This window comes from Cryptomeria japonica, chromosome 10 (genome assembly GCF_030272615.1).
Source record: "Cryptomeria japonica chromosome 10, Sugi_1.0, whole genome shotgun sequence".
In the NCBI taxonomy this organism is placed as follows: domain Eukaryota; kingdom Viridiplantae; phylum Streptophyta; class Pinopsida; order Cupressales; family Cupressaceae; genus Cryptomeria; species Cryptomeria japonica.
Window position 1 is genome coordinate 60311609 of NC_081414.1, and position 72089 is coordinate 60383697.

A 72089-nucleotide genomic window follows, 5' to 3' on the forward strand; every position below is an offset into this window, starting at 1 on the left:
ATATGAATTCAGAGTTCTCTTCCTGGGATAATTTTATGATCTCTTCTTGGAAAAGTATCATTATTCCTGTATCACCCACCTTTCCAAGGATTCAAAAAACACCTGTAGACAGAGATTCCATAAAATGACATCTTCCTAATGCCCCTGTTTGTAAGTTGAATTTTGATGGTTCCTACCGTGGAAATCTTGGTGATTCAAGAATAGGGATAGTTTTTCGTGATCATTTGGGTTTTTTATTAGCATTAAAAGCTATGCCAATTTCTTCTGGCACAAATAATATGGCTGAGGCTTGTGCTCTTTTAGAAGGTCTTGTTATGGCTAAGGATTTGAATTTCAAATACCTTCATATTGAAGGTTATTCGGCTATTGTCATTAATGCTTGCAAGGCAAGAAAAGCTGATAATTGACATTTTCGGTATATTCTTGAGCAAGTATGGACTCTTCTTGATACATTTGAGCACCTCATCATCTCACATGTTTATCGTGAAGGTAATGCATTGGCTGATTGCCTCACTAATATGGGTTGTGACAAAATTGTTATTGATTCCTCTCGATTGGGGTGTGATTTGATGAGCTTCCCAAACCTATTAAGTATAGCCTGTAGAGAGTCGAGTATTTAATATTTCTTATTATATGATTGCTCATTTATACGAGTTGATATTCTCTTCTCTTGGTGAGGTATTTCTTTTCATAATTCCATTTGGTTTTGATTTGAGGAACTTTGCCTTACTCGATCATCACTTGGCATTCATTAATGATGAGCTGGTTGTTATTGATGTTGTTCGTGTGTTTGGTACTCTCTTCTGGTGTGAAATTTGGAGATATTTATTTTCACATTGGGAATCTGTCCTTCATATGCCATTTAAAGTTTGGAGTGGTGTTGTTTTCATGATTATCTCTATATGCCGCTTCTTTTGGTCTGTCAGATTTTTTATGATATATCTCCTCTTTCTTTTCATTTATGACATAAAAAATTTGGGCTTCATTTATCTCTAGCATTTCTGCATTCACCTCTTCTCCTTTGGCATTTGTCTATAACGGCGGACCGCAGATCTCATGTCATTGGTGTCAGTCATGTTTTGGACCCTTTTGTTTCTTGTAAATTCTTTGCATTTTGTAGTATATATATATTTTTGTTGTAGGTATTTTTTGGTGCAGGGGCATGTCAATTTTGGTTGCGGGAGTTCTTTTTGCATTGCCTTCAAGATATCCCAGGAACTTATTTTTTAAATAAGCTTACATGCTCCTATTCTGTAAAATGAGCTTGCATGCTCCTATTTGTAAATGAGCTTGCATGCTCCTTTGCTGATCTCTATTTTGTAACTAGCTCCAGCTAGAGGATTGTTCACTACTTCTCTTCTATAGCCATGTTGAGGAGCAATGACCGGAGTTTTTCTTGCTGGTTCTTTTCTCTGGGAGCTCAGTTTGAATCAATTTTTAAATATATTGTAAAAAATTATTATTAATAGAATATATCAAGTGGCATAGCCACCTTGCCAAAAAAAATAAAAATAAAAATAAATCAAAAGCTATTTATATAATAAAATATTCTAATTAATAATTGTAGACACCTAAAATTGTCATGTCTAATTAAATAAATATCTTTATTTATTTAATTATCTTAGCCTAATTCTTCTATTAATTAAATAAATCTTTATTTATTTAATTAATTCATTTATCCTCTTCTAGCCTTATTTCTCATTTAAATAAATACATTTATTTATTTAAATTATCCTTTCTCCTAAATTAAATAAATATTTTATTTATTTAATTGATCCCCATTCTTCTATTAATTAAATAAATCTTTTTTCTTATTTAATTAATTCATTAGCCTTTTCTACCTATGACACATGTCATTCATCTCTTAATTCATACACTACCTACCCCCTTTCATTATTTTATTATTTTCTTTACCTACCCTCTAATCATAGCCAACCTCCTTTTACACCTCTCAATCTTATCCCTCCATTTCATAGAGTGTCTTCTATATAAGGAGATGCTTCCTTCATTATTAAACCTAACTACCTAGCTAATGAATCAAGCTAACTACTACTTGGCATATGAGATCCTACTTGCAACCACACTTCCGTTCTTTGTTGAGCTCTTGTGCACATAAAATCTGAGAGCAAATATATCAAGCAAGATGAATGGAGATAGGAAGAATGGAGATTCAAACCCTATTGGACATGTGATGGTATAATCTTTGTGATTTCATTTGATTTGCGTTGTCTTAGGTAATCTTCATATGTTATGGTGGATCTTTGTTGTTGTTAGGCTAGGGTTTTTGTGGTTGAATTCATTTAGTCTTCCAATATTGTTATTGTTGTATCCATTTCATCGTAAACAATAATAAAGCCTTTTCTTACTAAATGATAATATTAATATTAATTCAACAACACTTTATTATTAAATATTATACCAACTATTTATGTAATTATTTATTATAAACTATATTAATCTTTTATTTTAATTTAACATTATTAAACTATATAAATCAATTCAATAAAATAATTAATAATTGACCAAGCTACACAAAGCAAACCACCATAAAATAATCCAAGAAAGCATAACACACTAACCATGACTCGTGCCAAGACTCTAAATTGACAAGGGTAATCAACTTAAACCGAGAGTATAGGGTGGGTTATCATGTCAACTCCGATCTACTTGCCATTGGGATACAACATGCTTAGTCCTGTGAAGCCAGGTGGAGTCGATGTCTAGTACTTGAAAATCTGACATCCACAAAGCCATGATACAACATATATAATATATAATGAACATACAAGTGATAGAGAATCACAATGACATATCATCCTCACAATGAGGTATGAAATCATCTCTACTCACACAAACAGTCACCCAATATAGTATCAATGCATCACATAGAATCATAATCATAGAATGGGGTTAGTACATCATAAAATAACATCAAATAATCATAGAACAAACATGTGTTGGCATTGTGTTATCATTGATGTCAACCGGTATAGCATGTTACCGGTATAACAGGATATCCGATATGGGAAGAATAGTTGATATGCTATCAGTGTTATCAATCAGTAGTGTGGACAATGAAGCCAATAGGTAAGCATGTTGGAGTAATAGGTTTACATGTTAGTATTGGGAAGATGCAATCGATTAGTGAGTATGCATGCTGATGTTGAACAAGCATCATAGAGAAGTGACTGGTGAGTGATAAGAACTGACAAGTGTGTGAAGGGTAAAGCTTTCTGCAGTATGAACTAGTGAAGGGATAGTAGTACACCCGACATGCTAGTGTGATGCCATTCAACTGGACTCCCACCAGATGAAGAGAAGGTTGATAGAATGTGTGCTGCTTTAGTGAGCTAAGATGACATATGGAAAAGGTACTGGGACATATGTCAAGTTGAAGATTTATCCTCTCCTTAGTGAAGTCACATCATTACCAACAGGTGACATAGATCTTCCTCTACCAGTGTTTAGCAATGAAGTGTAGTTGTCTACTCTTCCCACCGTTAAGTGGTAATAACTGACTTATCCCACAAGATAAATGTCATACTTCATGACACTCCAGGATAAGATAGTTAGAGTAAGAAAAGGAAGGTGATTGGATGCATAGACCAGATGACCAAAGTGGAAGATGAGGAAGTCTCTATAGTTTGAGATAAGGGATGTACACTAGATTAGCATGTGAAGACATGATCTTCTCCCAGGACAGAGAAGGAGGAGTTGAGATGACATGTTTATCACCTTGACAAATTGGTTGAGAGGAGAACCTATCAAATGAAGATGAGGTTCTGCAGTTCCACACATGGAGTAATTAGGATGCAGATGGTGAAAGGGTCTTTCCACAGATGCATAGTTACTGGGGGTTGATAGCATGAAGACATCATGCATATTATCGGTATGAAGCCAGATACATGTCATCCGGTAAACAAGGTAGTTACTAATATGCAACAAAGAGTCAAGAAGCAAAGTGGAGTGCTCATAATCAGGTGGTAAGGTACATTATGACTCACCATGGATATCTACTGCTGGTCAGCAAGGTGATGACTAGTAAATGTGATTAACCAGTAGTGCAGGAGACTGTATGGAAAGATGGTTAACCGACAAGGTATGATGTACTAGTAGGCTTAGATGACTGGTAGGTGTGCACCAGTTAAGTGTTTGGTCGGTGATCCTTTCTGAACTGACACTTAAGTCTAAGGTGACGAATACTGATAGAGATGCCACGTGGAGTTGAAGTGGAAAACATGCAGAGGTCGGTGAAGTGTCGTGAGGTTGTTGGCATTGGTTGACATTAAATATTAACTGCATAAATCATAGGTTACTAATAGTGGTTTGCGGCTCAAAGTAGAATGATAGATTGAGATCAAGATTGGTAATGCAATGATCAATGAAGGATGCCTTGCTACAAATCAGATTTGGTGGAGAAACCAGAGATATCATTTATGTTGATTTGACCAAAATGTTAGGATGATAGACAGGTAGTAGCTTGCTAAGTTTAGTAAATGTACTCTAGAAGACATGATAATGGTGGTGATGTGCAGACTGTCATCTCTGAGACAAGATCTGAGCTGATTTGATACGCCTCAAAGGTGGTGGAAGAAACCCTAGCGCACAAATGTTTGAACTCAAGATTTGGTAGGGAAACTTGGCTGTATAGGTGCAGACTGAAGAATGAGAGTGTTGATGATGCCATAGATAGAGAAGGAGGGAATGAGCATGTGAGTAGACCAGTCAAGCGAAAATAATAGAAGATCATAGTGATTGAGTGTAAGGAAGACACAACTGACAAAAGGGTTTAGTTGAGGCTTAACTAGTAAGGTCAAAAGCAACCGGCAAGATGCAAAAGAAGAAAAGTGTAGAAGTGAACTGGTTGTGTTCAAGCCAGCAAGAGGATATCATAGAGTGAAGGGGTTGTGAGTATGTTGTAGATAAGATCCGACAGACATAGGACAAAGCGAGGCTAAACCGACAAGCTGAGTAACCTATAGTCAAGTGTAGAGTTTGTCAAATGAATAACCAATAGAGCTCAAGTCGGTAAGTGAGAAGATACCGGGGAGAAGGAGAAGAGACAAAGAGAATAGGGAACCAGTGACCAGTTTCATAGACAAAATGAGGCAATAGTGAATGAGATAGAGTGTGAACTGTCAGAGAGGAGACTGAGTAAAGACTGAAGATACTACCGCTAAAGATGAGGAGAAGGGAAGCCGGTAGAGAGATTATTCATGAGTGGTTATAGAACACATTTCTAGCCAAGCTATTACTTTTGTATTTTATTATATTCATTGTAGATCACTGGGTTGGTGCTCGGTGTAGGGGTTGTAGCTCCTTTGGGTTGTTGCCCATAAAGAATCAAGGGTTGGTTCTCCTTGGGTTGGTGCCCTAAATCAGTAGGGGTTGGTGCTCCTTGGGTTGGTGCCCTAAATTTTGTAATTGTTGTTTTTATTGTGAGGTTGGATTGGAGGAGTAGATTCCAACAACATTTCTCACTGAGGTTTTTCCCATCTTGGGTTTTCCTTGTATACATTGGTGTCATGTGATATGCATTTGTGTGTGCTTGCCTTATGATATCTTTCCTTCTCTTACCGATAGGTTAACTTGACATTAGGATTGGTAACCGCTAATCACCCTTAGTATTAAGAGGTTTAGAATTGGAAACCACTGATTCACCCCCCCTTTCAGTGGCATATTGTGTTCAACAACATGATACACGCATAGAGGTGAACACGCAATGATCATCATTGAGTAATCCATCCTCACAATAGTCTACAAAAATCATCATCCACATGAAATCATAATGTCAAACACAATATAACATGTCTATTATCCATAAAGAAGCATCCAAAAACATAGGTAAATCCATAAACATCTAGTCAAAGCATCACAAAAATAGTCTAAACTATGCCAATATAATCTATTAAAGCACAAAATAATGGACGAGTCAAGGAGAGACACTACATTGCCAAATCAAAATCCCCCCCTCTACAATTTCCTCCTTGCTCCCTTTATATCTTTTGCATTTTGTTTTTGAGAATTTGTGTATAAGTGTTTTGTGACCAACAATACCACCTTGATTAAACAAGTCATTTGAGCCCTAAGTTACCCAAGCACCATTGTGACCCAACAAAAAAGACCTTAGAGAGTAGGGATTTCATAATCCTAGCTCTTTTCAAGAGAGGCTATGCTTCACGAAGCCTACATGTTAGGTGAGTATAAAAGGCCCATCAACACAATCTCACATATCTTTAAAACAATGCAACACTTTTTCTATATCTAACACAATCAGATCATCCTCATATATATTTTTAGGATTCCCAAAGATACTGAGAGGGGGGTGAATCAGTATCTGACTGGTATAATAATTTTCTTAACTAATAACATGAAAAGCATATCAAAACTATGTACCGGCAAACCAAAAATAATGTAGTAAATAAGAATAGCAACCACAACATAAGAGACACACCATAACACAATATTTTAAAGAGGAAACCCGGTGTGGGAAAAACCTCGGTGGGATTTATGACCCACAATATTCACTTATTGGCCAATAAGAGATTATTACTGCTTACAATAGGGGCCTGCACATGCAGGAAGGCCAAGTGCCTAGAGCTCATTGCTCAATTACAAAGAAGTCACATTGACTTACTAATCCAATATCTTGTACTGCTTCAGATCAGCATCTACTATGCTAGATTCAGTACCGATTTAAGCTCTGCTACATACATAAACCCTTATCCCAATAATTCGCACATTAGTTCTGCTATCTTCTTTTCATACTTCACATTCTAAATGATCTATAATGATCTCATACATATATGAGTCATATTACAATACGCCAAGTCGTCTTACTAAAGATTTTACAATTAAATACAAAATACATTTAAACAAAATTCCTGTCGGCCATGGTGCTGGTGAACAATCTTTGGGTGCTGGTGATCTGTATGCTGGTGTAGAGTTTGCCGGTGCCGGTGCCTGTGTCTTCCTGTCGGTATCACATGATTGTAAGGTTGCCATCAATGACAATACCTTCAATCATCTACAATTTCTCATTGGAGTGTGCATTTACCAACATATATACTGTCTTTTGGGAAACATAATCTTCCGAGTCGGACAAGACAAAGATCTAAAATAGGTCAACACTAAATATTATGGTGGTGGGAAGGAATGAGAAGTAGACCATACCACAACACACATCAACGATAAGATCAACACGTTACAATCTTTACAAATTCTAGACCCAAAACATGACTCGCATGCTACATCAAAACCCAATACACATCCTCAAATTCCAAACTTAATACGGACCCAAACATCATTGCCCAAAAGATCAAAAATAAGAAGGGAACCTTGATACACATTAATACCATCAATCAACACTATATCCGATAACCAAAAATATCCGAATCACTAACAACACATATGATCTACCAACACATCTTCTGGAGCACCAAAGATTCCACGAACACATATTCCAGATGACCAATAAAAAGAACATCAAAGACATTAATGATAACCATTATGTTGACATCAATGACAACCGCTCAACATCATCACCATCATATCTGCAACACAAGATGTGTGGAAGGTGCAACTATACTTGTAGACACCTAAATTTGATTAATTATATTAATTGAATTTAGTTGTCTTAGTCGCATTATGTATTATTTAATTAATCAACGCCATCCCATTAACTAAATTAATTTAATTAATTAAGCTATATCCTATTAATTAATTAAACTATCTCCTTGATCATTTAATTAATTAATTTCTCCTTCTTCTATTAAATAAAATAAATAAATCAATTTGTCTTATTTAATTCATTTATGTCTTTTTCCTCTTGGTCCTTTAATTTGAATTAAATAATTCTAATGAATTCTAATTTGAGCACATGGCTTCTAACCATAACCTTTGGTTCTTAACCAACCCACTAACTAACCCTTGGTTCTTAACCAACCTTATCCTAAGATGTGCACATTCCTATTTTAAATAAATGAGGAAAATAATCTAAATTTGGGTGTCTTACTCCCAAATTGACTCTTGGCTTCCCTTCCACATGCCATCCTTTGTATTGCCACTTGGCCTCAAACAAGACAAGTGTTGTATTTTCAAACACCCTCATTTTCCCTCCATTTTTATTTAATGCATCAATTTTCCTTCACAAATCATCACTCTCATTTCATAGAAAAATTATCATGCCATTTTGAGTCCATAATTTGTATCCATTTTAGCTTAAATCTTGCAATTTATCATCAACCATATTGCATTTGCATCATCATGGATCTATGTTGAGCACTCTTGGAAGTATCAAAGTGAGTACACATCAAACCAAATCAAAGGACAAATCTTCATCAAAAGAGGCTTGAAGTTTTCATTTCCTTGCCTATTTCTTATCCACTTGGCTTCTTTTTAAACGTCCCTATCTTGAGTGTTTTCTTGATATTTGTGTTGTTTAGGTTGTTTATATTAAATTTTTGATCATTTTATTTACTCACATTTATCTACACACATTTCTAGCACGCTCGGTAGGACCTCCTTCACGGGTCAATCTCACGTGTTTTTTGCTATTTCAGTGTTTTATCACATATTTCAAGTTCTTGAAGGCAAAAACATGATATAGTAGGCCAATATATGCTTTGATGAAAGTCATTTTGGTTGGAAGTCCTTTTTTATGAACCAACATGAATGAGATGAGAAACCGTGAGAATGAGGTGAGAAATCACGAGAACACATTCTTGCCATTTGACTGCTAGGTATATAGTTTTTGTATTTTTATTGATAAACAATGGGTTTGCACTGGTAAAATTATTTTCGTGTTTTTTGCTCTCAAATTTCTACTTTTCCTTAATTTTTTTTAAAACAGAGGGTTTGAAATGACATGCAATGGGTTTGCGAGTAGAATTAGAAATAGCGGGTTTGAACTATGAAATTGCGGGAATAATGTTCTCTTTTTTTTAAAAATTTTTTTTAGATTCTTGATCCATAGTGTCATAAAATTGTGACCTTGCAATTTTTGACCGTATTTGGGTCTTCGCATTGGCGGACGAATCCCTAAGCCTGACTGGAGACCTGAGACATGCTCATACCATCAGAACCTTGCAATTTCTTGCAGCGTGCACTGCCTTCTCTCACTTCCTATCCTGAATTAGGGTAGGATAGGGGAGTGGTGCCCCTATCCTTGCCCTATTTTGGGCCCCCCTTGGACCTATCTTGCATTGGGCTTGTCAATTGCGAGCAGGAAAAGGTTTCCCTATGTCGGCCTAAAATTGAAAATCAGTTAAAAACCCTAATTGGAAAGTATATAAGGAGCGTTTTCCCCTCCTATTTGCATGAGTTCAATAAGTTCAATAAGTGAAAGGAGTTCAAGAAGTTCAAGCAAAATTGATCACAAGTGAAATCAATTGCAAGCATTCAAGCATTCAAGCATTCCATTGAGCATCTCAAGTCTCGTTTCAAGGCTAGGTGTTGATTCAAGTCAAGGATTCAACCATTGAGGAGGATATCTCTACCAACCTTTAAGACATTCAATTGCACATATCCTTTCAAACAACTTTATCTACATTTCAATTGCATCCTCTCTTGAGGTTAATTCTACTTCAGACATTTCCTTTCATTTACTTGCAAGCGTTTTTCATCATTTAGTTAATTCCAAAATGGGGTTTGACCTGAAGGCGAGCCCCCAATCCCAACAAAATTTCCTCTCTTTGATGTGTGTAGGTTGCAAGTGCGTAGTTGTAATTGCAGGTTTAGGCTTCATTTTCAGAGACAGAAAAGCCCTTTTTGGCGTGCAAATTTTCAGAGGACCAAGTACACTTTCAACCCGGTCTCGACAACTTTCGCTCAAATTTGCAGGGGAGCTTCATCTCAACATTTTACTGCTAATTCCAGGTGCACAAATTCATCCTGCATCTCTATCTCAAGTTATAATCAGTTTTTAATCATCTTCATGCTTAGTTTCATTTCATTTAATTAAACTTGTCTATTTTAAAACAAGGTTACTTTACTTTCCAAATCATTGTCAATTCATTTATCATTCAAACTCTTTTGATTTGAGATTGGAACTAATGAATTCAACCCGCCTCTTTTAAATGCAATGGGCGTGAGAAGTTGAAGGGAATCCTTTGTGAAACTTTCACTCTTTTCTTAAGGAGGGTAAAGCTTTCCACTTGATCTCCTCACCATCACATTTTTTCCCCATTACATTCTGGTGAACTTGATGTCTTACATGCTTTACACTAAAAATTATTGCATATTTTTCATTTACAAGTTTTATTTTCTTGCAAAACTTAGTGGTTAATTCAATTAAACCCTAGTTGTCAAAATTGAACTCGTGTTTTGCAAAAAATGCTATCTATTGTCTTAGATCTGAAAATTACTTTGCTTGTCAAATTCAATTTCTTCATTTTCTTGTTCAATTTGCAAATTGAATTTACAAAATTAAGTGGTTAATTGTCAAAACCGTAATTTTCAAAAATCAACTCGAAGTTGTGCAAAAATTGGAGTCACCTTCAATTTTTTAGATTTAGGACCATTTTCAGACTTGTCTTCTTGCCTAAAATTCAAATTTTCAATTTCCCTCCTTTTTCCAAAATTCAAAATTTTAAACTTCAGTGGTTAGGCCCTAAAACCCTAATTTTCAAATTTACTTTGATTTTGTGCAAAATTCAATGAATTTTAGTTTTCTAAATATTATTCAAGGTGACCCTATCCATTAGGTTTGACCTTTTTCAAATTTGTAATTCAATTTCTCATATTTTTCAAAACCCTAATAGGGTCCTATTTTGACATTCAAACCTTAATTTTGGCTATAAATTTCGTAAAATCAACCATTTTTTTTGGGGTTTGCTCTAAAATCATCGTACCTTTCATCATTGAATTTTTTTGAAAAGTTGGGCGGACTAGGTGCACTTTCAACCTGGTCCTCGATTTTTTTACTGAAATTTCGGGAGACTGTTATGACTATATTTAATTGCTTAAATCCAGAAAATTGGCTATTTTTGTTGAATTTTGATCCCTCTAAAATAAAAAATACTTCCCAATTTCAACATTACAAATTTGAAGAACACATTTAAAATTAAGAGGTTAATTATAATTTGCCCTGATTTTAAAAAACTTAATTTTGTCAAAATTAAGTGGTATCTCATTGGCTCTAATTTTCAATTTCAATTTCTTTTCATTCATCATAAATCATCTTGGAAATTGTGTAATTTCCTCTTTCCACAAAGTTCAAATTGTATAATCATCATTTTCATGAATATTGCATTATTCAATTTTGCAAACTTTGTTCTTAGAATTCCAAATTCAAAATTCAAATTCAAAATTTCCCTCTAGTGCATGAGTTTTACAACTATCAGTCCTACATATACTATCCCCATTAGATGAAGCATTAAAATTAAGGCTTCCCAAGGTTTAATTATCGGAGAGATGGAGCCTAATTTGGGTGACTTCTTCAATGAGGATAATGCTAATTCTTCCCATCCTAATAACATCCTTATCTATCCAATTGACGATTCCAATGATGAAGAAGAAGCTTTGACTAGAGTTTCCATAGATCAACTTTCAAAATTGGATAATGAATTTGACAACTTTCAACAATGGATGTCCCAAGAATACCCTAATAGTGAAGCTCTTCCATTGATTGAAGGTCTAAAACACATGATTCAAAGTGATAAGAATGGAATTGATATATTGCGTGGTATTGCTCACATTGTTGATTCTTATGTTATACCTATAAAGAGTTGTGCTGAGAACTTAGGTTATTCACAACTTCCTACACAAATCAATCATTCTATTCCTTTGACCACTTTAATTACTAGCATTCCTCCTTTCACTTCAAACATCATGGCTACATCAACTCAAAATTTCATACCTACAACTGTTAGTCATGGGGGCAATCCCTCTTCTTCATTTAATCCTCCTTCTTTATCGATGCCTTTAATGAGTATTCCTATTATCTCTCAACCAATCAATGTGACACAAGGGGGCAATTCATCCAATCATTCTATCCCTCCTTTTAGTGTCCCATTTCCTACTCAATCATCACCTATGCTTTCTTACCATAGTGTTCCACCACCTTATTCTCAATCAATGCCTTCTTTCAATAACATCACACCACCTTCTCAATCAAACACATCTAACATAAATTTCTCAACCAAAGCAACCATTAATAGCCTTGCCCAAACTGTGTCATCACTGCAACAACAAATTGCTTCTATGAGTCAATCCAAGTTTAGTGTGCCCACATTTGATGTCGCGGGCCCACTTTCTCTTGATATTCTTAGAGCTGTCACTCCTAAACACATTGAAGTCCCTCAATTGGAACTCTATAATGGAAAAGGTGATCCTTTAACACATGTTAAAATATTTCAAACATTGTGTACTGACTTTGCTTATGATCAAAGATTGCTTGCCAAATTGTTTACTAGAACATTAAGAGATAAGGCTTTACAATGGTATTGCTCTTTGCCTGCCTATTCTATTACTTCTTTTCAACAATTAGCAAATGCTTTTATTCAACAATTTCAAAAAAACATAGGTCCTACAATCAGTTTGACTAATTTAATGCATTGTAAACAAGGTGTTAAAGAAAAAGTGACTGATTTAATTGGTAGATATAAGCATTTGTGTTCTCAAATTTCTTTTCCAGTGCCTGATAATGATATTCAAAGAATTTTCATTTCTAATTTGCAAAAAGACATTAGGGACAAACTTCTCCTTTCTGAGTTTACTTCCTTTCCATAGTTGTGTGCAACACTTCACAATTATCAATTAATTGTGAGTCAATAGGAGCAATCTACTCCTATGGCTTTGAGTGATAAGGGTGAGAGTGCTCAACAACCATTTACGAAGTTCAAATTGAATAAAGGCTTCATCAAATTCAATGACACCATCATCAACAACAAAGCGTATGCTACAACAGGTGTACCTCCTATTTCTTTATTTTTCAAAAGAGAAAGACAATTTACTCCTTTGAATGAATCTTTGCATAGAATCATGTCTCAATTGTTACAAATATATGCTATCAAACTTCCTCCAATAAAACTAGTTGACCCTTCTAAGGCAGCCTCACCTTACTTTGATAATAATTCTTTTTGTCAATTTCATCGTCAACCTGGTCATGATATTGAGAAATCTCTTGCATTAAAAAGTAAGATTCAAGACTTGATTGATAATAATACTATATCTGTGGTAGGTGCGAATGATAAGGGAAACAAATTAGTAGCTCCTCCTAATCAAAATCTTAAGATTTTTACCGATCCTTTACCCTCTCACACCTCTAACATGATTGAGACTGAACATACCTCTTTCTCTCCTTCTGATCTCACTACCACGACTCCAAATTTAGTGAATATGGTAGAGAAACAAGAAACACCTAAGGATCCATGTATCACATTTGACCTGAGCGAGATCACTAGAGCACCCAATGGCCCTTTATACATAGTTACGAAAATCCAAGACGGACCTTATTGTGGTGTTCTTATTGATCCCTCTTGCATGGTTAATATCATCACTGAAGAATATATTTATACTTTACATTTGCGTAAACCAATCTATGATGATACTAATATGGTCGTTAAGTTATTTGATGGAATTTCTTGTCCTACCATTGGTTCTATCACACTTCCTATTGAGGTTCATACTAAATCTATAGATGTTAACTTTGTTATCATTCCTTCATCTGAACAATTCCATGTGAAGTTAGGCTACCCTTGACTATCTTCCATGAAGGCTATTGCTTCTCCAATCCATAAGTGTTTGAAATTTCCCCACAATGGAGAAATCATAATTGTTAACCATTGCTTATTTCAACCAACTGAAAAAAGCCCAGGTATTCCTATTTATTAATTTTGGCCTCAACAATTTCAATCTCTTGCACCAAGAAGTGATGCTCTCTTTCAATCTTATCATAAATGGAAGAAATATATTATCTTATCCTTAAGCCAACCTAGAACTCAAACACTTGATATTCCCACTATTCTTGAAGATGAAGTTTTTCCTCTAATGGATAGAACTAATCTTCCTCCTAAGGAAGATTCCTAACCTATTCCTATGAATTAGACTATGCCTTCTCCTAAGAAGAATAATAATGTTCCTCCTAAGGTTAGACCTGTACCTCCTCCTCATAATGGACTTGGTATCCTTCCTACACTGAACATTCCTCCTTTATATGGTGCAGTTCTACCTCCTTGCTCTTATAGAGAGAAGAGACCTGCCTCTCCTCTTGTCCAACCTAAAAGACCTCAACCTAAATCTCCAACTACCAAATATGAGAACATTCCTCCTTCAACAAACATTCCTCCAATAAATATTCCTCCTTCTTCTCAGCCTTTCACTAAGACTTGACAGAATCATTGTGCGAGAGATTGCCAACAAAAATGTCATGCTAGAGCTTGTGAAGTTGTTTCTCAAACTATTCAATCTACCAAAACACCAACAATTGACATGATTCCATTTTCTCCTAAGCAAGATGTTGAACCTAAATCTCCAAATCATAAGTTGCAAAAAACATGTGATGGTTTTACTTCTATTCATGTTAGAGCTCCTTTTCTATAAATCTTGATGAAGAAATAGGTGAAAATGTTATTTATGATGGCAATACAACTGCTAATGCTTCTGATAGTGAATATCAATATATTGACGTTGACAAACATTTATCTGTAGAATTTTCAAAAGCCTTGATCCTAGCTCCTAGAAATGAACAAAGTGACTTAGCACATGACCATAGTCCTTGTTTGGATCTTGCAATAGCTCCATCTACTATGCTTGATGTCGCTCCTCTGGCATGTTCCTCGCCTTCCTGAAATAGTGATCAGGAAGATCAGGAGGTGGATGTCATGCTAGAGTAGCTGCTGTATACACCTAAAAATGGTCTGAAGATAATTAATTAAATAAGCAATTATTTAATTAATCCCCCTCCCCAATTTAATTGAATTCATTAGAAATTTGATTAAATTCTTCCTTTCATCTACTTATTAATAAATCTAAGGATTTATTTAATAGGTTCATTTTAATAGTCCCTTTTGATTAATTAATTCAAATTAATTAATCCCTCCCCATTTAAATTCATTTCTTCTAATCTTCTAATTAATTAAAACAAATCAATTTATGAGTTAATTAGTCTTTTCCTATTATTTGAATTTTTAAATTCAAATTACCCACATGCCTCCTAGCTTCTAACCACCTAACCTAACCACTTCTAAACCTAACCCATTCCATCTAACCCTGGGTTTAATTAAGCCTATCTTAGCTTGCACATCCTAACCTCCTTATCCTAACCTCCTATGGTGTGGATACTCTCCCCTTGAGACACATGGAATTTTTGGGTCACATGTCCCCTCTCTTGGAAGCCCCTTGACACTTGTCACCATAGAGATGACAAATGTTCCCTTTCCTCCAACCTCTTTTCCAACCTCCTCCTATTTCACCATTGATATCTTCAGACTCAATCTTGACCATTGATTCCTGCCACCTCAACCTTGGCCTTGGAAATCTTATAAATATCCCTCATTTTGGAGCAATAATGATCCCATCTCATTCGCATTTTAGGCATTGTTACTATAGGCATAGTATCTCTTAGTATATCATTTGAGCATTGCTATTATAGGTGATTGCATCTTAGATATAGCTTAATTTGATTATTTTCTAGCGTAATTGTTGAATCATGTAGCTTAATCATTCTCCTTTCTAGCTTAATTGCATCATTATTATTTCAAATCCCCCATCTAGGTGCAGTCAAGTCACTAGAATTTGCTTATCCAGATCTGAGAGAAAATCCACACTCGCATCTCTTAGGAGGTGATAGATCGCTTTGCCATGGTTTTATCTTTCTTTGTTTTAAATTTGCTAACCATGCTTGTAATGATCTATTGAGTGTTTGTGTTTTAGCTGTAGGTATCACACTTCACAGGAATGACAACTGCATTAGCACTATAGATCATCTACCTCTATATTTTCTTTCTCTTTTGTGCCCATTCTTCTATGTGTATCCCTATTCTTCTATTTGTTGTCCCTAGTGATGTCTACTTGAGGATGATGCAAAGCATTACAATCTCTTTTGGTCTCTTTCATGTTGACTCAAAAGACACATGCATTCCCTTTCTTCCAAGGTGGTTTCCTTTCTTTGGGGAATTAGGACTATTCTATACACATATATACATGATATACATGAGTTATCATACAGCATACTGACCCCGAGGAAAGTGAATCCACCTCGTGCTTTGTGTTTTGTGTTAATTATCCTTGGGTTTATTCCTCGATTGGGGGCTAAATCCTTGAGATAAGATGATCCCTCTCTTTCTCTCTTGGGTGTATTCTACCTTAAATCAATTTCTCTCAATAAGGCGTGCACGATCAGTTTAATGTGGGGGCATACACTCCCCTCATATTTTCCTTCTTGATACTTAAAGTTACTCAGTGAACTTGGCTTTGCTTTGTAATTTTTGGTATCCTTTTTTTCATGACTCATAGTGAGGGGATCCTTTACTACTTAGAGTCATGGTTCTCTCCCTCTTGATCTTCCCTTTTACTTTGTCAATCAAATTCATAGGATCCTTAGTCCATCGGGGGCCTTGTGTATCTTGCCTCCTTGATGTGGTGAAAGTCTTTCAATCTTTTTTCCTTGTACTTTATCGATAGTATTGGTGTATGATTATACTCTCGCTAAAGTGGGGGTAAATGTAGCATCATAAAATTGCGACCTTGCATTTTTCGACCGCATTTGGGTCTTTACATTGGTGGACAAATCCCTAAGCTTGACTGGAGACCCGAGACATGCTCATACCATCAAAACCTTGCATTTTCTTGCACCCCGCACTGCTTGCTCTCACATCCTGTCTTGAATTATGGCAGGAAAGGGGCATGGTGCCCCTATCCCTGCCCTATTTTGGGCCCCCCTTGGACCTATATTACATTGGGCTTGTCAATTGCGAGCGGGAAAAGGTTTTCCTATGTCAGCCTAGAACAAAAAATCAGTTAAAAACCCTAATTGGCAAGTATATAAGGAGTGTTTTCACCTCATATTTGCATGAGATCAATAAGTTAAATAAGTGAAAGGAATTGAAGAAGTTCATGTAAAATTGATCACAAGCAAAATCAAGTGCAAGCATTCAAACATTCAAGCATTCAAGCATTCCATTGAGCATCTTGTTGATGGGTGTTTTGACACACTCACCAATAATCAGTTGGTTTATGTGAACACTCCCCACCTCTCCTGAAAAAGTGATAAGTTTTTGGGAACAAACCACTCCAAGTTCTCTATAGTCATTTCTCGACGGTGATGGGCAACTCAGTGGTTGATGCAGTCGTACCTATTAAAGGGGCTTGCTGGTTGAAACTACTTCCAATAGCTTAACTTATTTATTTTTTTGTATTTTTATGGTTTAGATTCTCTTTCAAAATAAAATGCAAAAGATAGATCAGGGAAACAAGAAAATAACAATGAAACCAATACAATAACTACTTAATGAACTACTCAATTAGCACCCTACAATCCCAAAATCATCAATATCATTCAAACCAACATTCAATAACGAACCTCCAATAAACATGCAAAGTCATGCAACCTAACAAATTCATGGAAAGAATATCACCACAATATCATCCTATCACATTAATTCTCATACACTACTTTCGTGCGCAATATGATTCATAAAGCAATAAAACATAAGACCAAAATAAGTTGCTAATTTCAAACAATATACATTACAAGATTACAAAGATCAAATTTATAGCACATATGCATAGATCATGCAATCTATAAGTCACTTCTTGTATTAACTCCAAAGAATGTATCACAAAAACTACTCCAACTCATAACAATCTACATAAAAGTAATCTAAAATCTGTAAGTGGGCCTCAAATCATCAATTTGTGGACCTCTAACAATGAATCAAAATCTCCAATTTGTAGAGTTTCTTGTCCTTTCTAGGAAATAAACCTATCTAAATTAAGCACTAAAAAGCAAGGAGTCGCAGTCGACATGCAAGTCTCTTCCTTGAACTCTAGTTAACTATTACAAAAGTGTGACTGGGTGAGCATTACGAAAATGGTGTTGCATGAGCCAACGCTTCATAATCATGCAGAACTTTCTCAATAATCAGGGTACATGCTGGAGCAGCAGTTGAAGTCCCAATATTAGTATCATGCAAAATTCTTCAAAAATATCATGCTATCATTAGCAACTCCCTGTTTATCTTTCACTTCTTTTATAGCACTTATAAATGCTAATGATACATGCAACTACTTCAGCATGAGGATATGCAACATATTTGATTCTAAACTTGTACTTCTTCAAAATCTCCTCTTTTTTTTTTTCTTGTAGTTTCATAAAATTGTGACCCTAGCAATTTTAACCACATTTGAGGTTTTGACCTTGGTGACAACATCTTCCTTCCCAACTATGACTTCTCTCTACATTTTCAACTTGAACCTCTCCTTGTTTAAGCCCTGAGATGGCCTCAAGACCTTGTATGGACCCCAAGATAGGGCAGGACAGGGGTGTTGCACCCCTATCCCCCCCTCTTTGAGTGGCCCCAAGATAGGTCCCCTGGGTCCTATTTGCATTTTAGGAATCCAAATTTCCTCAATTTTGGCCTTCGGTGAGATGACTTAATTATTTGAGGCATGTATAAAAGGGAGTTATTCTTCTCATTTGCATAGACATGAAATATACGATAGGCAAAATTCAAGCGAAAGGTCTTCTTCAAGCATCCATCAAGTCTTCTTCTTCATGTGTCTTCTTCATTCATCCATTGGAGCAACATTTATAACATTAATTTGCAAGCATATATGTGTGTGTTAGGGTTTTGTCATGTTACATGCCATTTCATGTAGCACTTGTAATTTCATTCAAGAAGCAAAGCAAATATCATCAACAAATTGCAGATCTATAAGGTATACATTTCCATTGTCTACATTCAGGCATTTGCAATTACTTTCCTTCAAGGTTGATTCCTCAACTGGGGTTTGACTGAGGCAAATCCCTATCCACAAACCTTCTTCCCTTCTTTTCCATGTGTAGGTTGTAGGTGCACAACTATATTTTCACATTTGGACTCCATTTACAGAGGTGGAAAAACCCTTTTCATTTTGCGGATTTCTCGAAGGACCGTGTCCACTTTCAACACAGTCTTGATGAATTTTCTCCAAATTTCCAGGGCAGATCTGTATCAGTTTAAATATCCAAGATCTGAAGTTACAATGTGATCCAGAACTAGTAGCTCCTCATTTCACTCATTTTATCTCTCTTTCTTACATAGTCAACAAGTCAACTTTCTCATTTACAAAAGAGGGAAAATCACACTTCAACCCTTGCAATCCACTTGGAATTCACATCCTTGTTTCCCTTGGATTTGGATCTAGTGGATTCAAGCCCCTCTTTTGAATTGAAATTTCCTCCAAGCAAAAATCATCCTAGTGACTTCCTTCTTCTCTCCTAGGTGGGGAGTCACTAGGGTCCAATTTTCCACTTTACATTTTGGTGAACTTGACGTCTTACACATTAATTCTGAATTCTCATTATTAGATCTAATTAATTGCAATATGAATTTCAAAATTTCATTTCCAAGTTTAATCTATTTGCAAATTTTAGAGGTTAATTGCATCGAAACCCTAATTTTTCATTTTGAGGAAATTAAGCTTGCGAAGTGCAAAATTTTAATTGCTTGTTTCAGATCTGATTTTTATTTCAAAATTGCAATTCAAATCTACCTTTTTATTTTGAAAATTTAGCAGTTAAATAGAAAAACCCTAATTTTAAAGATCCTTTTATTTTTGACCATTGATTGCCAATTTGATTGACCTAGACATCTCCAAATCAGCTGTTGTTTTGGATTCTGCAATAAAATCATAATATCTATCATTCCTGAAAATTTCAAAAAAAGTTGGTTGGATCGTGTGCACTTTCAACACGGTCCCTTGCTTTTTTCGCAAAATTTTGGGAGACGGAATTAACTATATTTTTATGCTTAAACCCAAAAAACTGGCGTACTTTATTAATTTTAACACCTCCCAAGGTCAAACACAAATTCAAATTTCATCAAATTTAAATTTTAAATTAATTTTCATACAAAGGTCGTAATTTTAGATCTTCTTTTCCAACAGATTAAGATTTCAATTAAGAGACTTTCAATGATAATTAATAAATTGGATTTCCTTGCCTTTTCACATATATCTACTATAATCATGTGTTGGATAAGGGTTTCTTTAATTTCACATTGCTTCTCTTTATTTATAGCACTTGGTCATATTATGTAGTTAGGATTTCCAAATTATTCTATTTTTAATTCGATCTCAAAGCTTTCATGTATCATTTATGCTGCATTATAGTGATGTTGTTAACAAAATGCATTTCCTATGTTAATCACCTTAAATATTTTTTAGATCCTAAACCTGAAGATCCTAATCCTTGTACCTCTCCTAGGGTATCTTGTGTGGATGAGATGAGACCTAATTCTCTCTTTAAACAAGTGCAAGCATTGGAAAGTGACAAGGACCCATCTTCTTCTACACATACCCTTGAGCAAGGGGGCAAAATCAAAATGTTAACATTCTTACATCTTTAGACCCTCCGTATTCTCCTAAGACCTATCTTCAACATCAAAATATATGTAGGGAGGATGATGTCATGCATTTAACTCATGATCTTTCCCCTTGCATAGAAATAATTAAAAATGAGCCTCTAGATGATGAAGTTGTTCATCCCAATCCCCCACAAAGGATAAGCTTGACAAAGGAAAGGAGATTATCATTTCACATGGTACTCCTTCATCTACAAATCCTTTTCTTCCCCCTTACACATCAGATTTCAAAGAAATTCATAATCCTATTCCTTGATCTAGTCAATTGCAACATTCTTATAGTCGTGGCTTTCATATAATAACAAAACAAGGTTTAAAGGGACAAAGAATTGGGAAATTTGAGCAAGGAATTAATGTCCCTATAAACCCTCGTACACAAACTACTATAAAAGGCCTAGGAAATGATGCTCCTCTTTCTATGGATGAATTCCCTAGGCTCCAAAACTTTAAAAATTATCTTCAAAGACAACAAAACAAAAGAGCTCACAAGAATGCTTCTTCTTCAAAATGTCCTTTTTGTTCATTTCATCAAACCCATGATCTTAATGCTAATGATTGCCCTAATTTTCAAAAATCTATTCAAAATGGCATAGACAGTGGCAAAATTAGAGTTGTAGATAACAAATCTTCCTCTTCTAACAAACCTTCTCTTTGTCAAGACCATATTTATCACCCTGAAAGATTGGCTACAAGAATCTATTGGAGATTGAAGTATGTAAAGAACATTTCCTTCCCTCCTCAAAAGAAAAACAAAAATATTAAGCAAGTGGAAGGAATTGAATATTGCCTTTTTCATGATTTACATTCACATTCTCTTGGGAAATATTATTTATTTAAGAAATTTGTTCAAAAGCAATATGATCTTGCATGAATTTCTCTTACAATAGATCTAGCTGTCTTCCTTCACATCAAAATAGTGCCTTAGTGCTTCTTTTCTCTTCATGTTGCTCCTCACCCTTATCACATAAATAGTCAACTTAGTTGAATTTTCTCATTCTTTCTATATATTCATCTCTTCTTAGTGCATTATTCATTATTAGATCTCTTTTCTTGCATAAGAATCATTCCTGTGTGAGCAAATAATTTTTCTTGGGTTTTCCTCTTTGCTTGAGATCAGTTTCTTTAATGAGTAGTGCACTTCTTCTCTTTCCTTCATTCTCTTAAAAAACTTACCTCTTCTATGGTCTCGATTATTCGCAAGTATGATATGCCCCTCAACATGGAATGATCTCCTTGAGAAGTATGCATCCCTTCCTTGTGAGGATTTGTTCCACTAGGAAGACATATCACTTGCCAATAATCACCATTAGAAGATGTGTAATGTTTTTCCTTGTTCTCCTCACTCAGGGGGCAATGATTTTCACTCCTTTCCTTATTTTTATCTCATGTATCATTGTTTCCTTTAGGGGTTGCATTTTTCATATGTGATTATCATTTATTACAATGGTATGTTCTTATGATTAATCCCCCTTGGGGAATATCTCATGCTTTTTCTCTCTTCCTTTCAAAGATTACCACTTCTTGAGACATGCCTTTTACATATACTAATGTCTTTCCTTCCATGCATTCATGAAAGTGCATTGTGCATTTGATTATGCTTAATCTATCTCTAGAAGATTGTGTAAGTTCTTCTCATTATCCCTTTGCTTGGGGGGAAGTGATACCACTCTCTCTCTTTCTCTAGGGATCCACTTCGCTCTATTTGGTGAATGGTGTGAGTTATATTACTTAATGTCATTCTTTGTGCGAAACTGTTGGTGGTTTTCCCAAGGGTTCTCTCTAATATAAGAGGTGTAAATCCTTGACTACAGCCTCTTTCACACTTGGTAATGTACATTTACGGTAAATTCACCCATCATTCTTGGGGGTTAAAAGTGAGTCATCCCTCCTCAAGAATCCCTTTTACCTAGGAATAGAAGGAAGGATTGCATTCTTGTTCTCTCCTTTTCTTTGTTATAGAAGATGTTATATTTGTCTAAGACAACTCACCTTGGAGGGAGATGTCTTTTGAACAAAGATCTCTTCTCCTCCAAGGATCCCTTTACATTTACAACAAGGTATCTATTTTCAACTATCCTATATTTTCTTGAAGAGTATTCCCTCTCTTGCTTGGATTTATGATATTGTTGTATAATAGATATCATCTTTGTGATGAAGGTAGGTATCCTTGTTCTAATTTCCTTAAAATATTAACATCAACCTATGTTGACATCTTAAGGGGGTGGGGGGGGGACCCACACCGATCCTTTTGTACCATACTTCTCTCATGCATTGTACAGTGGGACATTCTTGGAACCAGAGGGAAGCATCTTAGAGCAAGATGTCTTCACTTTTCTCTTGTACAGTAGGTCATTCTCAGAACCAGAGCACAAACTCTTAGAGTGAGATGATGCTACTTTTTCCTAGTACAGTGGGTCATTCTCAGAACCAGAGCACAAACTCTTAGAGTGAGATGTCATAACTTTTTCCTTGTACAATGGGTTATTCTTGAAACCAGAGCATAGACTCTTAGAGTGAGATGATGTCACTTTTCTCTTATGCAGGGTGATTATTCTTAGAACTAGAGCATAAACTCTTAGAGTGAGATGTCACTCCTTTCTTAAAATTTGTACTATACATCTTATATAGGTTGTAGCATACTCAAGCATAGACTCATATGGGGTGCTTCAAACCTCACTTGCACACATGCGCATGAGGTTGGGTGGAACTAATAGTGTTCTCACTCTCCTCCCTTACAAGGATGACCCAGATAGATTCAGGGGGCTACATTTCCATATCCTTTCCTCCATGGATCACCTAGTTTTAGGGGTGAGATGTCCATGGTTTCTCTCTTGTTCGCCTTTCTTCTCATGTATCACCAAGGTGTGTATTCATGTACTCCATCTCATTCCTCTCATGAACCCATAGTTTTACTATTGATGGCTCATGGATGATGTCAACTTTTCTCTTTGATGTGATCACTTGTGTTTATGTGATGGCATTGGTCTTTGTGTCCTAATTAGTTGTTGAGACATCTATGTATCGAGGTCTCTTCGGCTAGTTGGTTTGTCATCTTGTATCTTGTTTTTTTCATGTGTCTTTTGTGCTTTGTTTTTTTTTGTGCATCTTGTTCCATTTCATTTTGTGTGCTCTTGTATATGTTTGAGTGAGTTAAGATCCTAGGATTGGGGGCTTCTGTTCCTCAAGATTAGTTATGTCTTATACTCGGTGTGTTATTGATCCATATCTCTCATCTTCATCTCCATTTCTTCTACTTTACTGGCAGTATTGGTGTAAGCCGTACTCCCGCTAAAGTGGGGGCTAAATGTAGTGTCATAAAATTGTGACCCTAGCAATTTTAACCGTATTTGAGGTCCTCACCTTGGTGACAACATCTTCCTTCCCAACTAAGACTTCTCTCTAAATTTTCATCTTGAACCTATCCTTGTTTAAGCTCTGAGATGGCCTCAGGACCCTATCCAAACCCCAAGATAGGGAAGGACAGGGGTTTGGCACCCCTGTCCCACCCTCTTAGGGTGGCCCCAAGATAGGTCCCCCAGGTCCTATCTACATTTTGGGATTCCCCAATGTTGGCCTTTGGTGAGATGAATTAATTCTATGAGGCATGTATAAAAGGGAGTTAGTCTTCTCATTTGCGTAAACAAGAAATACACAAAATATATGATAGACGAAATTCAAGTGAAAGGTATTCTTCAAGTATCCATCAAGTCTTCTTCTTCATGTGTCTTTTTCATTCATCCATTGGAGAAACATTCACAACATTCATTTGCAAGCATATATGTGTGTTAGTGTTTTGTCATGTTACATGCCATTTCATGCAGCACTTGTGATTTCATTCAAGAAGTAAAGCAATCACCATCAACAAATTGCAAAGCTACAAGGTATACATTTCCATTGTTTACATAAAAGCATTTGCAATTACTTTCCTTCAAGGTTGATTCCTCAACCAGGGTTTGGCTGAGGCAAACCCCTATCCACAATCCTTCTTCCCTTCTTTTCTGTGTGTAGGTTGTAGGTGCATAGCTGTATTTTCAGATTTGGACTCCATTTACAGAGGTAGAAAAACACTTTCGTTTCACGGATTTCTTGGAGGACCGTGTGCACTTTCAACACGGTCCCAATGAATTTTCTCCAAATTTGTAGGGCAGATCTGTATTAGTCTAAATATCTCAGATCCGAAGTTACAACGTGATCCAAAACTAGTAGCTCCTCATTTCACTCATTTTATCTCTCTTTCCTACATAGTCAACAAGTCAACTTGCACATTTACAAAACAGGGAAAATCACACTTGAACCCTTGCAATCCACTTGGAATTCACATCCTTGTTTCCCTTAGATTTGGATCTAGTGGATTCAAGCCCCTCTTTTGAATGTAAAGTTCCTCCAAGCAAAAATCATTCTAGCGGCTTCCTTCTTCTCTTCTAGGTGGGGAGTCACTAGGGTCCAATTTTCCACTTTACACTTCTATCTTCTAATTTCTCTATTTTTTTTGAAGCTTGTTGACATTGAGTTATTAAGTATGTATATCTATTGATTAACTCAATGTTAAACTCAATAGGAGTTATAAGATATCATGCAACATATGCATCCCATTGATGAAGGACATTGTCTTCCTCCATGTGTCCAACACTACTAATACCGAGCCAAAAAATACCCAACAACTGCCCTACAAACTTTTCATACTTTTTTATTGAAGTAAGGAGAGGAGAACGGGTATCTGTTATGTTTTTCCCATACTATTGAAGCATCTCAATCTTCAACTCCAAAATGTACATATATGACTGCAAATTTTCAACACTATCCTCTCCCAAGAGATCTTTACCCATTATGACATCTTCTCCAAGATTCAAAATCAGATTCAAAATTTAATAGTGTTTGTTAAAAATGTTGAGCTTTTGCTGCCACTGCTGAGAAAATGAAGCTAAAGTTCATCCAATCTATATGGCCATCCTGTATGCCTCCAAAGTGTTATGCAAAAATAATCTAATTTTAGAAGCATTTGTCTGTACCCATGCTTTTGTAGTGGCTGCCACCTTTCTCACTTTGAAAAGTGCTTTCACATCTTCCTTTGGAAGTGATGAGGTTGAAGGTAGGCTATCATTCACCCGTACATCTAGAGGCTTTCTTATTTCTAGCAGTAGTTGCTTATATTATTCACTCCTCACCACACTGGTAGCAAGATCTAATGTATCCAACTCTCCCCATTTGGTCTGCTTACCCAATTTTACCTGTGACACCTGGTATTTGGGAGAGCTTTGACCTTCAACTTGTACCCAAGCTGCAACATCATCAATCACCTCACTAGAAACAGTTCTAGACAAATGGTGTATGGTCTTGGCCTTCTTCATTTGCTTGTTGTAATGTGACCTTCGACAACGCCACTTTATTTTTCTTCTCAAAGGTGAAGCTTAACCACTGTGGTGTATCCTCATCCTTATCACCTTCATGGGGTATGATGTTTGCAGTCACCATGTGTACCTTTGATTGCTCTTCTACTTCATCATTCTCCTCTTCTTGTTTAGGAAATTGGATATCTGGGGTTGAAGTACCCTGTTGGACCTAGCCGATTTGGAGAGCACTATCAATATTCAATTCCTGCTGTTGTTTTTGCAACTCTCCCAACTTGCCACTTATTTCTTCTTTAAAATCCCTATCATCTTTATCTATTTCTTTATTTCTCCTCCAACAACTATTTCTTTCAAGAAATTCTGTTGGTCCTCTGGAGTTAAACACCATCTCTCATCTTGTTAATCTCCAGGCTCATTTTGTTCCTTTTCTTCCTCAACCAGCAGCTCCTCTGGTAAATCTTGTCTATCAATGTCCATGAGATCAATCGATGTCTATTTCCTGAGTTGAATAGTCTTCTTTTCTTTCTTCTTCTCATTCTTTGTTTGCACCAATTGCACCACAGGTTGCTCATCTTCCTGATCTAAATCAGACTCAACATTATGGTGAAATTCTCTATTGTAGGAGTTAATACTTGTGTTAACGAAGGTAATATTGCTGATGTTGTAGCAAAAGTATGAGTTTGTGTAGACACTGACGCTATCACATAAATGGTAGTAGTTGATGTTGTCAAAATTGGAGGCTATGCTATGGCAGTAAGTGGAGGTTGAGTAGATGTACCCATTGTATCAGAAGGGGGTTGAGAAGATGTAGATGTTTCTTTATCAGCCTTTTGTTTCTCATCTTCCTCCTGAGTACCTTCTCCTGGCATTTGCCCAATTTCTGCTCTGAATGATGTACCTCTTCCAGTGGGATGGCTTCTAACGCCTCCCTTATTCCAAAATTTATGATTGTTTTCAACAATTCGACCTTTCTCATTTATACCTTGACCTGTTCCAAAAGATCTTCTATAGTTGGCTCAAGTTCAGTAGCCTCATCTAGTTCAATGGATGTGTTATTTCTAGAACCAAACCTTGTCCTATAGGCATATTCTTTATGGACCCTTGATTAAGGATTACCGAAGGCTGATTCCTTTTGCCCCCCTTTTGAATTACTAGGCCTAATCCTCAAACTCAACCATTATCTAGTCCTCATTATAACATTTCAAGTAACTGATTCTATATCTATCTCTTCCCGCCATGACCATCCTATTCAAGAGAGGGGCTTCTTATCAATTCCCTATTCTTTGTATGTATGATCTAACAATTTGCCATCATCCCTCAATTCTTTAGGGAGATTGGTTTCTATCTCAAAATCTCTTATCTGTGGCACTGTAAGCCGGGAATAATTTTTCTCTCTAACCTCAAAACTATCATGGAGGTTGGCCCAAAAATCCTCCAAACTTGGTTGATGCCCATCATATGCTTTTGGCATCATTTGCTTCAATTTTCCATATGGGTCATAATACTCTCGAGCATAGTTAAATTCTTTTAAATGTAAATTTTGCAGCTCTAGCTCAGCTTACTTAGCTACTTGAATTTTAGAACAAGAAAAATAACCAATTGAAACAGAGAAATCAACACTTTTCTTATGTTTTTAAGATAACAATGATTGTAGCCCAACCATCTGCTTAACATATTCTAAGAGTATTATTTAGTCATTACAGTATCGAGGCAACATCATAGGATTCCCTGTGAATCCACTAACCCTAATGTATGTATAACGTTGGTTCTGAATGAACCAATATGCCCATTCCCTTATTATTGCCATGGCCTCAATGCTTATTCTGTATCTTGTATCACCTGTAAGTTTTATAATGTCAGGGAAGAGGAAGGCATCATTTATTCTCTAAAAATGTGTCTTTTCATTGCTCAGAGGGAGTTGAGTATAATACTCCCACACGTTCTTCTGTTCCCCTTCATCACTGAGCTGGCCTTCTATTTGCAACCCTAGAAATTTTCCTAGTCAAGCAACTACCCAGATAACATAAGAGGTAAAGAAGAATTTCTTTGTCTTGTGCACATCAACGAGCTGTTTATGTATGTTATTTGACAATATTTGGTTCCAATCAAAGTATTATTTCCCAATCAGAATACTTGCCATCTACTAAAACATCCAAGGGTAAAAATGTCAACATTTTGGCTTACCGAAGGCCTTGCTCAACATAATGATTAGGTGCCACTAAGGCTTCTTGAAATTGGCCCTTAGAATGTCACTGGCCTTTAATCCTATCTTCCTGTAGATAGGAATTTGGAAATCATCAAAGCAATATGAACATTTAACTAGCTCAATCACAAAAACTAAATTGCAATGACAAATCCTAATTACATTCAATAGAGATACTAAAAATAAGACATTTAAACCAAATTGAAACCATTATAAATGCGAATGTCTCCTCCAGAATTCTCCATTGTCCTTCTTTCTCCTTCAAATTGCTTTGTTTGTGGATCTCACCTACAAGTGCATAAGCATGTGATGAAAGCAAGATTGACAAGACAACATAAGGATACTAGAAGCATGATTGATTCCGGATCCTTTGATTGAAGAAATTCATCCAATTTATAGACAAATGGGAGAGATGACAAGATTGGCATGAAGAGATTTGAAAGGAAATTTCAAATCAAGAATGACAACATATGACAAATTATGACAAGATTGACATGCAAAATTGATTGATTGACAAATTATGACAAATTATGACAAGATTGCTATGCAAAATTGATTGATTGACAAATTATGACAAATTATGACAAGATTGAAATGTCATTCCCATGAAATTAGGGGAAAATATTAGAAAAATAGGAGAAAATAGAAAATTAGATGAATTGGAAATTAGGAAATTAGAAATTGATGAAAATTAGGTAAATTAATTAATAATTTTTCATTCATTAATTAATTCACAAAAAGAGGGGGAATTAATTAGCCAATTAAATAAAAATTTAATTGTGACAAGAAGACTTAGGATAAATAAATAAATAATTTAACCTAGAGGGAAAATGACAAACAAGATTAAATGAATAAATCATAAAACCCTAGAAGATGAATTAGAAATGCAAGGACGACTATTAGGTCTTGACAAAAGATAATTGATGCAAGGTCGATTTGATCATGATTCAGACTGACACAAGACCAATGTTGATAAATGATTGAGATTGGTTGACAAAAATCAATGACAAATTGACCAAGATTGACAAGGAGATCAAATTGAAAAGCGCCAATTGACGAGGAACAATGACTAATTGATCCAAATTGACATGATTGAAAAGGACAAAGATTGATGATGAATCTATCACAAAATGATGAGATTGACGAGGACAAGGATCGATAACGAATCGATCGCAAAATGACAAGATTGATAAGGGGACAAGGATCAATGACGAATCGATTGCAAGATGACAAGATTGACAAGGGGACAAGGATCGATGATGAATCGATTGCAAGATGACAAGATTGACAAGGGGACAAGGATCGATGACGAATCGATTGCAAGATGACAAGATTGACAAGAGGACAAAACCCTAATTCCATCATCGATTAGGATTGACGATGTCCAAAATGATGATAAATGAGCACGCACATTGATGTGACAGGATAAAATCGACCCGAATGATGACTGAAGATTGTTATCAATAAGACCAAATTTGAAAGTGATAAACATGAGGAATGTAGAAGAAGGACTCGATGCCCGCAAATGATAAAGACCAAGTGCGCAACATAGAAGAAATGTTAATGCGATGCAAGAACCCTAAAATAAGGCAATGCACAAATATTAAAGTATGACTCCACAAGCATTGACCATTTTTAGACGTCTACATTTTGCCCCTCTTTGAGACAATGCGATTCTAAGCATTGTTTCAAAGAACAATAATGAAAATGCCCCAGACAATACAATGACATGTGCATGCCCCCTTGAGGAATTGGCCGGAAACATCCAGAAAAGAGGCCAATTGATCGATAAGAATGATAGAAAATGATAGGATCAAATTGATGAAAAATCAGAGGTCGGATGCACAAAGAACAAGCATTGGAAGGTGTAAAAGACCGTGACCATTATAAGATGGAGAGCATGCACGTCCATCTAGGTACTGACAAAGATCTATAAATGAGACAAGGAGCAGGAAAAGAGCTCATTTGCACTAGCCAAAGTGGAGGATTTGTTCCTCTGGAAAAGGACCCTTGCATAGAGATGGTGAAAATTCCAATGGCAGATCACCTCAGGGAACATGTATGCACCTACAGATGATCGGATGATGCGGTAGCAGCAGTATGTATCTCAAAAACCTATATTGTCAATTGCATGAATTTTACTGGATTGCGGGACATTGCGGGGCTCTCAGGGAAGTCAAAACTGGACATCTACACCTGTGTGGGCGAATTTTGTGCTTGTGTGAGGATGTTCTATTCCTGTGTAGGGTACACAGGTGCAACTTGATGCTGCACAGGCGCAGGACAAGGTACACAAGCACAGTTGTGCACTTAGGACCCAAATTTGACCAAAAATAGTGCGTGGATGATCTCAAAAAGAGGGATAATGGTAGAATAGGTCAAAATAGATAAGAAACACCCTGATTTGTGCATGAAACAAGGAAATGTAGCCCGTAGGAGAAAACCCTAAAACTTACAAAGTGTGCCCCAATTGTGATGCAGAGTCAACAGTATCCATTGATTACATGGGAGAACAGACCTGATTGCTTCATGTTGCGACATAGACTCAGGAGCATAGACAAAGATACATTAGTAGGACTTGGATTATACTATATTACATTCATGCCTGAGATTAGGGCAAACACAGGATTGCTTACCACATTGGCAGAGCAATGGCATTTAGAGACTTCCTCTTTCCATCTGGCGACTGGAGAGGCGACTGTGACACTAGAGGACGTGTGGCGTATCCTTCGCATTCTGATTCATGGGGCGATGATAGAATATGACCCAATGACAGGGAGAGAAACTTTGTGTAGATTATTTGAGTGTGACGTAGATGACCTTGATATCATAGAGAGGGAGATTGGCTGGGAGACCATGGCAGCAGAGTACGATCAGCGATATGTGGTGATAGCTGTGGTTATAGCATACTTATTAGCAAGGGACAGATGAGGACATGGATTCCCTATTGGATGGGGAAGAGTGCTAGAGCGGATGGTGATAGAGGGGACTGTATACACATGGGGACCATGTGTGCTTGCCATGCTATATTTTCAGTTGCATCAGATAGCATATCAGGGAGTGTAGACTTTGAGCTATGGGGTCACACTTTTACAGGTATGGGCATTTGAGCACATAGCCATATGTCGATCGATTGCAGAGAGACAAATAGTACCACATCAACCATATGTGTACTATTATGGGGGTACATTGAGAAAGGGTCCGTTCGGATACATATTGTATTAGTGACATGCGTTAGACAGATTGAGAGAGTTCACATGGAGGCCATATCAGGATTGCCCTGGATGGTCAGATGATAGTGAGGAGCTACCATATTGCAGATAGGAGAGATACTTGATTGGGCGACCAGTGAACTACCAGAGAGTGATCGAGATGTACTTGCCAGAGAGAGTCAGGTGACAGTTTGGAGAGAGGTAGGATTTACCGAGGGGGACTGCACACTTTGCCCGATCTCACAAAGAGATGAGTCAGTGGGGGAGGATGATTCAACCACACATAGCATATGCCGACTTCACACAACTACAACAGAGATAGTGGGATTGGAGATCAGATGTGGTGGACGTTGGGATGACAGAGGAGTATGAGTGATGGTTTGCATGACGACGATCTGTGCCATTGACAGACCTTGATATTCTGGTACCTAGGAGATAGGAGGGCTTCCCACTCGCTAGAGAGGAGGAGGGAGATGATGAGGATGAGGAGGATGATGAGGATAGAGGGGAGGAGGATGGAGGGGATGATGAGGATAGAGGTGATGAGGAGGACAAAGGGAATGAGGACAGAGGAGAAGATGGTCGAGATCCAGCCGATCAGGAGTCATTGCAGGATATACCCATAGAGCCGGAGACAAATAGAAAAAGAGAAATACGCAACCAACACTCAAACCCAAGCAAACAAAGTAAAGCAAACAACTAAACTACTATAGTACAAAAGATCAAGCTCCTTTGAGAGTTAATCAAAATAATGCTTGAGGAACTGACCATTGATGGGCAATGGTACTAGTTCTCCAGTCAAAGAGCTCAACCTAAAAGTGTTCTCTCCTAAAATTTTGGCAATCTAGTAAGGAGCTAACCACAACCTCTCAAACTTATGGTGATCACCCTTATTTTCTTTCGCCTTGTCCCATAAAAAAACTAAGTCAGAGATCTAGAAGACTTTCACCTTGGCTATTTTATCAAACCATCGCTTAACAACTTCTTGATGCTTAGCGAAGTGTTGTAGGGTATTTATCCTTTTCTCATCAAGTTTCAATAAATTCAGGAGGTGAACTTCTACTTGGTCCTCAATTTCAAGTTCTTTCATTAGCTGGAGGACAGGTATCTATAAATTGATCGGGAAAATAGGGTTTTGGCCATAGACAAGGTAGTATGGAGAAGTTCCTAAGGTAACTTTAACTCCAGTGCGATCAACCCATAGGGCATACCTCAATTGATTGTGCCAATCCCTAGGGTTTCTCTCAAGTAGCTTCTTAATAACATCTAAAATGTTTTTATTCATGGATTCAACTACTCCATTTCCTTGTGGGTAATAACTAGATAAAAATTTTAGAACTACCTTGTACTCATATGACCATTACATCAATTGTACTGAAGTAAAATCAAGGCCATTATCACATACCTGAGCTAATGACATACCAAACCTGGTGATGATATCCTCATCAAGGAATTTGAGAATAATTTTCGCAATGGCTTTTTTGCATGCTATGACTTCCATCCATCAGGTGCAATAATCCGTTGCATTGAGAATGAAATTGTGTACTGTAGATGAGTTAGGATTAATAACACCAACAAAATCTAATGCCCATTGGGCGAATGGTCTTACCTTGAATATTGGTTGGAGAGGCATGACAGGGTTCCTATAGACACCTAAAAATGTCTCATTGATCATGTACTAATTATTCTTCTATTTGATTACATAATTATTTGATTATTTAATTAAGTTAATTAATCTTATTCTTCTAATTTCATATTTCCTCATCATCTTACTAATTATTCTATTTCTTATTCTATCATCATTTAATTATTTTAACCATTTTATAATGTTAATTAAATATTTATTATTTAATTAATTATGTCTAATTCCCCAATTTAAATAATCTTTATTATTTAAATTAATTCTATTTTCAATTTCTATCTCTAATAAATTAATCATTCAACTCTTTTCTAGATATTAATTAAATATTTATTGTTTAATTAATTGTGATTTAATCCTTTAATTTAATAATCTTTATTATTAATTAAACTCCATTTCTAAAAATTTAAATATTTTCTTTAAATTATTTAATTAGCTAATTAATTCTTCAATTCCATTTACAAATCCCCAAATTCTAATTTCATTTAATTTCAAATTCTTCCAATTTCTTCTAATTTCAATTACATGTGCATGATTTCAAAAAGCAAACTGAAAATCAAAGTCAAGTTCTAAATATATTCAAATACTAAATTGAATTTAAAATAAATTCAATTATAAAATAAATTTCATGCAAAGATTAAATCGAATATCTAAGTTAAAGTGCAAGCACATGCTAAATTAATTAATTCAATCAATCAATTAATTAAATCATTTATCTCTCCAATATCTATTTCCATCTTCTAGTTTGCTTTGTCATCTTCTTAATTTTCTCCAATCATTCTTTTCCTTCCTTTAGTTAGCTTTTTCTCAATCAGTTGACTCATTTAATCTATTCAATCTATTCATTTTTACCTCCAAATCAGTAGTTCAACTATCAATTTTCATGTGAGCTCACCTGAGTTCCACCTCTTGATCAATGTGTTCCACCTTTCAATCAATCTTCTCCACAAATCTATAAATTGAGCATTCAATCTCCATTTTCAACAATCATGAACTTTGAATCTTTGTGTCAATTGTAGGTTGCCAGTGCAATATCTGAGAGCCACCATACCACAGAGAGGAGAAGAACAATGGAAGTTATACGCAGTCACGGAATAGGGAGTTTTGATTGAATTACTTTATAATTCCTATTTTGATTTGATTGTGTTATTTCATTGTCTGTTTGTTTGAATTCTTTGATTAGATAGGGATTTTTGATTTCCCTTTGAATTCTAATTGATGCGTTAGAGATGAATTCTTTTACATGCGACATTTTGGTGAACCCGATGTGAACAACAACTAATTAACCTTCTCTATTTTCTATGTTATTTTTGTAGATCGTACGGATTTATTCCTTTTTTGTAGGTTTTGCACGGATTTAAAAAACAGACCTCTTCGTCACGCATTCACGGTTGCATCATTACGCAATCGCATAGATAGAACTTCACAATTGACCTTTTGGGGTCACACAATCAACCTTTCAGGGTCATGCAATCGACCTTTTAGGATCACATAATCGACTTCTCAGGATCATGCATTTGCTCTGAGATTATGCATTAGTTAGGAAAATTGTTGTTCTGTTATTTTTATTCTTATTTCCTTTCTGTTCTCTGATATGTGTAATTCTGCATGAAATTGAGTAAATCTGGAAACAAATTATTTTTATTGCATGTTTTTGTTATAACAGTTTATGGCACGTAAGGTACAATTAAGGATTTCAGGTGCCAAAAGGATAAAGGATCAAAGAAGACAAGCCAGATGCTATTAGAGAATTCTCAAAGTAGAAAAAAAGATACAAGATTGGGAAGACCAACCTGCCATTGATAGATACAATAGCTTAGTTCTCTCATATCAGGTGAAATATGATTTGGTTAACAGTGAATGGATGATGAGAGATCTAGCTAGAGCCTCACAATCTGTTTTGTAGGTTTATGATCAAATTTAGCTTTAATTTTTTATTTTTTGTGTTCTCTGCTTGTGTGTCACACAATGGACTTGTTAGGATCACACATTCACTCTATCAAGATCACACAATTGATCTAATAGAATTACGCAATCACCTATTCAGGGTCACGTAATCGTGCATGTATAATCACATCTTTGTTTATGTTAATTTTGGGTTCTCTATTTTTTGTTGATTTAATTTAACTACTAATAATTTGGTTGCATCCTATGGTGAAATTAGAGAAAGGATCAGATTAGTATTAGATTAGTTGCACTCTTGCTCTCACACTTCATTTTTTGGTGCTTAAAATCAACATTGGTTAAAATTGACATGCATGTATAACACTTCAATTTGGGCTTAAAATAAAAAATGGTTAAAATTGATATGCATGTATAACACTTCAATTTGGGCTTAAAATCAACAATGGTTAAAATTGACATGCATGTATAACACTTCAATTTGGGCTTAAAATCAACAATGGTTAAAATTGACATGCATGCCTTCACATTTCAGTTTGGTGTTTAAAATTGACATGTACATGCGTATTCAACACCTCAATTTGGGCTTTAAAATGAATGTGAATCAGGATACATATAGATTAAATCACATTTGATATTGTTAAGGGAAATAACTTTTATCATGTTTGGGGTGGACCTACTATTGCATTAACTAACTTGCCACCCACCTTCGGGGTCTTGGGAGAAAGGAAGGAGGTGACAATGACACTCAATTTTATTTTATTTCATGTAGAGAGGGCTATCTTTGACTGGGGATTTCATCACCCCATAGAGGTACTTTGAATTGGGATGCATTGGGGATATCATCTCTCCCAACGTACTCTTGAGCAGGTTTTTCAAGCCGCTATATAAATATACTGGTCAGATGGCTAGAGTGTTGAGTGAATTCGACGTATGTGGGGGCCTTCCCTACACCGATAAGCTCAACTAAAGTCTTAAGTGGCTTTCTCTGAGAATCCCTTGTTGGATTGGGACCCCTCAAAATTTTACAATAAGAACCAACTTAGTAGCCCAAAATCCTACATTTAGTGATTCCAGGAGTGCAGATCGTACCACATAGATACTCCTCATGTGCCTTGCATTATGAGACATAAATCCCTTGGTGATAAGATCTTTGGATCTTCAAGGTAAGAGAGACTGGCATGCCCAAGAAGTGTGTGCCATGGAGTGGATCTAGTGCTGCTAGACTCTTTATCTATCTATCTTGTTTCAGTATTTTGCTGCGGGGGCCTCATTGAATGGTGTCCACTTTCCAGCCTAAGATTATCTTCTATATCTTTTTATGTATCGTTGTATCAGACCAATATTGAGTCAGTTATTTGGGCTATTTCAGGCCCTATCTTGCATATCTCTGAATTTTCTGAGATTGTTTGAAAACTAGTTCAGTCAGCTATATTTACCTCCAAACAATTATTCTCAGACTTGGCAAAACACAAAACTTGTTTTAAACATGGAACTACTGAAAACAAAGTCCATTTTTTTAAATGTCAAAACTCAAAGGTTTATACACTTGTGACCATAGGAAGTCCTTGCATAGTCTTCATTTACATCCTTACTATCATCCTAAGTCCTTGCATAGTCCTAATTTACATCCTTACTATCATCCTAAGTCCTTGCATAGTCCTCATTTATGTCCTTACTATCATCCTAAGTCCTAGCATAGTCCTCATTTATGTCCTTACTATCATCCTAAGTCCTTGAATAGTCCTCATTTATGTCCTTACTATCATCCTAAGTCCTTTCATTGTCCTCATTTACGTCCTTACTATCATCCTAAGTCCTTGCATAGTCCTTATTTATGTCCTTAGTATCGTCCTAAGTCCACATAGTCCTCATTTACGTCCATATTATCATCCTTAGTCCTCATTATCATCCTCATACCAATCCTTGTCTAGACCTCATATACATCATTCTTAGTCCATTGTCATTTGCATAATCATCCTACAAAGTCATAGCATGTGTCTTAATGGGTCTCCCAAGTGATGGTTTGCTCCCCTTCAAGCAACCTAATCCAGTGCCAAACGGTGGTCACCAAGAAATTATTGATGGTCTAGCTAACTTAGCCTAGGAATCAAGGAGAAACACACCCCAGTATATAGGAGTCGAGTATGAGATAAATATCAAGTATAAAATTACCCGTAGAATTGATAGAGAAATTGTTGTAGAAAGTCTAAGAGAAGAACTTGAAAAACTTGCGTTACAGAAATGTAGAAACACTCAACAGGTCTCACATCCATATCCTCAATAGAGAGTCTAATCTAGTCTTGCATATCCCATACTTAGGTCTAGAATCTAGCATTAGTTGTCATCTCGCATAAAGTTCTAGAACCACCATCATATAGAAGTCTTAAATTCCCATCACAAGGTCACAAAAGGAAAAAGGTATAATGGACCCAAACAATGACCAGTTTGTACGCCCAACTTGGAATATGGACATATCAACTAGTCAACAATTTAATTCTTAGGCAATGCCCACAATAAATAAACTATAATAACATTTAACACAAGAAGATATTGAATCAACTCAACAAGACCCACATGTCCTTATGATCTTGGATGCACTTATACATAGTGATAGGGACAAATATCTCTCGTTGTTATTACAAAATGGGGCGAAACTACCTGAAGATTTTGATGTCTTAAAAATCTTACCTCTAGGAAATACTCTAGGTCAATATAACAGTCAACTACCGCATATAACACATGCAAACAACGACCTCCTGTTTTCCTTAGAATGTACCTATACAAACAAATGTCAGTTCAAATGTGAACTCTTAGTCGAGTGCATCATCTTCAACAATAAATGTTAGTGTACCAACACAAACCATACCGATAATATCAAGTGTCTCAGCACCTATTCAAACACAGGTTCCTCATACAACAAGTGCAACCCAACCACCGGTTCTTATTCTATAGGATCAACATATAGTCCTCAAAATACAAATCTGGGTCTTACTAATACAACAAGCACAACTCAGCCAAACATGGGTTCACATGTCACTTATTTTATGGTACCTAGTGGAAAGTACAACATACAAAATTATAATCATGGTACCTTCCAACAACCCCCTAGTTATGCTACCATGAATCCTTTTGTGGGACATACATAGACACAAGGTGTACCTTTGACCCAAACAGATATTCTAACACAAGAATTATAGAATTTGAAACAACAAGTGATGACTATACAGACCGGTAATGATAAAAAGAGCTACACAATGCAGGACGTACGTCTTTATCCTTTTGATCATAGTTTATACATGCCACCTTTCCCACCATATTTTGAAATGCCAAAATTTGACAGATATCGAGGGAAAGGTGATCCTAGAGACCACATCATAAAGTTTTTTATGGCATGCATAAAGGTTGCAATATAAGACACTTACCTAATGAAGCTGTTCCCTAAAAGTCTGGGAGGCTCAACCTTAGAGTGGTTTTCACATTTACCACCAACTATCACATCAAGGGGAGAATTGGTTGAACACTTTATTGTAAATTTTTCACATAACATTGAAACCCCAGTCACTTTAATGGAATTGTGTGCCACAAAACAATACGAGAATGAAACATTTGTATCCTTCATACAAAAATGGAGGGCTCTCTATAGGAGGTGTAAAACAATTATTCCAGAAATAGAGCAAGTAGATATGTTCATAGAAAAATTGATCCCTAAGATCAATTACCCAATACAAATGCAATGTTTGACCACATTTAAACAAATCACTTAAAAAACTCTAAAGTGTGAGAAAGGACTAGTGGAACAAGGTCTCATTAAGTATGGCAACAACAACAACAATTATAAATCCATATTTTGGTCGAAAAACAAAAATGTGACCAATGATGGTTTTGTAGACGTCCGTACAGTGAATAGAACTCAACTAGTTTTGTCTCTACAAGGTACAAGTCAATCATTACATCCACATACAAAGAATAATACTGCCTCAACAAATGTAAACGCTATGCAAAACATGAACACAAAATACCCCAGGGTAAATGCTCCAAGAAGGAATTACACACCTCTAGGGGAACCTATTGAATCAACGCTAAAAAAGTTAATAAAGACAAACATGATCACTTTGCCAGAAATAAGAGTATATGAACCAGGACCTTTCAAACCTACAGGGTGGAATGATAATGATTTTTGTGATTATCATCGTACTAAAGGTCGCAAAATGATGAGTTACTATAAGTTAAAAAACTTGGTCGAAGATATGATAGACAAAGGTGACATCACGATTGATGCGGATAAAACACCAGTAAACACGGATCACACAATCTTTAAAGATCCATTTGTCAAACATGACAAAGGGAAGGATACTACATCCGGAACACAAGATATACAACTAACTACACAAAAGTCTCATACGATTATACTATTCATGCCATTAGCTTAGGAGATGTAGTAAAAAATGATTCACAAAAAACACTTGATAGAGATGAACAATATCCAGAGACTCACATAGATGATAACCAAATTTGCATGCTGTCAGAAGCACCAAAATAGGATGAAGACAAAAATCTTTGTCTCAGAGACTAGGGGCATGATGAACCATTTCATCCAGGATGGTTTGAAGATGAACTTATAGAACATATCATGGATGTTAAACTTACACATGAATACTATGAGGAGGGATATAACATAAACCTCGACAAAACAACATATGGTACCGACAGTTCCTACACAAGAGATGATACAATGGCTATGATCACAATAACTCTGAGAGACAGAGATTGTGCAGTAGTTACTCATAGATCAAAGGCAACTTTACAAGGAGTACCACCAAACCTACCACCAGCAGTAGGGAATTATAATGTTGTTGAGCAACTCAAGGAAACCCCGACATAGATATCACTTTTTGAACTCTTGTGTATTTCACCCACTCATAAAGCCATTCTGAACAAAGAGCTTCAAGATTTAGTAGTGGATAGAGATATAAATGAACATGTCTTCCAATCCATGGTAGGGAATTTAGCACAAGGCACTCTCATTGCATTCACAGAACAAGACATTCCTAGTGATAGACTACTCCATAATGACCCGCTACATCTAGAAGCTTACATACATAAGAGAAGAATCAGAAGAGTACTCATAGATGGAGGAGAATATCTCAACATTTGTACTTTAAAGTTGGTTAAGGAATTGGGATATTCTGAGCTTCATATTGATTCATCAAAGAGAATAAATATTAAAGCATATGATGATGAAGAACATCCCTCAAAAGGTATAGTAATGCTACTTGTACAATAAGGACCTATAACAACAGAGGTCTCTTTTTAGGTTTTGGACAGAGAACTGGGATATAACATGTTATTGGGCTGCCCATGGATTCACACTATGCAAGCAGTACCATTGACATTTCATCAGTGTGTCAAATTCCCATATAACGACATTGAAATCACTATAAAAGGTGATACAAATCCATTCCAACACTGAAATTATTTGAAAGAAAGTATGGATAATCAGGTACCAATTAATCAAGCAACACCTCTCACTACACAAATGGAGTCATTAACAATCACATAAACATAGAAGAATGTGCCTGCAACATCTTCTTTATAGATAAAAGATATTGGTTGTGGAGAGAATTCCATTTCAAGTACCTCAAAGGGACAACAATCATCTCTCTCTCCTAGATCTTTTAGGAAGCCTCAACATGCAGTAATGAAACAAGACAAAGGAAAGGAAATTGTTAGATACTCAGATTCATGCTCTTTCATAAGATGGGGTGACTTACAAGAAGGATCTCTAAATGAAGATGTCAATCATTGGATATATAGAGAAGAACATGACATGAAAATACCCAAGATACCCCTAGATCAATATGGCAATGGGATCAAAATGCTCCAGAAATATGGATATGATGGTACCACAGGCTTGGGATTACAGAAACAAGGAAGATTAGAACCCATAGTTCCTAACGACAATCCAAGGAATCAAGGGTTAGGGTATAAGAATGTACCACATATCACAAAAGAAAGACAACACACCCTAGATATACTGAACATACCAAGGATACCATCAGACTACATATCTCAAAGGGAGTTGTCCAGATGAGTGTTTCCCTCTTCATCTCAAACAAGCAATCAAGTACCAACATTGCCTAGTGCGGAATCAAATGGGAAAGACATGAGACATCTCCTACAAGAACCTAGCATTGAGTCACAAAATGATACAGTTCTTGACACCATGGCACACACAAATGTTGCAACAGATGCAAGTTTACCACCAACAGGTGAACCTAACCCCTAGTTATTATCAATACTTCTACCATGGGAAATGACTCAGGCTCAACCTGATGAATCAGATGAAGAAAGATTGCAATGACTTATACCAAGCTTAAGAAGGGTAACTACTGTGCAATGAAGACCAACCAATCTACAACAAGATCAGAGGCAGGAACAAGAGGAGATAAGTGATAATACCTTAGACGATGAAACATACATTGAAAGTGAGATAGACTCTCATGACTATGAGTTCTTATCACTCCATGATTCCAGCCCACGAACAAGTGTCATGCTAAGGTATCAAATAAAGCCTATAAAAGATGAAAATATACCAAGTCATTCAAACAAGCAAGTCTTCATGTTATTAGAATTTGTTATGACAGAAGGGAGTAATGACTTACCCCTTATACACTCACACTTGATTGATTGGGGGAAAGAAGGAAAACCAACTCTAGATTTGTTTGAAAATGATGAAGCCAATGCAAAATTCCTCAGAGTTAGAGGGATTTACACAAAGTAATCACAAGGCAGGATTTGCTGTAGACCTAGATAGGACGACATAATTTGGAGAGGCAAGTACCTCTATCATAGAAGATACAGATTGAAATAACCATAATGGCAAGAGCAAGTTAGGTAACCTCACTATCGAAAGAGAAAATTCAGCATTTCTTATAGAAGAATTTGAAGAGGTAAATATAGAAGAAGGAGAGGTTGTGCATAACATCCACCTCGCAAAATCATTAACCAAAGAAGAAAAGGACATGTTCATTCTTTTTTTCAAACAACGTCCTATCAAATTTGCTTGGTCCTATGCGGATATGTCTGGCTTAGATCTTGAGTTGGTGTTACATCATTTACCTTTGCTACTAGGAGTTAAACCTTACAAGAAAAAATTGAGAAAAATGCATCCACAAATTGCATTACTGGTTAAAATAGAACTCCAAAAGCTGTTGGATGTAGGTTTCATTCGACCTATTGACTATGTGGAATGGATATTCAACCTGGTACCTGTGACTAAGCTCACAAGAGGCATAAGAATCTGTACTGATTTCCAAGATCTAAATAAAGCTTGTCCTAAGGATGATTTCCCACTACCCAATATCAATATGATAGTTGATTTAACAGTTGGGAATGAATTGCTATCATTAATGGATGGTTTCTCAGGAGACAACAAGATTAAAATTGCACCAGAAGATCAACATAAAATGGCCTTTACCTGCCCATGGGGAACATACTGCTAGAATGTAATGCCATTTGGTCTCAAAAATGCAGGAGCAACATACCAAAGGGCCATGACAATGCTATTTCATGACATGATCCACAACATAATGGAAGATTATGTGGATGACTTACTAGCTAAATCACAGACAAGAGAAGGTCACCTTGCGGTCCTTGCACACATATTTGATCAGTTGGAGAATGACAATGTCAGACTAAACCCAAGGAAGTGTGTGTTTGGTGTAACAACAGGAAAACTATTAGGGTTTATCATGTCTAACAGAGGAATTGAAGTAGACTCTACCAAGGTCAAAGTGGTCATAGATATGCAACCTCCATCAACACTTCAGCAATTAAGAGAGTTACAAGGAAGACTGTAATCCATAAGGAGATTCATAGCGCAGCTGGCAGATAAATGTCATCCGTTCCAAATTTTACTTAGGAAAGGAGTTACTTTCAAATGGACAGAACAATGTCAAGAGGCTTTCCAAGATCTGAAAGATTATCTTCTAAACACACCAGTGTTAGTCCCACCTACTCAAAGAAAACCTTTGTTACTATATATATCAGTGACAAACTCATCTCTAGGAGCTTTTTTGGCACAACATGATGAACAAGGAAAAGAAAGAGCTATCTACTATATAAGTAGAACCTTGATCGGTTATGAGCTTAATTACACTCCTATAGAATGAGCATGTTTAGCCGTAATCTTTGCATCTCAAAAGCTTAGACATTACATGCTGAGTGATAAGGTGCAACTCATTGCGTGCTTTGATCCACTCAAATATCTATTAAGCAGAGCGACAATGACTGGGAGATTACCTAAGTGGGTCTTGGTCCTGAGTGAGTTTGATATAGAGTACACATACATAAAGGCCATCAAAGGACAAATTATAGCAGAGGCTTCGTTACAAGACAATTACCCATTAATCATAGGCTTTCTAGATGAATTGGTATTTACATTAAAATCATCTATAATGTGGAAATTATACTTTGATGGGTCATATACTATGTTCATCACCCCTCAGGGTGATTTTATCCCTAGTTCATTCAGGATAAATTTTCCATGTACGAACAATATAGACGAATATGAAGCTCTCCTCATAGGACTTTGTACAACTGTGCAGTGGAGAATAAAAGAATTATAGGTCTATGGTGACTCACAACTGATTGTTAACCAAGTCAATGATGACTACAACACTAAAGATGATAAGATTCTACTTTATAAACAAATGGTAGAAAATTACAAAGAGCATTTGAGAAAAATCACTTTCGAACAAATTCCAAGGATACAAAACAAGGCAACTGACGCCATGGCTACAGTACGGTCTCTTATAAATATGACTAATAATGAAACTTAGTTTGAGTTTATTATAGAACAATTGATGATACCGACATATGAGACTCCCTAAAAAAATATGTATATACAATTGTGGGTCCAGAAACCCCGTGGTACAATGAGATATACGCATATTTACACACTTAGTACATGTCACCAGATCTGTCCAGAAATAATAAAAAAAGACCCTTATTCATCAGACATCTAGACATAATATTATAGTTGATACATTATATAGAAAGGACTTCAATGGAACTCTTCTCTGATGTCTTGATGAAAATGAAGTACAACTTGCTCTAAGGGAAATCCATGATGGAATTTGTGGGGTGCATCAAAGTGGTCCACCATTGTAAAAGAAATTGCTAAGAACAGGTTATTACTGGTCAACTATGGAAAAAGATGCCTATAAATATGTGCAAAAATGCAAGCAATGTCAAATGCATGGATATCTTATTCATGCACCATCACATGATCTTCAACCTATTACATCGCCATGGCCATTTTCACAATGGGGATTAGATCTAGTGGGTAAAATCAATCCTACTTCTTCCAACGGACACAAGTTCATCTTAATAGCTACTGAATACTTTACCAAATGGGTTGAGGCAATTCATCTTACATACACCACTGGAAAACAAATAGAAAATTTCATGCTCAATTACATTATCTATAGATACGAGATTCCAATGTGCTTCATGATAGATAATGGACGTCCATTTAAAAATCAAGAAGTGAAAGAATTGTGTGACAAATTTTAAATACAATAGAGATTTGCAATGCCATATTATCCACAAAGCAATGGACAAGCTGAGGCAACAAATAAAACAATATTGAAGATCCTTAAGAAAGTTGTCACTGACATAGGATGTGACTGGCATCTCCAGTTAAATCCCGCTCTTTGGGCTTATAGAATAGGAGTACGCACCCCTACAGGAGAAACACCATATTCCTTGGTCTATGGTACAAAAGCAATACTCCACATTGAAATAGAAATACCATCTCTAAGAGTCTCTTTACAAAACATCATATCGGAGGAAGACTATTGGGTAGCAAGATTACAAGACCTAGAAACTCTTGATGAAAAGAGACAAAATGCTTTGAATCATTTGCAAGGTTATCAAAATAGACCGAGACAAAGTTATAATAAATGAGTCCGCCCATGAACTTTTGAAGTGGGAGATCTAGTTCTCAAAGAGAACCAAAGGAACCTAGCGGAATGAGAAAAGCCAAGGATGTTTGAACCTAACTAGCTAGGTCCTTTTATCATAACACGGGTTATAGGTAATGAATCATATACTTGTGCTACCATGGAGGGAGATCCACTCTCTGACCCTATGAATAAAATGCACCTTAAACGATATTATAGCTAAGGGCTAGGTTAGTTTAGGTTTTACTTTCTGCATTGCATATCATTTTATTCAAAGCATTGCATTACATATAGTTTCTTTCTGGGTACATCATATTTATTTTCATATAGCAACACAAATAAAACAAGACAACTATCCAAGTTTGTCATTCGTTTGTATTTAAGAGAAACAAGAGTCATCTCCTTTCTTAGATATTCGGATATGAAGTCTTTGAGGTTCTAAGGTCATTCATTTTCAAGATTACCCTGTGATGATGCTTTACTTATGGTTGAGTAGTGATTTCACTATTTGAGACTTGTTAACCCAAAATCTATCAATTGCTATATCTCAAACACATTAAGAAAATCTCTAATTCATTCTAGACACCTAGTTGATCATATGACTAGTGAAAAATCTAAAATTCTACTTCAACACCGCTGTAATTGTCACACCCAAGTAGGTTTCATTACTTACAAGTAAAGGCAAGAGAATAATAAAAGAAAAAGAGCTATGCCAAATATTCATCTCAAGGAAAAAGAGCAATGGTATATAACTAAAATATCACACATACAAAGTATGACAAAAATCTTGACTATGGGAACATGCAAGTAACTCCATCAGGGCTATGAACGCCTCTTGGAAATGGAGCAATATTTGAGAAATTATAGTCTATAACCTCGTCGGAGCTCTAAAAGCTTGCTGGCAATGAGGCTCTATTTGGGATGCTTTTGAAGTTAGGATAATCTATGTAGGTAGTCATATAGGATGCTAATGATGAATACTAAGAGGGGAGGGTGAATTAGTATACCAAAATATACTAAACTTAAACTCTTAAATAGTTTAGCAGTCAACAGGTATAACAGATTTACTAACAAACCGGTTAAGACAAATGCAAACCAAATAGCAAATAAAGCATTCACCCACAAGAGCACAATCACCATAACACAAGAGGTTTTGATATGGAAACCCAAAGGGGAAAAACCATGGTGAGCAAAAAATCACAAGTAACTATTTGTAGAATAGAAACCAGACCAGTTAAGGTCAGACTGGTTAAGGTCATACAATGTTCTTCACCAGAATAGATCCTGTTAGGAATCTAGATCTCTGTTAGGAGATAAGTCCTGTTAAAGACTACCTTGTGAGAGGATTTTAGATTCACAGTTGTGAACCACCTTGTTAGAGGATTTACAAAGGCTTTGCCAGGCCTACCCGGTTAAGGGTTTCAGACTTGTTGAAGATGTGAGTAATCAACAAGTGAGTGATCTAGATACTAGCACAATATGCTTGGTTAGATCCTTGATATCTCATTGTTAATGTACATTTAGCATTACTTCAGTCTTCAATATCTCCACACTCTATTTCTTCACACATACCTAATCTTCTCTTCTATGATTGCACATAAAAAACCCTCATCCACTACTTTAAACCCTAGACATGATGTGCTTATAAGGAGTCTGATTTCACATCTGTCCAATAGGATTACATTACAAGTTCCTAGGTTCAGTGCATCTAGACACATTTGGTAACACGACACATAATCACCACCAAACTATCAGTGGATGATAACTCATCACATAAATACCAATTGGTAACTCATCACAGAGTAATACCGGTTCATTACCGATTACCGGTTCATACATTTTACCAATTACTAGTTGTCACAATGAAGACTGGAAAAATGTTAACTACTGCTTTGTTCCTTTGTACCGCTTTGGGATCCTCGAAGTGCTTGAGGTCTTCATACCGCTTTGGGTCTTCAGTTAGTTTGTGACCGGGAAACACCTTCTGCAAAACACTGATAGTCTAAAGACTATAATACATAATATTGGTTGGAACAATTACTGGTTGAGCATAACTCATACATAAGGAAGTGATCATAAAACAAGTTTGTGTCCATCAATGACAATCACAACATCATCAAAATGCCAACAATCTCCCCCTTTGACATTGATGGCAACACTTAGGAAAATTTTGACATTTAAGTGTTTTACAACAAAAGTATGCCATAATCAAAATTACTCCCCCTAAGCATATACACTATCCCTTTTTGCAAAAAATACAATGTATACTACTCCCTTAAAGAAATAACATGAAAGTATACATAACATTCACCAAAATTTTAGATACTATTCCCCCTTTTCCAACAATGACAAAGTACTGCAGAATAACCCCTGTTTCTCATTATCATTAAAATAAATGTGTTTATGACAATAATGAGTGAAACTTATCAAAAATTGATTTAAAATCCCACATAAAAGTCTTCATGGATAATGACCATGACTCAAGTAATGAGGTAGCCACCTCACTTTCGGTCTGCATCTGTGATACTTGTTCTTCCATGGCATCAACTGTACTCATCTCTTGAGTTATCATTAAAGCTTCTAGATTGAGAAAGCACTTCTGAAGAATTTGCAGTCTGGGTAATAAAACCAGTTGAAGCTGTTGCAAATCTTGTTAGGAATCCCATAGATATTGAGAAGGGGGGGTGAATCAGTATCTAACCGGTAATTAGAATTTATTAACTTAAAACATGCAGAACATATTATAACAGAGTACCAGTATGCAAGAAATAATGCAATATATAGAATCAAGAACATCCACATGAAAAGAACACCATAACACAAGGATTTAATGAGGAAACCTAGTGTGAGAAAAACCTCGGTGGGATTTGTGACCCACAATATTCACTCACTGGCCAATAAGAGAATATTACTTACAATAGGGGCCTGCACATGTAGGAATGCCAACTGCCTAGAGCTCACTGCTCAATGGGAAGTCTCACTGACTTACAATGTGGATTATACAAATTCAATATCTTGTACTGCTTTACAATAGCATCTATAATGCCAAATCTAGTACCGGTTGCTGCTCTGCTTCTTACATAAACCTTTAGCCTATATTTCATATAATAGGTCTGCCTTATATTTTTCTTTTTTCTTTTCTTACAAAATGTCTACAATGATCTCTTTTATATATAAGAGTCATTTTACAATTTGGCAAGTCGGCTTAAATTTTTTTTACAATAATAAACAAAATATAATATAATAAAATCCTATCAGCCTCTGTGCCAGTATACTTCCTTTCTTTGTACCGGTGCTAGTGTCCAGAGTGCTGATGTAGAGTGTGATTTGTTGATGCTGGTGCACTATCTTGTCGGTGTAATGCCTTGTTGCTATCATAGGATTGCAAGGTTGCCATTAATGAAAAAACCTTCAATCACCTACAATGTCTCATTGGAGTGTGCATATGCCAGCAATCTCCCCCTTTGGCATTGATTGCAACACTCATGAGAAATTTCAAAAGTGTATCCAAAAATTATCCAAAAAATGTGAAGTCCAAAAATGTTACCAAAAATGTGTGTGCTTCCCCTGAGCATGTGATTCTTGTGATGTTGAATTTTCTCATCCCACTACTCCCCCTTTGGCATCAATGACAAATTTTGTCAAGATGTCAGTAGAGTTTGTGGTTTCAACCTTGTAACTGGGTAGTTACAATTTGAAATAGATCCGCCAAAATCAAGTTTATACTCTCCATAAACTTTTTACTATCTCTTATTGCTGTCTCTGTTCTCTTAACTATATCGGTGAGATGCTGCAAGTGCTCTACTAGTGATTTCTGTCCCTGAATTAGTGCCTCAGATACTTCCTTCCGTAGTGATGCTAGATAGTCCAATCTTGGACTCAGTTTTAATCTTAGATGCTTTGCCTTATTCACTAGTCTTTCTTTCTCTCTTTCCAATTTAAGTAAATCTTCTTCAAAATTTGTTATCTTCTCCTAAAAAACTAATAGTGTATCAGGTGAGTTAACAAAATTATCTGCAAGTTTATTGATCTCATCCTGTATCTTGCTCATCTTCTTGTCTATATCTACAGTCAAAAGGTTTGACTTATAGGTGTCTTTGTACAGAGTTTTGTACTCTTTTAATAAATTACACAAATCCGGTAGAAGTGTGTCAAAATCTCTATTACACTTCTTTATTTGCTCATCAAAGAATTTCTGCTTTTCAATTTCTACTTTATCTTTCAATGTCTCTTCCTTTATTTTCTCAATGTTTTCTGTGATATATTTACACAAGGTATCAAGCTGCCCTAAATAATCTTTATTGTCTATAATACAATTAGGAGCAATTACCTTCAAAATTGGTATGGTATCATCAATTGCCTTATAAGCTTGTGAGCTGCAATCTGTTATCTTTTTAATTGAGTCTAATAGTACCTTAGTCACATTAGTTGATTTGTAGCCTGATGATGAACCAACATTCTGAATACCATCAGTGGAAGTAACCAAGCTTGTATTGACCTCTAGTAGGTCTGTTTGTGTCTGCATTCCCTTAAGCAATGGTTTTTCTACTTCTCCAGTTGCTGGTGGAACTGTTTCCTTATGAACCTGTTCCTGTTTCTATTCCTATTGCTATTCCGGAACCTTTTGCTCTATTTGTTTCTCTGTTTGTTGCATTGTCTTAGTCTGGGTCTGAGTCTCTACCTTTTTCTCTTTGTCTCTTTCTTTCTGATCAACTTTTATAGGTTTGGGGTTCCTATATTCTTCTTATTTTTCTTTCTCCACAAGGAAATTGTCCCATGCATTTTCTGTCTCCTCAGTTACCTCATTAACTCTTCCAACCATTAAAGCAATGTGCTGGTGTGCAGTAGAAAATACTAACCGATTGACTTGAGCAATTAAGTCATCAATTTCTTTGGGTGAATTCACCAGATATACAACAAATAGCTTTTCAATCTTTATTTTCTTGTCCAGTTCTTTTAATGCTTGTCTTCTTTCTTCCAGTCTCTTAAATAGTTCATCTGAAATTTCATTTACTACTTCCATCAAAAATTTCTTATACATATCCATATGCAATATAACACTATTTTCAACTTGTTCTTTTTCATCAGCTATTAGAGTGTCATATATTTTGTCTATATTTTTCAGTTTCCCTTCCTTTGTTATTTCATTCAATAGTATGTCAAGAGGGGCCAAGTCCTTATTTATCCTCTTCTTCTTTTTGGGTGTCAGTTTTTTCTTCTTTGGTGTAGCCTTTCTTACCGGAGATCTTACTGCTTGTTGTTTTTGTCTTGTCCTCCTGGGTGAGGGTGTGGTTGCCGGTGAGGGATCTCTTTTCCTTACAACTCTCTTGAAAGTTGCAGGCATGTCACTTTCCGAAGAAGTACCTACTGGTGATAGGTGAGTTTTAGGTTGTGCAGCTGCTAACTCATCCTCTGTTATACCGGTTTGCTTTAACACATCTTCTTTAATGGCCTTTGCTTGTCTAGAACCTTTTCTTACAACTGCCCCTACCTTTTTCACTCTTTTCTTTGACTGTATTTGGCTTTCAATAGTTTTTGCACTACCAAATATTTCTTCCTTAGGTTCTCTAGGGGCTTCCAGAAGTGCTTTAGCATAAGTCTCAATTATATGATCATCTATTTTGTAGCCCATCTCTATTACCCAAATAGTCCTGGGGATGACTGCTTCCATCTAGATCTCATCCTTCTTGATTACAAAGCATATTTCATCCTTATATTTGTCAACAATCTTTTGTGATAATTTGCTTCTTTTCTTCATTTTGACTTTTAGTGCTCGAAAGAAATCATGAATATTGTTTTCCTTATCTTCTCCCATATTATTGAATAGTTCAGTTAACTGTTTCCCTACCGGTATATCATATCCAAGTTCTTTGTAGCCTATATCGGGAACCTGCTTGGTTATATGTAGCATCAGACATACTAGTAGATTTCCAAACCTGAAAGTTCCTTTCTTGTCCTTCTTAATCTTTCCAAGGTTGTCAATTAATTCATCCTTTAACCACTCACATACATCAATCTTTGCATTATCAGTGACCATATCATAAGCACTCTTAATGCATAAACTTGAAACTGAATTAAGTCTATTTGCATGAGTAGCTTTATACCCTAATATCATGTTGATAAATCTCACATTAATGTCTGTTACATCATTTAATCTTAGGGACCTTTTATCGAATGTGGAACCAGTTAGGTTTGTAACTAGGTCATTGGATACCTTCTTAGTTTTGTTTGGTCTTTTACCGGTGGTCGGTAACCCTATGATAGCTTTCATAGCTTCCTTAGTGATTTTGTGGATTGCATCTGGCCAAAAAAATTCACCATGTACCCTGCTTAAGACTATCCTAATCACATCCTTAGGAAATTCAGGAATGCTAAGGATCTCTCTATAAATCCTAGGGTCTCAATGAGCTTGTGTTCATCTTTTACATTGCTGGATTCATCACATATCATAGTTTTAAACATGGTTTTAATCTCTTCATCTCCTAATTCCTCAATGTTGCAGTGGATGTAAATTCTTGGGTCTTCAGCATAAACAACTCCCTTAGGAAATTGGGAAAAAGCGCCTAAGGTATCATCTTTCTTTGATACCTTGGGAACTAATTGAAATACGGGCCTAGGTCTTTTTATCTCTTTGACATAGTAGGGTTTTCTATATATTCAATTGCAGAGGTTGATGCCATGATAAAATACCTTTTATTGCCTTTAGGATGGATGATTGCTTGAAGTGTTCTTGCCTCTTGCTCAAAAATGCCTTAGCTCAGAATCTTCACGCTCTTCGTAGGTTTGAAATCTCAGTGAAATGAAATGGAGCCAAAACCTCAAATTTATAGTATCTTTTTGCCATCTACCACATTAAATGCATGCTGGTTAAGTATTCACTTAACATTGTCTGCCAGTAACAAGTAATTTCCAACTTCTTATTTCTAGCTGAGGGAATAATAGCACATGTGTCATTAGATTGCCAAACAATCAAGGATACTTTCTTCCATTTGATGAAGAACTTCCTGCCGGTGGAGCATTGCTCTGTCCTGCCAGTGAAGCATCACTCTATCCTACCAGTGAAGCATTGATTGGTTCTACCAATGGAGGAGTATTCCCAATATTTAGATCAGCTTTTCTAATCCATTGTTTTGAGACTTATTGCTTAACCTCTTCAACTTTTTCTTTGCCTTTCAAGCTAAAATTTTTGTTGTCTACCGGTGATCCTTTATTCTATAGAATTTTGCAATATACCCAATCTTGTTACATGCATAACAAGTTACATTATTCTTTTGAATAGCTTTCCCATAACCTATGCCGGTTTGTGTTCTACACTAATTATATAAATGTCCAAATCCTCCACAAACATAGCATCTCACATTCATTTGCAATTTTCAGAGTTGTGACCAACTTTGTTGCATTTTGAACATTGACCGGTGGGTGTGTTGATATTCTGATAATTTCTAGATCTACATTCATTTGCTCTATGACCATACTTATTACAGTTAAAGCATTTTCCATTGAATTTATAAGAATTAGGTTGTCTTACCGGTTTGCTATGATCCTGAGTATTTGCAGTACCGGAGCTTTCACCAACTTCAAAGCCAATTCCAGAAGTGTCACCTTTAGGTGTTTGATTCTTCAGTAAGGTGCCAAGTTCCTCTGAGCTTTTCTTGAATTTTTCTTTATGTTGATTTGCAGTTTCTAGTTCTCTTTCTAAGACCTCTTTCTCTCTAATTAGTTCATTTGAGTCATTCTGAGTATGCATCAGATCTGTCTTCAACATGTCATTTTCATAGCTAAGTCTTGTGTTCTCATTTGCTACATCACTTAGTCTTCTGGTCAACTCTTCTTCATTCTTCTTCCTATCCTGAATCTCTTTACAAAATCTAATAGTCATATCCTGCATCTCATTCTTTGTTGTCATGTTCTCTTGTTTCAGCTTGCTTATCTGATCATTAAGTGATTTCTTTTCATCATTCTCATTTTGCAACTTTTCACAAAGTTCTCTTCTATTATTTCCTGCAATAGTAAGATTCTCTTGAAGTGCCTAAATGATATCCTGAGCTACCCTTAAATCATCTTCTAGTTTGATATTTTTCAATTTCTCTGCATCATAGTCTGAAAGAGCTCCTTCCAGTTGCTTCATCCGATTTTCCATCTTTACCGGTGTCAAGATCTTCCTCAAGCTGTTAGGCTTTTGAAGATAGAGGACCAGGCTCTGATACCAATTATTAGGAATCCCACAGATATTGAGAGGGGGGGGGGGGTGAATCAGTATCTAATCGGTAATTAGAATTTCTTAACTTAAAACATGCAGAACATATTATAACAGAGTACCGATATGCAAGAAATAATGCAATAAACAGAATCAAGAACATCCACATGAAAAGCACAGCATAACACAAGGATTTAATGAGGAAAACCGGTGTGGGAAAAACATCGGTGGGATTTGTGACCCACAATATTCACTCACTGGCCAATAAGAGAATATTACTTACAATAGGGCCTGCACATGTAGGAAGGCCAACTTCCTAGAGCTCATTGCTCAATGGGAAGTCTCACTGACTTACAATGTGGATTATACAAATCCAATATCTTATACTGCTTTGCAATAGCATCTATAATGCCAGATCCAATAGCGGTTGCTACTCTTCTTCTTACATAAACCTTTAGCCTATATTTCGTATAATAGGTCTGCCTTATATTTTTCTTTTTTCTTTTCTTACAAAATGTCTACAATGATCTCTTTTCTATATAAGAGTCATTTTACAATTTTCCAAGTTGGCTTACAAAGTTTTTACAATAATAAACAAAATATAATATAACAAAATCCTGTCGGCTTCTATGCCGGTATACTTCCTTTCTTTGTGCCGGTGCCGGTGTCCTGAGTGCCAGTGTAGAGTGTGATTTGTTGATGTCGGTGCACTATCTTGTTGGTGTAATGCCTTTCCGGTGCCATAGGATTGCAAGGTTGCCATCAATGACAAAACCTTCAATCACCTACAATGTCTCATTGGAGTGTGCATATGCCAGCAAATCTCTTGTCCGGTTGCTAATGTCCAATTCTATCTTGGCAGATTGAAGCTGATATCGGTGAACAATTTGTCCATATGTAGTGAAAGAATCATACGGGGTCTTAAAGTTGCTTATGTATGCCTGCAAATCAGTTTGTAGTTTATCCTTTTACGCAAGCACATCATCACAAAATAGATGGGGTTGGCTTATTTTGCTCAGTAGTAGTTTTGCCTCATCTATGGCATCTCTAATATCCTTATGCTCTTTCTAAAGTTGAGACCAGAGCTCATTCAGTTTCTTTACTAAGGTAGTGTTAAGTGCCTTTTGATGCTTCTTCTGTACAGTATCTTCAGCAACTTCTTCCAGGCATTGTACATGGTCCTCTACCACCGCACATAGAAGTTTTAGTTTGGCTAGAGAGGAATTAGTACCGGGAAGGTTGGTACCTGGGATCAAACTGGTAAGGGTGTCAATCGTAGTGTAAATGACATCCTGTTCCTTTTTCCTTCTCAATGCTTCTAGTCTTTCCTGTGCTAGCTTTATGCCTTGCAGGAGCTCTGATTCATCTGCAGATTGGATCTCAAGAGGATTGGTGATTTTTGCTAGTTTGGCTTGACCACTGGTTGCCTTAGGAGTCTCTTGTTATTTTCTCTTTTCTGCTTCCTTCTTCTCTTCCACTCTTTTCTTTTCCTTTTCTTTCTCCCTTTGTTCCGCTTCATTCTTTTTCTTCTCTTCCCCCTTCTTTCTTTCTTATTCTTTTCACTTATCCTCTTCTTGTTTCTTCTTCTCCTTGTCTTTTCACTTCTCCTCTTCTTTCTTTTCCTCCTTTGCTTCCCTCTTCTCCTCTTCTTTCCTCTTCTCCTCTTCTTTCTTTTTCTCCTCTTCTTTCCTATTCTTCTCTTCTTTTCTCTTCTTTTCTTCTTGTTTCCTCTTCTCTTCCTCTTATTTCATCTTCTCCTCCTCTTTCCTTTTCTCTTCCTCTTTCTCCACTTTCTCTTTGTCAACCTTTGCCTTGTCCAGATTCTCCTTGTTTTCTTTTTCTTTGTCCTGTTTCGCCTTGTTTGCTTTTTCCTTATCAGCCTTTTCCTTTTCTGTGTCTAGAGTGACATCTTCAACATCCAAAGCATCAACATCAATGGTGTCCACCTATTCTATAGCTGGTACTCCTTCATCATCAAATGCCTCATCCAGTTTGGCTGAAGATAGGTCAGGGTCTTGTTCGGCCTTCTTGTTGGCCTCAGACACTTGATGCAACCAGACAACAACTTTGGTATGCAGATGAGTGTCCTTCTCTACTTCAGAGGTTTTGCCTTCTAGTAGCCTGAGTCTTTTTCTTCTCATGAAGAAGATACCTTTATTCATGTCCATAATCTCAAATAATTCAGAATTGGAGGCTTCAAGAAAGTACTGAGCAAATACTTTCTCCCTTATTTCTTGTTCTTTTTCTATGGCAATGCACCATTTGTTGTCCAAATTTGAATCTTAGGGCACTGTCCTATTTGATGGACTTTAAGTTTAATAGAAGTTGCTTCTGCAAACAGGTGCATAGATCAAATGAGGCGTCCTCCATGATCATTTTGTAGGCAGCATTAACCGCATTAGCAGAGACAGAGTTTAATCTGCTGGCATAAAACATCGGGTATCTAATCACCATGCAAGCATACTTGACCAACTCATCTTTGATGGTGTTGATGGTCATTCCCCATTGGTTGCTCAGAGAACTAGTGAGCTTTGTCATTTCTATCTTGATGACCTTCCTTAGGGCTGGCACCTAACCAATATTGTAGAAACCGGTGACGACATGAATTGCTTCAGGGGTAATGTCATGCGTCCTCTTGAGATACATCTTGTCGCTATGCACTCTGCTCAGGATGATGCGAATGTGGTCTTTCATGAACTCTTCAAGAAAGTAAACCACATTGTGAAGTTTCTTTCTCTCCAGAATGATGTATTCCGATTTGATCTTCTTGTCATCCCCACAAAATAGACTTAGCTAGGAATGAATTGCTAAGGATCCTATGTCTTCCAATTTGCAGTCGATGTACCCTAAAATATCTCCTTCGACAATGACTCCAACAGGTATTTGGGATAGGGCATTATATTTCATTTTTCTTTGAATGAATTCAGCTGAGTCCATAGGTGCACTAGAACTGGAGTGCGATGCAGAAGCCATGATTTAACTGTTAAAAAAATTATTTGAGAAATACCTTCACAATTTTGAAATTTAGGGTTTGAAAAATGTAGCTCACACCACACCACTTCGGTTGCTTAATTACCGCTTGGTGTTCTTCACTTGATTGATTGTAAATATCTCTGGATACTTCTGCAAGATTTGAAATCTCTTTGAATCACAAGTCGAATTGCCTTTTGTCACTCTGCTCTTGAAAAATTCTTCGCTCGAAAACTGATAAGTGAAAATGACTTTGAAAAATCGTTTTAAATGAATTCTTCACCTACCATAGTAAATGCTCCACCGCTAGGGTGCAAACCCTAATTTTGCCTTTTACCGCTTCACAATCTTCTGCCGATGGACAGGTAATGTATACCGGTTAAGGTCTTTTACTGATATAAACCAGGGGTTTGAAACATTTCACTGATTTGTTCCCCCTAAACTTTTCTAAAGCTCAGTTTGCCAGTTCAGAGACTTCCACACTAGGTGCAAAAACCGGTTCATCTTGTGATACTTCTTTAGGTTTCTTTTTCCATGTTTTATTCATTCCTGCTTGAACAGTTTCAACATCAATCTTCCCTTCTGGAGTGATCGGTATATTATCTGATAGGCTCTTTCTCATTATGCAGGTTCTGGCAGGGTGTCCTGGTTTGTTGCAATGATAGCATACCATTCTAGGTGTTCTCCATGGTCTATTGTTCATTCTACCATTCTTCCTCCTGCATGTTGTAGTAGTATGACTGCTACCATGGCAGATCAAACAGGTTGCTCTCCAACTATTTGCTGCTTGATAGCCACCACCACTTGACTGATGGTCATAGGCATTATACCAGTTTGGATTTTGGTTCATAGATGATTCAGGAAAAACTCCTTGAGTCCTTTGAGGATATCTCCCAGTGTTGTGCATAACAGACCTGCATTCAAATGATCTATGCCCAAACTTGTTGCATGCATAACAGTTTCCATTGAATCTATTGGATCTAGGCTTATTGTTTAGAAAATAAGGAAAATTATTGTAGGCCTTATTTCTACACACATTAGCAATATGTCCTTCCTTGAGACAATTAAAGCAAACATGTTTAAAATTTTGCTGACCTTTATCCTTTGATGTCGGTTGCTTCTTTGATGCTCCATCTTTTGTTCCAAGGTCTCACCTTCCTCATAACCAAAAAAACCAAGTCCAGTGGTATTCTTTACTAGTTTTGCTGATTCAAGATTTTGTTCTAGCTTAACAGTACTCTTATTGAATTTGGCAAGTATTTCCTTTGACTCAGTGAGTTCCTTGGAAATAGTAGCATTGGATTCTTTCAAGGTTGCATTCTCAAAAATAGCCATGTTTAGTTTGTTAGCACTATATTTTTGCTTGTTCCAAAAGCCTCATGATTAGCTAAAAATAAGCTATTTTTAATGTTTTAATGTTGAAGTTTTTGTGGCCAAACTCCATATCAGCTGAGAGATTTTAATTTTTTGAATATTCGAGTTACCCATATGTCCAAATAATTAAATCTCAAGTCTTATGTTTCATATGCCAAAATTGTTTCTGGGTTATGCTCTACTTGGCTCATTTATTTTACGGTTAAAATTTCACAAGAAATAGAGTTTTCACTAAAAAGTTATGAAGCTTTTTCTATGGCAGCCCAAAGGAACAATTATCATTGAACTTGAACCTTGAACCTCCTTAAGTTCAAGCAGTTCAAAAGGTTCAAAAGGTTCAAAGGTTCAACCTGTAGCCAGATATGAAAACAAAGTGATAAATCAAATATAATGTGGGTGCAGTTTGTGTTTTGAACCTTCTGATTGAACCCTGCAGGTTCAAGGTTCAAGCAGTTCAAAAGGTTCAAGCGGTTCAAATTGTTCAAGTGGTTCAAATTTTAGGTTCATTGTAATTTTTGGTCTTTGAACTTGAACTTTGAATCTTCTTTGGTTCAAGCCCACAGGTTCAAGCACGTAGGTTCAAGGTTCAAGATTCAATTTTAGAGGTTCAAATTCAGAGTTCAGAGATTCATCAGATGCAGGTTCAAAGTGTGTGACTTCAAAATTTCAGCAAATTCAAAATCCAATAATATTGGCATGTTTAATGTTTGTAATTTTCAATGTAATCTGGAACCACGGATTTTCTGAGACAAAAAAAATCAGTCTCGGTGCGAGGGGAATAACTTTCAATTGAACTGTTGGATCATGCTGAAATTTTAATATGATTTGGAAAACGTAGTTTTCTAAATTCTTACTGGAGTGATTAGACAAATATTATCTCAGTCAAAAGGTATTTATCTCTGAGTACAGGTCTATAAAAATTCTGAGATAAAAAGATTTGAAGATTTAAAACAAAAAAAGTTATCAGGAAGAGGATAAAAGATAAAAGAAAAGATTGATTAATTATCTTTTCAAGAATCAGTTATTGATAACTGATATTCTTAGCTATATATATGTAATGAAAGAAAAGAGAGGGGGTTCCGAAAACTGTGATTTTGGGAGCAATAGATAATATTTTGGTGATCATATGAATTGTTTGGATTATAGAATGACTGGTTATTAATGAAATGTTGTGTTATCTTTGAATCTGTGCGTTCTTAGATTTGCAATCTTTCTTAAGTTGATTATGGGCACAATATGATGATCAGCTACCTCTGTAATCCTTCTCAATTCATGTTTATTATTGGTTGTTGGATGAATCACATTGTATTGATTTGCTTGGTCCCTCTTGCTCTATGAAGCATGAGAGAGTATCGATCGAGCCATTAGTCTTTGCGGAGTCTCTATTTTGCTTTGAATTTATATAGTAAGAATGTTATGAATCAGAGTCTATGAACTCTCCTTTGAATATTCTTTTCAGAAATTTCTTATGTGTGCAGTTTTGAAGGCATTTATTTGTGTTGATGGATAAATGTTGAAGCCTTTCGATGCTTTCTGGTTAAAAGTGTTAGCGTATCAATTGTATAATAAATTCATTATAAATCTTGTAAAGAGGGAGTTGTACCTCTCAATTTAGAGGAAGATTATCAATTCAATGATAATCTATCCAACTATTAGTGCTCTTTGTCCTTATCCTGGGCCTTTCGAGTTAGTATGTGTATTGATTTTTGAGGGACAAATCTGTTCACTAACATAGTTCACCTTGCATTTCTTATTTTTCCACTTTACTCTCTTGGAGATGAGCGGTAAGGGCACTAATTTCTTGCTTCAACTTGGAGATCTCGTGATATTTGTCTTTTACCAGGTCTTCAGCTTTCCTCCAATTCTCAAGCTCTTGGCACATTCTAATAGTTAGTCCTTCTAGTTCCCTTCTCAAGTTGGCATTAGATTCATTGAGTTTTTCAACTTCTTCAACTAGGGCTTCCACGTTTGCTTCATCAGAAGAACTATTTTCAGTAAGCTCCATTAGTTTCTCAGCATGCTCTCTTCTTTTTGCTAGAGAGGCTTTATATTTGACTTTGAGTTCATCAAAGGTTTTCTCAGTTTGAGTGAGATGATGAGTAAGTTCCCTCATAGTGTATTCCCCCATATCTCCTTCCAAGTGGTTGAACTTATAGAAAGGTTGGATCTGATACCAATTGATGAATACTAAGAGGGGGGGGGTGAATTAGTATACCAAAATATACTGAACTTAAACTCTTAAACAGTTTAGCAATTAACAAGTATAATAGATTTACTAACAAACTGGTAAGACAAATGCAAACCAAACAACAAATAAAGAATTCACCCACAAGAGCACAATCACCATAACACAAAAGGTTTTGACGTGGAAACCCAAATGGGAACAACCACGGTGAGCAGAAACTCGCAAGTAACTATTTGTAGAATAGAAACCAGACCGGTTAAGGTCATACAATTTTCTTCACCAGAATAGATCCTTTTACGAATCTAGATCTCTGTTAGGAGATAAGTCTTGTTAAAGACTACCTTGTGAGAGGATTTTAGATTCATAGTTGTAAACCACCTTGTTAGAGGATTTACAAAGGCTTTGCCAGGCTTACCCGGTTAAGGGTTTCAGACTTGTCGAAGATGTGACTAATCAACAAGTGAGTGATCTAGATACTAGTATAGTATGCTTGGTTAGATCCTTGATAGCTCATTGTTAATGCACATTTAGCATTACTTTAGTCTTCAATATCTCCACACTCTATTTCTTCACATAGACCTAATCTTCTCTTCTATGATTGCACATACAAAACCCTCATCCACTACTTAAAACCCTAGACATGATGTCCTTATAAGGAGTCTGATTTTATGTCGGTCCAATAGGATTACATTACAAGTTCCTAGGTTCAGTTCATCTAGACACATTTGGTATCACGACACATAATCACTGCCAAAGTGTCGGTGGATGATAACTCATCACAGAAATACCGGTTGGTAACTCATCGTAGAGTAATACCAGTTCATACATTTTACCAATTACTGATTGTCACAATGAAGACTGGAAAAATGTTAACTACCGCTTTGTTCGTTCGTACCGCTTTGGGATCCTCAAACCGCTTGAGGTCTTCATACCGCTTTGGGTCTTCAGTCAGTTTGTCACCGGTAAACACCTTTTGTAAAATAGTGATAGTCTAAAGACTATAATACATAATACCGGTTGGAACAATTACCATTTGAGAATAACTCATACATAAGGAAGTGATCATAAAACAAGTGTGTGTCCATCAACGATAATCACAACATCATCAAAATGCCAATAGCTAAGGATCTTTAGTGAATATAAGAGAGTGAATTAACTGATCTGCACACACATGGGCAAAAGAAGATCAAAGTTTCAAGAACTAATGGGGAATTTTTCCGCGTCTCCATTTGTAAATCCTAGTCACTAAGTATGTTGATTTGTATGTTCCAAGGGACCTTAAGGATTGATTGATTGCTTCTTTACTAAATGTTTTGTACCTCCTTTTTCAATTGGTGTATTATAAAATGCCAAACAAACATAGTCGACCTTGTCCGAATAGGAAAGGCATCTTCATCAAACATCTTGTATTAACATAGGTCATGTCAAAAATTTATAGTCTTCGCATGCATTTTGCAAATCATCATGTCATACAGGTTTGTACACTGGGGGCATAATTGAAAAAATTCTAAAAATCATAAAAAGTCTTGAAAAAATTCTAAAAAGCATAAAAAACTCCTAAAAAGCATCCAAAAACATTTGAAAAATCTTTGAAAAAATAAATATAAAAAACATTCAAATATGTGAAAACTTGAAAATATCAAAAACATTGGAAAGAGTAGTGAAAATACCAAAAAAATTCATATAACGTCCTTTGAAAATACCAAAAACATCTGGAAAATGTCCTACAAAAATAAAAAACATTCAAATATCTATCCACATAATCCAAAAACATCAAAAAATCTCTTGGAAAAGAACTAAACAATAAAAAATCAATCAAAAAAATTGCAATAAATTGTCTCGCAAGAATAAAATACCCTAGCAGATATCCAGCAAATGCTTCGCACAAAGTTAACAAAGGATACGACTACCCAGTCAAACATCTGCAATCAACTGATCGAGCTGTCTTATCAATCGTATCATATCCATATCAAGTGATCATTATCTTGTCTTAAACATAAGAGGATACACTCAAAATTAGATAGGTCAGTCTTAAACAGGGTCCGCAACTTTCTGAGATCAAACATTATCAACCATCACATCAAGCAACTAAGAACAAAGGCACAAGGTCAGTATAGTTGCTGAATTTTGTCTGGGTCAGTCTTTATCTTTTATCGTTTGGCGATAGATTATGTTCCTATGCTACTCAAGGATGTCCACAAGTGACTAGAGGAGCCATAATGGGCATTATCTTTTTCTTTGTTTGTTGTTTGTGGTGTGATCCGATGAAGTTCTAGGGAAATTTCTCTAATGGGCGTCTGTGATAGGAGCATTAAACTATTGAATGCCACACATACCTCGACTCCTAGTGTATTTCCTAGAATGGAGGGGTTCACTCCTTTCCTGCTATGTGTTTTTTTCTTCGATGAGATATCTTTACATCTTGGTTCCTTATACCCTGATGTGCTAAGCTTCATTGTTCAATAATAAGGCTCAGTGATGAATATATATTGCGCAAAATAAAATAATGACACAAATTTGTGATTCATTCAATTTCATTCTCACCTCATCTGTTTCTTGATAGTTTTTTGATTTCCCATCTTCTTTCTAAATCATATTCTTATCTAACATTATTCTTTCATCAATCTCTTCTTTCTTTAATCTTATTAACATTTCTTCAAGGTATATTCTAGCATTATTGTACAAAAAACAAAAATGCATCCATATAGAAACCACTGCATTCATAAACATTCATAAAAGAATTCATGAATCATATAGACATACATCATATAAGTCATAGAATCATTTAACATACATAGAAGGAAAAGCATAATAGATCACCACCAAAAAACTGCATATCATATATATAACTCAAAAATGATAATGTGTGTGAATACAATAAACAAGCCCAAAGGCTTAGATAACATGATCAAAATGTCTCAACCGATACTGCCTCTATTAGCAGGTGGATCTTGTCCACTAGCTCCTATCCCTAGATGTCGAGGTGGTCCCATAACAGCACCACTACTCGTCCTCCGTGTGGAAGTCCTACTAGAACTGAAATGACCTCTAACAACACTAAAACTAGCTCTTTGTCCCTCAGGTACAGTGTCATAATAAAGCCATCGATAATAAAAAGCCTCCTATGCAGCATAATAAATTTTGTTAGACTAACTCCGTGCATCAGTACCTGGAGCAAAGTGCTGATCATAGGCAGCTTGAATCATCTGTGACCATCTGATTGCCTCATCTCTCTCCCTTTGGAGACGATCCCTCTCGGTCTCTAGTGCACCATAGTCTATACGGTAAGCCTCTCGCTCAACATCTCTTCTGGCGACCTCATCCTCTAGACTCTGAATCTGCGCTCTGAGATTCTGCAGATCATCATCATCCCTATCACCCACCTATCCTCCTCCATCCTCTACAGTAGGCACATCCTCCATCTCTGACATATCAGTATCATTGTCATCATCACCATCCTCGCTACTAGTAGACTCGGTGTCTCCACCAATGTCTATGTCCTCCTATCCTCCCTTAGCTCCTCCAGCTTCCCCATCTGCCCCCTGAGCTAATCCACCCCCCTCTCCTCCTCTGACTCTCTCCTCCATGTCTATCCTCAGGCACTATCTAGGATGTCGTATATGCTGTGCTATAATTAGAACAATAGGATCAATAAGTGGAATAGGCCTATTTCTGGCCCACCATGCATCATACTTCGGTGTAGTCCCTGGATCTACTGCACCTCTACCCCAATCCCAAAGTAATGGCTCAAGAGCATCAAACTCAGCAGAAGCAACATGTGGCTGTATACATACCCCCCAATCAGATACCTCCCAAGATACACGAGAAAAATAAGCAATAACCACCGGTGTAACGGGTACGTCCCCGAACTGTCTCAGTACCCTTCCTGGAAGAGACATCTCAATAATCTGTTGTGTCTCAAATGTCCTACCAATAAGATATCTCTATTGTTGGCAGAAAGGCAAATGCACTGTGTCATCCACCCAATCCGGGCAATCTAAGTATGGTCTCCAAATAAAATGCTACAGAATATCAAGCTGATGTCTTTAATACAAGGTGTTACCTGAACCCCTGTGTCTAATACCTATTGTGTACCTATAAGAATAAGGCTCACCAGGTTGCAAGTCAACATGAATAACAGGTCTCACAATAGAAATGTGCTCCCATGCCCACGTATGGAGCAGTGCCACACCGCAACTAATAGACCGGTATCCAAGGTATACAATACCGTGCAACTGATAATGCACCATGGCTAGAAGACACAAACCCCACACATATACTTGTCGATGCACAATCATATGATGGAGCACTCTACCCCATCCAATTGGAAATCCATGACCTCATCTGTCAGGTATTAAAAAACCACCAACAACACTACATAGTACAATAGTTAGATCATTGCAATTTAATTGAGCCCATGGGATATCATACCGACCACTGATGTACAAATCTTGTATCTCACACTTGAAAAGGGCACACAATCCAACAATGCCATCGTCATGGTCATACACAACTCTCTCACCATGAATCGCAATATGCAGTATATGCCATACATCCTCTAAGGTAATGGATGCCTCACTAGTAGGAAGATGAAAAGAACATGTCTTAGAATGCCATCGCTCTATCAAAGTTGTAATTAAGACCCTGTTGGCCGTAACCTTTGGCAAGTGTAACACATAATATAAACCAAGCTGTCGGATATGCTCGATCTCCTCTTCAAGTAAATTGGCACAAAGATCAAGTCCATTGGGTCTGCTCTGTCGACAGTATAGCACTCCAATGTTCTCCCGCATAGAGAAAATGTTAAAAATATTAGATATCGGATCAAGGGAACATAAAAAATTATTAGACGCATGACAAAAAACCTTCACATACAATGAATGCGTGATATTTTACACCAATGCGTAACACTAAACACTAATGCGAAACAATAAAGGCTTATGCATAACATTAAACACCAATGTGTAAAGAAATGAGCTAATGTGTAACATTTATAGCGAATGCAGTATGCTAAGCACGAATGCGGTACATTTACAATGTATGCGGTACATTTATAGTGAATGTGGTATGTTAAGCGCGAATGCGTGAAAATTGACAAGCTAATGCGTGACGCAAGGAAAAATTGGACACTGCAATTTTTTTTTGAAAAATAGCAAAAACAGTCAAAAATTTAGAAAAATAACATGCCGCCAGTCAGTCAGACAGGTGCAATCGAGCTCTATAACTAGCCATGATGATCAAATACTCACACGAAAGCACAAAATTCGCAAAGAAAACCAAGAACTTACCAAATTGCAAATGAGCAAATGAAAACCTAAAATCTCTATTTATAACTCAAAATTAGGGTTTTTTTGACACCTCGATGCCCGCGGTTCCCGCTAGCTTCAAACAACTTGTAGCCTACTCAAACGATCTCAAAATTGAAGGAAACTTCATAGGATTTCTCATTATACTGATATCGAAAATATGGTCTCAAGTTTTGAATTTTTCGACCACCTTTTCCGAGGGGGCATATTTACACTATACAGTGGTACCAAGGCATTCTAGGGCAAATTTTTTTGTTTTCTTTGAAACAACATCATTTCGACATTGTCTCAAAGAGGGGAAAATGTAGGCACCTAAAAATGTCTCATTGATCATTTACTAATTATTCTTCTAATCGATTAAATAATTCTTTGATTATTTAATTAAGTTAATTAATCTTATTCTTCTAATTTCATATTTCCTCATCATCTTACTAATTATTCTATTTCTTATTCTATCCTCATTTAATCATTTTAACCATTTTCTAATGTTAATTAAATATTTATTATTTAATTAATTCTAATTAATTCCCCAATTTAAATAATCTTTATTATTTAAATTAATTCTATTTTCAATTTCTATCTCTAATCAATTAATCATTCAACCCTTTTCTAAATATTAATTATTTAATTAATTGTAATTTAATCCTTTAATTTAATAATCTTTATTATTTAATTAAATTCCATTTCTAAAATAATTAAATAGTTTCTTTAAATTATTTAATTAGCTAATTAATTCTTCAATTCCATTTCCAAATCCCCAAATTTTAATTTCATTTAATTTCAAATTCTTCTAATTTCTTCTAATTTCAATTACATGTGCATGATTTCAAAAATCAAACTGAAAATCAAAGTCAAGTTCTAAATATATTCAAATACTAAATTGAATTTAAAATAAATTCAATTATTTGAATTAAATTTCATGCAAAGATTAAATTGAAAATCTAAGTTAAAGTGCAAGCATGTGCTAAATTAATTAATTCAATCAATCAATTAATTAAATCATTTATCTCTCCAATCTCTATTTCCATCTTCTAGTTAGCTTTGTCATCTTCTTAATTTCCTCCAATCATTCTTTTTCTTCCTTCAGTTAGCTTTTTCTCAATCAGTTGACTCAATTAATCTATTCAATCTATTCAGTTTCACCTCCAAATCAACAGTTCAACTATCAATTTTCATGTGAGCTCACCTAAGTTCCACCTCTTGATCAATCTGTTCCACCTTTCAATCAATTTTCTCCAAAAATCTATAAATTGAGCATTCAATCTCCATTTTCAACAATCACAAACTTTGAATCTTCGTGTCAATTGCAGGTTGCCAACACAATATCTGAGAGCCACCATACCATAGAGAGGAGAAGAACAATGGAAGTTATACGCAGTCATGGAATAGGGAGTTTTGATTGAATTACTTTATAATTCCTATTTTGATTTGATTCTGTTATTTCATTGTCTGTTTGTTTGAATTCTTTGATTAGATAGGGATTTGTGATTTCCCTTTGAATTCTAATTGATGCTTTAGAGATGAATTCTTTTACATGTGACAGTTCCTTTCTCTGGAAGCAGTTGTTTGGCATGCGTGACAATGACAAACATGTTCATGAGTATCTTTAAAAATATTGGGCAAATAGTATCCAACCTTCATAATCAGGTGTGATGTTGCATCCACTGACCCATGGCTTGTACCATATCTCCCATGAAGTTCTTTTATCATCTTACGGGCTTCCTAGTGATCAAGACATCAAAGGTAAATACATTCACATTTCTTCCTATAAAGTGCCAAATCCTTGATCATATAATTGGCACTTTTGAGCCTTAAAGACCGTCTTTGTATGGTCGTCAACCCCCCAGAATGCTTGTTATTCAGTAAGATGAAAACCAAATCAGTGTACCATGGGTCCTAAGTGAATGAATTTAATGTATAACACTGGCACCAAATTTGAGGGATATCAGTCACCATAGCTTTAGATAGACCTTGGTCTCAAACTAACCTCATTGGATGCATTTCTAATTCAAATTCTTGTAAAATGGCCATCCATTTCCCTCAGCGTTCTCCCAGCTCTGATTGCATAACCAGTGACTTAACTGCTTGATTAGGTACAATTGCTTATATATTTCTCCTCAACATTCTTTAAATGGGAGCTCATGAATGCGATTGGTTTTTCATCCCCTGCTTGCCTCTGTATGTCAGAAAAGTGGCGCCTGAATGCAATGAGGCAAAATAATATATATAAAAAGGTAGAGTATAGTCAGGACTAGTTAGTACTAGAACTTCAGCAATGGACTTCTTGATCTAGATGAAAGCCTCTTTTTCTTTAGTAGTCCATTCAATCTTAGCAGCCTTTTTCATTAGTTCGTTCAATGGCTTGACTATCTCTACAAACCCAGTGATAAATTTCCTGACAAAATTGATCTTCCTAAAGAAAGATCTCATCTCTTTTTTACTCCCTGGCATATGCAATTTTAGCAGTGCTTCCACTCAATTTGGGTCAATGGATATCCCTCTTTCAGAGATTACATGACCAAGAAGCTCCCCTTCAACAACCCCGAACACACACTTTTTGGGATTAAGAGATATCCCAAACCTTCAACATCTCTCTAAAGCTTTGCAGAGGTGGTCTGGGTGATCTCCCCTAACTTTGGAGAATATAGTAAGGTAATCCATATATATGATAATGCATTTTCCAATCAAGTCTTTGAAGGTGGTGTCCATCGCTCTCTAGAATGTTGTTCCGACATTAATCAACCCAAAAGGAATCCTATGATATGCATAAGTTGTTAGATACTTGATCAATCCCGAAGACAATGAGAGGGGGGGTGGGGGTGAATCAGTGTCTAACCGGTAAACAAAAGATTTAAACTTGTTTGCAACTTTATAACCCAAATTAATATATTGGTAAGCAAATAATAATGTAGTAAAGAAAAACAAAAGTATAACCATCAATGCAAACCATAACACATATATTTTTTGTGAGGAAACCCGGTAGGGGAAAAACCTCGGTGGGATTTGTGACCCACAATATTTACTCACTGGCCAATATGAATAAATATTACTTATACAATAGGGGCTTGCACATGTAGGAAGGCCAACAGCCTAGAGCTCACTGCTCAATACAAAAATGGAGTCCCACTGACTACAATTGGATGGTTAAATCCAATGATAATGTACTGCTCAAAATAACATCTGCAATGTTGGATATAGTACTGGTTTAAGCTTTGTCAGATACCTATGCCATAAACCTTGCTTCACTTTGCTCTTCTCTTATTCGCTCATAAAATAATTACATCAGAATGCATATACAATTATTTACTCTCATATACTGCTTACATTCATAACCTAATTACATTCCTTGCTTACTTATAAAATGACCTACAAGATCTCATACATATATAAGTCTTTACAATACATCATGTCATCTATACAAATAATTTTACAATACAAAACTATTTTATTTCTATATCGGATTAGAGTGTCGGTGTGATCTACTATCGGTGTAGACTGGATGCCGGTGAATAACCTTGAAGTGCCTGCTGGTGCCGGTAGATGATGTCTGTTGTCAGTGTAACCTATGAACCATATTACCAGTTGGTTGCCATCAATGACAACATCAACCATTCTCATCTAAGTGTATAATTCCAAAAATCTCCCCATTTGGCATTGATGGCAAAACTCATGAGAAAAATCCAAAAACTGATATCCAAAAACTGAGTGTTCTCCCTCTGAGAAAATGATCTCCTTCTATACATTTTTCTCATACACCACGACTCCCCCTTTGACACCAATGACAAAGGATGTCAAAAGAATCAAAGAATTCAAAATTTACCTAGAAACTTGTAACTGGTTATGTACAATCTAAAAAATGTCTACTAAAAACAAGTTAAGACCTTGCAAAAATTTATACTGTTAGAAATTATGGTCTCTGTCTGTCGGATCATCCCGATTAGATAATGCATCTATTGCTTTGGTGATTTGTTGTCTTGAATAGATGCTTTAGACAGCTCATTCCAGTGTGTTAGTAAGTTGCCCAATCTAGGACCAAGTTTGTTCTTCAACTCTCGGGTCTTCATTTTTAACCTCGCTTTCTCCCTTTCCAGTTTCTCAATCTTCTCTTCATAGATTGCCATTTCCTAATCCAAAACTGAAGTAAGTTCCAAAGAACCTATCATATTGTCAGCTATATCATCAATTTCTTTTTGTGTCTTCCTTATTTCCTTATCAATATCCTCTATTAAATGGTGAGGCTTACATGCTTCCTTGTACAACTCTTTGTATTTCAGAATGGTGGAATTTAGTGCCAGTAACAAAGAATCAATCTGTCCAGTACATTCCTTAATTGTCTTGTCAAAGAATTCATCTTTCTCCTTATTCATCCTTTCCTTAATGGTTTCTTCATTTATTTTATCCATAGTTTGAATATTAGAAGAAATGAATTTGGATAATGTGTCCAATTTACTCACAGACCCAACAATGTGATCAACTTTACATGCCGGTGCAATCATTTGCAAAACTGTTAAAGTATCATCAATAGCCTTAAATGCTAAGGCATTTCTTTCTGTGATCTTATTTATTGAATCTAGAAGTACATATGTAACATTTGTTGGTCTATAATCCATGGTGGAAGTGCTAGGTAGAGTGCTAGGTTCTGCAGTTGGTTTCTTATCTTCTCCAGATGTCTGCACATTAACCTTAACCACTTCTACTATCTTACTTCCATCATTAACCTCTTCTTTATTCATTGTTTCTTCCTTATTCTCACTTTTGTTTTCAACCTTATTTTCATCCTTACTGTTATTCTTACTTCTACCTTGCTAATTGCCCATTCAGATATACTCTGTTCATGCCTTGTTCCAGTTCTGCTGCTTCTGCTTCTGCTTCTACCGGTATCTCAATATTAGGCTGATTATCATTGGGGATGGTTTCTGTTTCCTTAACTTTAGCTGATTCCTTATCCATGACAATATTAAAGTCCCGAGTGTCCACATTCATAGTAAAAATAATGTCTAACTCCAGATCTATGTCATCTTTTGTCCTTTCCTCTACCTTCTCTTCAGGTTGACTATCAGTTTGTGCTGGTGCCATTGCAGTTATTGGTGAAGTGTCCTATGTCGGTGGAGGAAGGTTATCCTTGACGATGATATTAGGTACACTTCCAATTTTCCCTTTACCTTTATCTTTCTGATATACTTTGGTAAATGACTTGTCCATTTTCTATCTATCCTTCTCTTCTTTCTTCTCTCTCTCAACAAAAATTATATCCCACTTATCTGCTATTTCATCTGCTATTTCTTTAACTCTTCCGGCCATAAGACTAACCTACTGGTGACCACTCACAAAAACTGTTCTATTGGCTTCAGATATTAGATCATCAATTTCCTACTTAGAATTAATAGGATGCACAACTAACAGAGCTTATACCTTTAATTTCTTATCAAGCTCCATGACAGACATTCTCTTAGCCTCTAATCTTAAGTATAAATCATTAGGTAGATCATCTACAACCTCAATAAGAACTTTCTTGTATATATCAAGATATAAAATAATACTTTCTTCTATAGTATCCTTATCCAAATCCTTGAAAGAATGATATAATTTATTCAGATTACCAAGGTTACCATTTTGGGTGATTTCATTGATCAACTCTTTCAATGAAAGAGTATCCGGTGCCTTAGGTTCAGGTTTCTTCTTTGGAGTCACTTTCTTCTTCAAACCACTGGGCTCTCTTATAGCCTGTTGTTTCTTTCTTTGTATCCTTGACTTCTTGGGAGATGAAGCAGGTTTCAATGAGGGTTTTCTTTTCTTTGTGTCCACTCTCTTGAATTCAACTGCCTGATCAGAGTCAGAATCAGATGTAGTAGCCACAAGGGAAGTGTGAGCTACCTGTTTCTGCTCTGATTGACTTTCTATCACACTAGAAACAATACCACCAAGATTCATGAATCCTTCTTTAACATCCTTTACCATCTTAGAAGCATCTTTCATTAGTTTCTCTCTTTTCTTCCTCTTCTTCATCATAGCAACACCACTTTCAATAGTTTCAGCATTACCGAATATTTCCTTTGTTGGTTCCGGTGGAGCATCTAGGAGTATTTTAGCATATGAATCTAAGATGTGAAAATCCACCTCATATCCCATCTCAGTAATCCAGACAGTTCTGGGTCTAACTGCCTCCATCCAAATTTCATCTCTTTTCACTACAAAGAATATTTGTGGGACTCACTAAAGTGGTCCTTCCTTAGCAAAGAAGATCATGCGTGCTGGATACTATTGGCCATCCATGGAAAAAGACTCCTACTATTTTGTCAGAAAATGCAAGAAATGCCAAGTTCATGGATACTTGATACATGCTCCAGCACAGGAATCTCAACCAATCACAACACCATGGCCCTTTTGTCAATGGGGACTAGACCTTGTGGGTAAAATTCATCCATTTTCATCCAATGGCCACAAATTCATTATTATCTCCACTGAATACTTCACAAAGTGGATTGAAGCTATTCCACTTACCCAAGTCAATGACAAGCAGATCGCCTCATTCATCCTTAATTACATCATCTGCTGGTATGGTGTACACATGTCCATCATCATAGCTAATAGGCTTCCTTTAAAAAATTAATATATCCCTGATTTTTGTGAGAAGTTTCACATCCAACACCGCTTTTCCACTCCCTATTACCCACAAGGCAATGGTTAGGCCAAAGAATCAAACACGAACATATTGAGAATCCTCAAGAAGACAGTCAATAATGTCGGTCGTGATTGGCATGTTTAATTAAATCCAGTACTATGGGCATATCAAACTAGCATTCAAACCCCTACAGGCCCATCTCCCTACTCACTGGTCTATGGAGCAGAAGCCATCCTTCCTATTGAGGTTGAGATACCATCTCTATGGGTTTCCTTGCATAATCTGATAGATGATGAAGCATACCGAGTCTCCCATCTTCAATAATTGTAACTACTTGATGAAAGGCGACAAGCTGCGTACAATTGCCTCAAAGCCTATCAGCAGCGCATGAGCAGAAGCTATAATTACCGGGTTTGACCTCGTACATTTGAGGTAGGTGATCTTATTCTCAGAGAGAATCCTCGTAACCAACCAAACAGAGAACATCAGGGAAAGTTTGAATCAAATTGGTTGGGTCCATATGTTATCACTGCTATAGTTGGGTATGGGGCATATCAGTTGGCTACTTCAGAAGGAGAACCACTAGCAGATCCGATCAA